General features: G+C 38.8%; 1 protein-coding gene across 1 annotated transcript; it reads left to right on the top strand.

Annotated features, from left to right (window-relative positions):
- Positions 1-28,625: 28,625 nt before the first annotated feature.
- Positions 28,626-67,579, top strand: LOC139656016 (glypican-6-like; the record flags this gene model as incomplete). Its single annotated transcript, XM_071533485.1, has 4 exons — positions 28,626-28,776; positions 49,134-49,292; positions 61,355-61,746; positions 67,414-67,579. Coding segments are annotated over exons 1-4 (868 nt in total), but the record flags the coding sequence as incomplete, so codon positions are not given.
- Positions 67,580-72,089: the final 4,510 nt, after the last annotated feature.

Here is a 72,089-nt window from a genome sequence, read left to right as displayed (position 1 = left end):
GGACTGTTGAAAGTCACTGTAGTGTCAAAGTGCTTACAGTGCAGGTAGTCTTGTATCTACTGCAGTGAAGGCACTTTCAGCACTATTCTGACGATGGTAACTGGCTTCTTTGTACGCTGATTGTACAGGTACCTGCCACTAGTGCTTATGCTAAGGTGCATCTAGTGCAGATAGTGAAGTAGACTAGCACCTACTGCCCTAAGTGCTCCTTCTGGCATAAGGGGCTGGGACTCTCATCTGCTCTGTAGCAATATATGTTTTATTTTAATTTTTTCTAGCAGTTCTCTGCCAGTTTTGCATAGTTGCGCTGCAAGAAAAATTTAGTTGTGCAAATCTATGCAAAACTGACAGTGGCCTGTGTCTCCATCTGAATTCTTTGTCAATATCTGTCCATCCTCAAGGGTTATCAACTGGGTTTCCCCCACAGCTCTGTTAATAATGTGCAGACAGGTTTCAGCAGTATTAAAGTGCTTATAGTGCAGGTAGTTTTATGAATTTCTACTGCAGTGTGAGCACTTGAAGTACTTCTAGATGCGTGCATCATCGTGGAAAGCAGCAGAGATGGTCTGTGCACATGGGTCTCTGGTTAGTTTTGCTGGTTTGCTTTCAGCTTTATCACTGTACTGCTGTGCAAATCCATGCAAAACTGATCATAGAACTGAAATGAATCTGATCAAAGCAGTCCCTTTCTGTGCAGGTTGGGAAAGGTAGCAATGCTCTATACTTGTATGGTATTGCACTTGTCCCGGCCTGTTGAGGACTTGGGGAATTGTCCTGCTGTAATGACTCCTGTGAAATGGCCCATTTTTGTTTCTAAGATACATTCGTTTTTTAAGTTTGTGTTAATATCAACATTGTCATCACTTCATTTTGTCTGATTTGCTATTCCCTGAAAAGATTGAATTGTCAGTTACAGGTTCCATAAGTTGTTTCATAGTTACAGCTAAGATAATCAATCCTTTGGACTATTGTTGACATCAAAGGACATTTTGTTGAATCTCACTTGTGATTTTAACTTGTAACATGTAAAGACTTTCACTGTTAAGTTTTGGATCATATGTATATTCCATTTTGAAAATAAAATGTTTTCACCACTTCACATGGGTAGTTGCTTTTCTGTCACATGTATTTGTGATACTTTGTTCTAATGAATGGAGTCAATATCTGGTGAAAAGGAATACTGCAAACAAAAAAGTTGTTCAAAACATGTGTCCACACTTTTGATTCAGGGTAAATTATTGGTGGTACAACATTGCTCCTGTCATCACTGAAGTTAGATTCAGTGACTGGTTTAAATGTACAGTGTCAGGTGTAATATTGAGGCTACTTTCAGACTTATCTGAGGAGCGGTTCAAAAACTACATCCCATTGTTTATTTTCCCTCTGTTCTGTTTAAAGATGGCCAAAAGTATCTGCACAGCCTCATTAAATTGTCATTACAGTATGTTTAGTTGTCTTTCCAGCCTCATTGCATTCTCACTGTATGATGACTCCGCTTTGTCTCTGTTTGGCTCCAAAAAAAAAAAAAAAAAAAATAGAAATCTACTTGGCACTCTTCACTCCAGATTGTCCCATACAGGTTCATTGATGTTTACATGTAGGGATTGGGGAAGCTATGGAAGGTGCGTGACTTCATCCTGGTGTTCATGAAACCACACTCATGAATTTGTTCAGCAGTGTGTATGGGAGCATTATGAGAGAAAAGTGTCTGTTCTATTAGTGCAACTGGTTGTGTAAAAAGGCCTCATATGCCTTGGCTGTTACATGATTTAGAGCAATCAGAGCTAATGATTTGAGATGGCTGCCCATACCATTACAGATCCACCACCATGTTCAGCAGCTGGCAGCAGACATTACCTTTCTCCAAATGTAAACCTGTCTACGGGTAGGGAAAATAGTGAAAGACAAGTCATCGGGCCATATTACTCTGTCAGGGGTCCAGGTTCTGTGCTCTTACACCAGGTTACATGTCTGTGGGTCAGCCTTGGATACAAGCAGTTTCCAACTGGCAGCGCTGCCATAAATGCCTACTTGGTGAAGCTCACAATATATAGTACATTTTTTTGTTGAGAATATGTCACTGAGATGTTGATGCAATAGCATGGTAACTTTTGAGGCTGTAGTTCTGTGGTGTTAGCAACTATCCTGTTAAGTGTCTTTCCCTGGCAAAGAGCGTTGACTTGTGACTACTGTTCCTCTTGATGCAGTTTGTTTGTGTTTGGCATATATTTTCACGCTGTTCCAGACTGTTCCCCTTGCCACGCTAAATAATTCTGTAGTTTTTGTGACTGATGCATCAGCAATCTGGGCACACACTATGTGGCCTCTTTTGAACTGTTGCCTCATTTTGCTTTGAAAAGTCACATATAAAAGTGGTGATTGTCTGGCCTCTAAAACCGACACATTCTGTTAATTGGCATTCAACTTAATATGACTCAACTATGCAGCTGCCTTTATGCTTTAGTTACTTCAAAGTCACTCCTTTTTCACGTGGTCACGTGGTTTCTGTTATTTGTCTCTCTGGTAGGTCTGAGTTATCAAACCAGCCTCAAATCATCATGCTCCAACAACAGAGGCCATAGATTGACATGAATAACTTCAGTAGTTCCCCCACATTAATTTCCATGTTGAACTCTATTATAGATTAGAGCCAGACAAAAGTTTTGAGACCAGAATCAAAACATGCAGAAAAATCTTTGTGATTTTCATCAAAATAGAAGAACATACATGAATTATTTACCAGGTGAGGTGGCAAGTTTTAAACTATAATACATTTTCAACATTTGCATGCTTTTATTTCATCTTGCCTTGACTATTGCAATGGCCTGTTAACCTGCCATAACCATCTATCCATCCATCCATTTTCTGTACCTGCTTATTTCAGCTCCAGTCTCCACTCTTTCTGCCAGTTGCTTGTCTGTTTCAGAGTTGATTTTAAGATTTTACTCATTGTTTTTAAGGCTTTGCATGGCCTGGCCCCTAGCTGTCTCTCTGAACTTGTGATTCATTATGAGGCTGTGTGCAGCCTGAGGTCCTCAGGCAGGAACCTCTGACTGTTTCTGTGTCCAGGCTCAAGATTAAAGGTGACCGGGCTTCTGCCGTCAAGACTCCCATAGCCTTTGGAACGACTTGCCTGAGCAACTCAGGCTGGCAGAGTCAGTATCATCTTTTAAATCACGTCTTTCTGTGATCTTTGCTTTGTCTGTTATTTTATTTATCCCTTTTGTTTTATCCGTAAGGCTTTTTACTGTTTTATACCTCACTGTTCTTTCTGTTTTATTGATCTTTGTCATTGTTCACTTTTGTTTTTCTTGGTTGTGAAGCACTTTGTAACTTTGTTTTGAAAAGTGCTATATAAATAAAGATTCCACTCTTTGGATGGCAGCAGGAAATATAGTCTTTAATGAAACTGTACCACCAGACCTGGCACCTGAAAGGGGTTTTAAACCTTTATAACAAGAACCTTGTACACATAGATAGACCCTGTGATACATACAACTATTCAAACTGTTTCTTTTCCAGATGTATTGTGTCAGTACAGCATCTACAGTATGTACAGCATGTACAGTAGGCTACATATATCTTTTCTTTGTAAATGCATTATTTCATGATAACTACAGTCTGAGTGGACATAAAAACAAATCAGATTATTTGCCACAAAGTTACTATTTTTGTGGATTTCAGAAAATGAATTCCTGCAAAGCCATGGTCAAACAAATATCCAAATGTTAATACACTTACATAAAAAGATTCCATGAACTGTTGCAATATTAATACCACACATATATTGTTGTTTTAGTACCTTCCTATAAAATGTTTTATTGTAGGCCTAGTTGTATTTTTGTTTGTTTGTTATATTTATACAGTATTTTTCCAAATGTCCGCCCCTATGGTAGCAATATCGGCAAATATGTTCCTCAATTTACCTAAAATCTGTGTCATTTTCTGGAGTGAAAAACAAACTGCAAACCGAACATCTGCACTTATTTGCATTTATATTTCAGCAGCTCATGTGGATAATTGGATACAGACAAGATGAATTATTGAATTGTGAAATGTATTGAACCATTTCATGAAATTGACCACAAATATGAATTGTGGAACACAGAAATTATTTTTAAAAGTTTTGTTTTTTTTAGTTATTACAGTTTTTTTTTCCGATTGCTTTTGAAACAGTTTCAATGTGCAAAACTGTTTACGCAAAATTGTACAGTCCTAATTTTGGGCTTAAAACCCCAGATACCATGCAAAATAAAACAACTTTGCTAAATGAAGTAGTACATCATGCAAAAGGTTTATCCTAGCATCAGAATAATGACTATGTTCCTTATTGAAATGTAGTCATTGCTGAAATTTTAAATAAAATGGTCATTATCAAATCATGCAGTCAAACAAAAAATAATTATCATCAACACAGAGTAACCGATGGTCATTTCCTAATATAAAGATTACCCAAATAGGAATGAGCAAAAAGGTTTTGAACCTCAAATGTTGTCAAGTGTTTGAAATAGAGAGAGAAAGAGAGAGACAGAGAGAGAGAGTCAGACATTTACATCAAAATACTGCATAGCAATACATATTGTGCATGGTAAAATGAATGCAGTGGTGTCCAGTCATTATGGAAGGAAGACACAAAAGAAGACTGCATGTGTCCAAAACACAAAAGTCTGCATCTCTAATTTTTGAGCCGATTGCTGAAGATGAACAAATTCAGTCATGCTGTAACACACTTTTCACTCAAAATGTGTGCATTGCAGTGTGCGACCCATTTCTATAACAGCACATCTCCATGAGGTGTACAACACAGAACTCAATACGTTACACCGTTTTACAGTCATAATAATCATGTGACCCCGACCATGACCTCGACCTTCAATACGACCTGCATCATTCTGCTCCATATTGTTAGAAGCAGCCATACAGCCTCTTATGTAGTGGTGAAGTGGTTAGCAGCTGTGTTATTAACCTGGGCAATGATGTTGTAAGTAACTAGATGTGGTTGGAAATAAATGTTGAATTGATTTAATGATTCACATGTCTAGTAATAAGCATTCAAACATTCTTCTAATATTCAAACTTTATTGTGAAAATTTAGCCAAAGCAATCGTAAAAAAAAAATGTAACCATGTTGGAGTTAGTGATACAGTATATCTAGCCCTTTAAAGCTTCTAATAAAATAAAGTAATATCACAAGAATTTGGGCATGAGCAAGTGCAAGTATACGCATTTACGCAGATTGTGTTAAAATGAGTCTACTGCTGAAGTTTGAGTGCCGTTTGCAGGATGCTGTTCCACTTTCTTCCAGCAGAGGGAAGTAAATGTATTCTTAAAACATTCCTCTCTGTTTCTGGATATGTGTCCAGTGAACAGTGAATAAAATAGTACTGCAAAGAGAACAGAGTGGCATTCTAAATTAAATGAAATGATCAAACTGGGACACCAGTAAGAGACGATGGCAATTTTTGAATCTGGTTCATGAAAGTTATTCTCTTAGTTTAGGGATGCTTTTATGGAGTCATGTTACTGAATAATATCACCAAGTAATGACCTTGCTTTTTACAAAATATCTGATATATTCTTGCTGTGGTGATTCAAATGTTTAAGAAAACCTGTGCTTTTCGTAAAATTCAACAACAAGGATTAGAGGGATGTTTTCTGTTACTTTTTACTCAAATTCCATGGTCAAATACATGGATGTGTTACAAATGTTATGTTAATAAGGTGAATGCTCCCTCTTTTCTGCACACACACACACACACACACACAACACCCACTCAACCCCGGCCAATGAGCAGAATTTTCATTATTTGGCATTGTATGGTAGGTTGGTCGAAAGAGCCATTTACTGAAGTGCTCACCTTTCATTATCCTGTCCTCTTTACTTGACAGTCAAGACAAATGGGAAGCATCCAGAAAGGACATGAACTCAAAGACGCATTTCTGCTTGTCAGCCTGTGCCAATTGCTCTAGCAACCTCTATTTACTTTGATGTCCAGAAAATCTTATGCCTCTATTAGAAGTAGAATGCTGCATGATTGTCGGTTGTCTGGTAGGCGGCATCTTGTGTGTACAAGTCGTTGTGCTAATGGGTCCAGACTCTAAGGTGAGTGTCAGAGATCAACTAGTACTGTGTTTCTCCCGGCCTGAAATACCAGCCTGAAATATGTGTATGTGCGACACTTTGAGGAAAGCTCATGATAGACAAACTTAACCCGTTCTGAACCCCGTTTTCAGAGCAGTGCCATGACTTTTCAACCAAAAAGAAGCCCACCATCTTGAATTAACTCTCTATCTTGAATTAAATGTTACATCTCATAGAATAAATGCTGAAAAGTTTCACTTCATTGCCTCTGTCAGCCATATTACACAAGAAATCTACAGCGATTACTCCATGCAAGGATAACAGGATTGTGATGAGCAGATGAAAACATCTCCTGGCATGCTCAGATGATTAAATATTTCAACAATATGTTGTTCGGGACATGTCATCATATAACATTTGCTATGAGATGGTGATAAAAGAAATGTGCTCATGAAGTGTTAGCTGTAGCCATGGGAAATGAATGCCAGTCTCTTTGCAGATGCCAGCCCTCTAAAGTCATTCAAAGGCATAGTCTAATTAAGACGACATTCTCCCAGCTCAGAAGTGCTCTCTGGTAGAGGTGTTGGGCTTTCTGCTCTGCACTTGATTGTGTTGTTCATCTCGCAGACCTATTCCTCCCTCATCTGTATTCACTGGAGTCCTCTCTTTCTCTTTCTCTCTGTCTCTCTCTCTCCCTCTCTCTCTCTCTCTCTCTGTAGTTTCATGCAGAGAAGGAAATTTTACCAGCACCCTAGCCTATATGACTAGTATTTTTCAGTCCACATGCTTGTGCAAAACTTCCCTGTCATTGTGAACAGTTCCTGTCCTCATTGCCCAGAATGTGAACATGGTTTAATGGAGATGATATGGGGGACAACAGCCAAATTGACTAGACCGTTTCATTCATTGTTTGGCGTCAGTGTGCTCTCCCTCCCTCTGAGTAACAACCAAAATCAAACATGAAAAAAAAGAAAGAAAGAAATTCAATACATTCTCATTCCACGAGGATCAGATTGATTGGGGACTATTTGTGCACATTTAAATGTATTCTGGTGCAATTATTGTTTTGAATTTGTCCAGGTTCAGAGAAAAAGAGGATGTATGAATTTGAGCATTCTGCACTGGGGCTTAGCTGTTGTTGGTTCATCAACATTTAATAACCCTCAATTCTCTACAGACAGTCTCAAACACTTAATCAACAGTCGTAGACACAGGCTCTCGTCCTGATAGTAATTACCCAACCCCAACTGTGCCTTCTTAAGACTAGCCTGTATCATCTGCCAGTCATGGCAGTCACAATTTAGCAGGTATTGATTTCTTTTTTTTTTATCCTGAGCAGCTTTAAACTTGGAGAGCAAACTACCTTCATGGTTATCAGGGTGCAATTGATTTTAGGGAGACGTGGTTAGCTCTTCTTACTGTTCATGGGGCTAATTGAATATTCAGAAGGGACCTTGTCTGTGTTGATGTTATGTCTCAGGGGATTGTGTAATTCTGCTAACAGACACAAAAAAGGCCTGTGTCAGCCATGCTGCTGAGGCTGCAGTTCACTGCTGGCATTCACACTGACGGAGGTGTGTTCCTTCAGCTGACCTCTGTGAGTTAACTATGGCTCCATCTCCAGGATCCTGCACGACCGGTGAGTGAACTCCAGTTTTAAGTATGCATATGGCACAGCCCAGCTGTCAATTTATGCTAATGCACTTTTGAATTAGCCATGAAAAACAATTAATTTTCTGAGCAGGTTGATGAGGAGTTTTCACAAGGAGCCTAATCACATTCCTTTGTGCCAGAACACTTGCTGACTATGTGGCTTATGAAGCGAGACATGGACAGAATTCAAAAGGATGTCCATCCAAGATTAGCAAACAATCTCTTGACTGCTTAATATTACAAAGGATTGATCTGTTACTATGTTGAGATACAACCTCGTGATCTGTTCATATTTACGTTTGTAATAATAGTAAGAGTGATGCTAATTTACTCCTCTTCCAAATGAAATGATCTCATGTAAACACCCAGGTTTCAGAACACCTAGCATTACTCCAACCCACTGCACTTTTATACTGAAGCACCCAAATTGCTTTCAATATTCTTACCAGGTTGTATGTCCTTGCTTGAAAATGTATCCATAGCATACAATTTCTATAAAAGAACTTAGAAAACAAAAACCAAAAACCTACAGTTTTAGACATTTTATTTTCCATTACATATGCTTTTACATGCACTGTAGTGTTGTCCACTCTTTGACAAAAAAATGGCATTACATTTTAATAATTCCTCTGTAGTAGAACAATACAGCGCACGCCTATGAATTGGTTAATTAACTTTGCTTGCAAGCTTGATTTTGGATATTACTGTTAAATGGACCTCCAACGAAACTGTCAGGTATGATATAGGCCAGTTGGGGGAGGATTGTGGAAAATTGAGACAGTCTCAAATAGGGCTTCAAAAGCTCTGTGTGTGGGAAGAAGCACTGCTGTGGTTATAGACTGTGCTACTAAATCACATAAAATGTCTGTAACCACTCTACTTCACGGCTCCAGTTTGTGTCCTATTTTTGTAGTAACCCCTCCTGTCACCTGTCTCTCATTTGCTGCCCTTGGGGAGTCCAAGTTCCCTTTGGCTTGAAAACCTTCCTCATCTTTTTTTTTTTTTTTCATCTGTTCAACTAATTTCCAGTAGGCCAGCCAGTAAGATGGCACTGGCAGAGGTTCCAGCTCTGCAGATGTTGATGCGGCAACTGCTGCACAGCTTTCAGGCCGCTGACAGTCTGAGAGACAATTTCAGGGTTGTCACTGAACTGATAGTGGTATCTAGCCTGCAAAACGACTTGTCTTTTCTGTATTTGTGATTGGTAATGTACTTCCTAAACAGTGTTTTGTCAACCATATCAAATGATGCCGTTCGGGATCTAATATAGCATCTGTCTCCTTTGAGGGTTCGCTGTCCGATTTGCAGTATGGAGGAACATACTCTAATGTCTTCTCTCCTAATGGATTTGGAAAGGCTAGGTGGTGATGAAATTGGCTACTCTCTTGGGGTTGGGTTGTAGAGAGGCCACACAGGGCAAATGATGGTCAAACATCTGTGTGTATTCCATCAGTATTATAGGTTGTGAACTATCCAAAGCGTACCATCTGGGGCTTTGCTCACACTCATGGACAGTGACACCAGGGAGGATATCTTGTGCTATTCCCACATTTGAATTTTCCTCATGTGCAATAAACCTTTTCAATAGCATGACTATTAACCTAACCACAGTGTACATGAAAAAGTAGAATACATTTGTGTTAGTGATGCCATTATGAATGAGACAGAAATACATATCTCAACATACTTTCCACATTGGCCGGATTTAACTAATAGCGAAGTTTGTAAGGTTCCCCAGTTTCATTGTTCATTCAGACCAACAGAGCAACACCCAGAGCCAGAGCACAGCACAGCTGGTGCATCAACAGCCAGAGGGCACAGCCATTACTGTGAAATTCAACTAACACTTCACTGCACAGTATAAGAGCCTTGTGAGAATCTCTAAACTATTTTTTTGGCATAGCTTTTATGTTGTTTAAAATTGCTATGTGTAGCATTTTAACATCAATAAATCATTGCCACATTAATTTTGCGACATTAGTGTAATTATCGTAAACAAACAAGAGCATCGGCATGAAGATTGGACGCCTCCACCGGCCTCTATACAGCATTTTATAGATAGATTTTGTGAGCCAACAAGTCAGATTTTGTGGGGAAAATCTCCTGGATTGCTTTCTGGCACAATGCAGGAAGAGGGCCGCTGTTGTTCCTGAGCAAACAGAGCTAAAGCTTTCAGAGTTTCTCACAGCGGCAGATGGTGGGACAAGTGAAAGGCCTCTGGAAAACTTCAACATGTTTATCCTCCTCAGCAAAGTGAAAGAGAAAACTGAAGAAGCGACGATCCTCTTTGTGACAAGAAGCAATATAGTGTTTATGGGAAACGTGGTCTTAATTTTGAGGAACATCACTAACATAGATAGAGGCTACCAGCCATCTCTTAGTCTTATTTGTTTACAGTAATTATACCAAGGTTCATTCATTCATTCATTCAATTTCCATATCCGCTTATTCCTATTCAGGGTCACAGAGGGCCTGGAGCCTTTCCCAGCATGCATTCAGAAGCATGCAGAGCTAGCACAGTTCCACAGGCATAGATGACAATAATATAAATGTGGCACTTTGAAACAAGAACATGAACTGAAATGGAATCACACACTAATCATCAATAAAATACTGGGGAAAAAACATTTCAATCATCATCAATCAACATTTTGGCCATGTGTTGTAACATTTTGGAAATTGGAGGTGATTTTGTAGTACATACATTCTGAACTTAAAATTAAAGGTTATAATTTTCAGGCAGTACTGTTGTTACCCGCATTTAATTTCCCAAAGATTTCATTGATTTGTGCGTTGTCTCTTTAAATGATACAGAATGGTCAAAAAGTTTGTGGAAAGTTTCCCTGGACACAAACAGATTTTTTTTTCTTTTGTTTGTTAATCTGATGGTTACAATAGCCAATGCCACAGAAAGCTTTAATGCCACCAACACATCATGAAATCTCTCCAGCAAGTCTTTGTGCTGCATGATTAGTTTTACTAACACCTACCACAGTCTAGCACCCTTTCCCTATATATATCAAAATTGACTGAGAGCCCATTTACACTTTTGCAGAAATAGCGTATAGGTTAACAAGTCATCATGTGATGTCACTGAGGTTGTGTTATTGCTCACATGTCTTACTCTGTACTCAGTTACACTACCAGTCATGGACAACAACAAAATATGAATAAAAAACATGAAATAAATAGGGATGGGACAATATATATTGAAATTCAATATATTTCAATATGAAAATGTGACAATACGCATAGTGGGACAGAAAAATTAATCATGATATTAGATATTAATTTTATTCTGCTGTTGTAATCACAAATGAGACAGCTTGACCATCACAATTTCACAAGTTCTCCATCCAAATTATATTTTTGTAATGACATTTTAAATTGTTTACATTCTAGCAAGCCAATGCCATTGCTAGAAAGATTTGTGTCTCAGAAATAAACATAACTCTGCACAGTCACACATGACTGCTGTCATTGAACTTTTATTTATTACACTGTATCATGTTTGTATCAAATCGTGAACCCCATATTGCGTATTGAGTCGTATCGTGCGATAAACATATCGTTCCATCCCTAGAAATCAATTGAATCAAATTGAATTGTTCAACAAATGGCAGAGCGTTATGCACCAAAACGTAAAAAACCTTTTTTTAGGGAAGTCTGTTTTTGTTTTTCTACAGAAACAGAATAGAAAAGATTGCAGCTAAGACATTTCAGACCTTTCCTGTGTTTCATAATGGTGACATGAAACATTGGCTTAGCCTTATCTCACTTAAGGCATTTCACCACTGGAGTTATGTTCAATCAAAGGGAGGCAAAGCTTTCTTTTCTCCACTTCTGGGCATAAATCATTTCTCCTCTAGCATATGGCTTCCTGTCTTCCCACATATAAGCCCTCTCGAAGAAAAACTCATTTTGCCATTAAATCCTTTAAGTTCCATAATGGCAGACTATTATCTATCTGTGACAATGTTACAATGACAGCAGATCCATTAAGGAGCACAGTGAAGGAGGTGTCTTTCATTGACACATGTACCCTGATCTAAGACCATCTCACCATACAGGGATGTAAACATCAAGTGGGGGAACAGGCAGGAAGCATTGTCTAATCTGCTGACAGTTTCATCTGCTCCATCTCTCTGCACATTGTATGAAAGGTCTGACACAGGGGACTCTGGGAAATGAAACCTTGTGGTGGGAGAGTTTATTGACACAATGACACAAATTGATTTTCTGTGAGGAAACCCACTGAGAGGAGAAAGACACGGCTCTTAGCAGCTTCTCATAATTAATAAATTGTCTCAAGGGGGCAAAGAAGTGGTATTGTAACACTGTGTCTGATGAACTGACTGTGGGTGAGAAGCAGAACTGTTGTCCACAGTCCAGTGATGGGCCATTCTTATCATTGACGTCTTGCCTAAAGTGAGCAATACTAATTATGAAGCAAGAGATGTTGGGGCAGCGCTCAGACCTTAGTCTTCGGTGTAGTGATTTGATTCAGTCAAATTAATGATGCAGTAAAATCTCAGTATACTGCAGCCCTATATGTCTTACCTCTAAATCTAAAGTGGAGCATCCAAATTAGTAACAATCATTTTGCCCCATAAAACGTCTTGGAATCAACCAACCAACAAACTGTGACTGTGATCTGTCATCCATAAATGGCTGAAAGTTATGCAAATGCATATTGCTGAAGACATAGAATATGAGGAAACATTTGTAATGCTCATCCTTCCTCACTCATAGTCAAATGATACATTTACAGTTGCACTCCAGCAAATGAATCATATAATTTGCCATCAGAGAGTGTTCCCCTCTGAGCTACTATCACATAGATTACAATGTCTCCTAATTACTCAGCCTGAATTAGCATATCAAACTTCAGCCCCCTCTTCTGAAAGTTTACAAAGTGAAGCTGCAAGCAATTATCTGTCACCATCTTCAGTCAGGAGAATTGATGGTTTGACCCCATATGTCTGAAGAACACACTGACACTGGTACTCCTGCAGGCAAAGTCAAACACGACAGCTGGGACTAACCCTACCAGACACACATCACTGAGTGCTGTTACAAATGTATCATTTGACAGAAATAAACTAATATTTCCTTTCAGCGCTCTATTCAAGTACATTCTATAATTGCTGCAAGGCAATTTTCAGTTGCGTCACTGTCGGATGAAAATTTTGTATCTCCAAATCGTCAACTTTTCAGGAACTAAGAAAAATAGCCTTTTTTAAGCTTGATGATAATGCATTTTTGAGTTCATCAAATGAGGTTTGTAAGGGTTCCATAAGCCCAAGATGTCGTATAATTTTCTCAACCCATAAAGCACCAAGTAATCCTTCAATTGAAGTGGAAACATAAAGAACGCCAAATTGGAGTTACAAGGTTTTCACCCAACAGCGAGGTTATGCTAGACTTTGTGCAATACATCAGACAACTGTGACTGCGGCATGCGCTTTGTCACAGATGAGATACGTGCAAAGCAATGTGAGAAATGGTGTTTCTGCTCATGTCATCCTAAAAGTGCTCAAAGGGTGTGAGGCCAGACCCACTGTTCTCAGACAGTTTTGACAAGGAACTTGGCAATGCTGTCAGGTTGAATTCTGAAAGGACTTTAGTGACTGGTCCACCAGAGAGGCAGCCATCACAGCGCATTGGGCCAGACATTGTGAAGGCTGCTGTGAAGTAACGCCCTGCTACAAACTTCCGCTCATCGTCCTTTCTTTGCACCACATAACACAACATACTGCAGTCTTTACGCTATGGTCTACACCTGAGTTTATCATGCTAAAAAGCACTCGATACTATGCTGCATGCATAGTTGCAATAGAATAAAGGAATTCAAAGGAGGACACCAACTATAGAAATGCGTAGGATTATATGAAAACAGGAGACTTGAGGATCTTATTGATGAATTAGTAGGTGGATTATATTTCATGTAAGGTCACTTAAGTGCAGATATAATTGTCTGTTTCAGGGTTTCCAGCCTTTTCACTGCAAAACAAATGAATTAATTTTATGAGATAAAAAGTATATTCCTGAAGATAGGTGATGAATTCAAATGCAGAATGCTTGTTCTACATTTAAGCATCATTATAGTGTACATTCAGCTGGCTATCATATGACTTTTATACAAATTTAGAATATACCTCAAGGGTATACAATATCTCTTAACCTCCCTAGGAGGCCTATTTGTTGTTCTGGAAATGAAAGGCCTCCGACTTAACCTCTATCATCACAGAACCAGTAATACAGGCTTTGAATTAATGAGCTGTAGCCTCCATAGCAGCATTATCTTGGTAATGGAGCATGGACTGAGCAAGTACACATCACCCAACCAACAGTTTTAAGCCACCAAATGACAGTAATGGTTTTATTTCATGGCAATACCACTCTCCCAACCCTCCACCACAACTTCAGATATGGATCCAATCAATCAATTAAAGATAGGATAAGTAAGATATTCCCTGTCCCATAGCATGAAAGGACCATAATATATCTGTGGGTGTTTGATAGGGTTGGCCCATACTCTCCGTTTTGGACAAAGACACACACGCCTACTCACATTCCTACAAGACATTCCGTTCTCAAGCCAAAAAAGCAAATGACCAAATATGTTAATAATACTTATTGTAAGTCGCTTTGGACAAAAGCGTCTGCCAAATGACATAATGTAATGTAATGTAATACAGTAATTTGCATCATGATACGTCCTCTTCACTAGATGTTTCTGTGAAGTTTATGCTCTAATTAGCTGCCTTACTTGTGAAAATATGACTGCATTTATATCAATTACAGGCTACCGTAAGTTGTTCCAGAGAGAGAGCTGTCCATGTTGTTGCATAGATCACTTAATGGCACTTAAATTCTATCATTCATTCATCAATTTTTTGTTGTTGCTTTTTAAGTGCATAAACAAACAAAATAAACAAAGATTTCACCATTGTAAGGCACTATAGTAAAAAAAAAATCAGTATTCTAAATAAATGCACTGCACTAAACACTAATGCAGTATAATTAACTGCATTTCTATTAAAAAACAATGAGAGAAAAAGCCAAGAGGAGAAGCATCAATGTATTTGTTTGTGCTCAGTTAAGAGTTCTCTTCCATATCATTAGAGCTTTTTTATGATCAGACCCTGTTTCCAGTGAAGAGAAGGAAAAACTACTTTGTTTTTTTGTGAGTTGTTTATTTGCACTGTAATATCTGCCCCTGAAATCTATTACGCTAGGACACAAGGAGCTGTTAAGTGTTTGTTTAGTGAAAGATATATAATGTAAAAATAAATTACTCTTCCATAAATATATGTCTGTAATAAGATAGATGACATAGACAGCATTTTTGCCATATAAGACTTGCACTTAGGGGGTTTAGCCAAAGATGGTCTGTTCAGAAAGTAGCAGGGAACATGGAAACAGCAAGACTTTTGATCTCAATTCCATGCTTGAATAAACATGTAGAAATCTGATTGTTTATGTACTGCTTTGTCGTCCAGGCCTGAATAAGTTTGTGACTTTTGAATAAAACATTATCCTATTTTATTCATTTTCTATGAACACAACGAAATATGGTCTCAGTTTTCCATCCAATTAAAATTTTCGACCATAACACAACACTGAGGCTGATGGTGTCTCAAAGTTGTCAAAGTGAATCAAGGATTCCTTAAGGTTTTCCCCCCACATCCGACTTTCTTTCATTCAAAGGGTTTTTCATTTATGTTGCAAGCAGTCTGATGTTTGAAATTGAATGTGTTCTTGATGAGGGAAGCTGGGAATTGGCTGGCTGTCAGATCAGCACTATTATCTGCCTTTAGGTTTGAGGCAAATTAGACTCGGGGTCCCTGAGGTGCCTGGACCCTTGCATACTGACGGCATGGCATTCTCAGAGCGTGTCACTGCCTTGATGGAAATTCACTTTAATCAGAAGAAGATTCACAGCCCGCTCTGACTTGTTCACACCCTTTTGATTTGTTTTCAGGGGGAGAAGCAAATGGCACAGTTTTTCACCTGTAGCACCCAATAAAGTAATAATTTCCTGAAAATAATAATGCCTAACTTAACTTGCACTTAACTTGATCAAAAATGTAATAAAACTAATAATGTAATAACTTGACCAATTATGTAATAACATGTCCTGACTGATATTGTAATAACATTTTACCGATAATGTAATACCTTTCAATATAATAAAACCCAATAATGTAATAACTTGACCAATAATGTAATAAAATGTCCTGACTGATATTGTAATAACATTTTTATGTTTATTTTTATATTTCATGTTTGGAAAACTCTAGGCTTTATGTAGAATTTGAAATTTACAACAGATGGCAAGTGGTATGTTGTTATCAGGCAAAGACGCATTAAACTAAAATCCCTACCAATGGGAAATGAACCCACCCATACCCATGCTGATTGGTCGTTGTGCAAGGATCGTCCATTAGACCAGAGTGGATCTTAGATTAGACACCATCAGAAGATTTGTAAAAAATTGAAATTTTTACTCAATTGCACCCCCACGGATTATGATGGGGGGATCCAATCACGGATTTTCTAGTTTTAAAGGGGGGGGCCTGACCAAAAAAGTTTGAGAACCACTGCTTTAACTTGTATTAAGTATAATTTCTTGGTACTTTTTACACCCCTGGTGATTTATTTCCTGATAAGGCAAAGTTAGCATCACTTTGCGTTGAGAATGGTACTGTCAAATTTCTGTGAGCGCACAGCCTAATTGGTTTTGGTCTAATTTGATACAAAGTACGGCTTATTACGTCTTATTAGTGTATCGTAAAATAAAGTGCAACCAACAATTGTATATAATTTGTTTAATGTAAAGCTAATACTTAACTTCATTAAATTCTAATTAGCATGTAACACATAGTCAATAAAAAAAAATCTAGCCTGAAGCCTACTACTTTATTCTCATATCCTATCAAACTCTTTCTGATATCCTATAGAAATCTTAAGCTATTTAAAGAAGTAGCCTAGCCTTGGCTAATGTGATAAGAAGTTAGCATCAACAAGCATTAACATCAACTTCTAACTAGCATGTAACACATGGTCAATAAAAAAAAATCTAGCCTGAAGCCTACCACTTTATCCTCATATCATATCAAACTCTTTCTGATATCCTGCAGAAATCTGCAGGAATTGATGCTGTGACATTTCATACTGTACCTTGCCAAGTGATCATATCTTATAGGGAGAAAACTTCAATGCAGTGTGTAGCTAGTGCTGGAGGTATTTTGTGTAGCTAGTGCTGGAAGTATTTTCAGTTTAGCTCCACTAGAGCTCCACCTAGTGGCCAAAATGATTGGCTGTTTGTTATATTATTTTGACTTAATGAGTAACACGCAGAACGACAATGTCAATTGTCATAATGTACTATGTCATTTTGAAGCAGAAAGTGTATAACATATCAGTTTGACAGTATAGGTCAACTGACCACTATGTCATTTGACATAGAGGATGATGTCAATTTGACATTGAAAGTGACATAATAACCCTTTATGACCAGGTGGAACAAACATTTATGACTGGTTATGTATGTTTATGTCAGGTGTCATGTAGTGCGTATGTAGGTGTTATGAATGCTTATGTATACCCCCTTCAAATGAAGTGTTACTGAAAGTTGTTTTGTTGGATTGTGGTTGTTTTCATGAAGCAGTGTTTTGTTGGAAATCCGTCGTATAGAGAGTGAAGAGGAAGGTTTAGGGAACAGTTACCTGGGGTCCCCAGTGCTGCTGAGAAGCTTATCTGACCTGGAATGGTCTCCCAAGGAGGTAGTCCATCACCCACTCAATATGACCAGGATGTAGTTGCATGTCCCTGAGTTTCTGCCCATGTGCATATGGCTGTATGGTGCTCAAAGTCTGCACTTCAACCTAATAGTCATTCTTTCATTTCAAATCCAATGTATATAACATTCTTAAATTTTTAAAACACAAAATGTAGAATGGTAAAATGTTATTACAATATCAGTCAGGACATTTTATTACATTATTGGTCAAGTTATTACATTATTGGGTTTTATTACATTTTTGATCAAGTTAAGTGCAAATTTTATTACATTTTCAGGCGTTATTTTCAGGAAATTATTGCATTATTGGGTGCTACATCACCTGATGCCAAGGAATGTTCAAGTTTATCGATGAAATCCAGTGGAACTTTAGACCAGCTTTGAATGTGATGCTACTGAGCAAAGGCAAAATACAGGGAAACTTGTGTGTCATGTGTGTTTCCATCATGCCCATGGGGACACACTCATACATCCTCATCTCAACTCTTTCATTAAACATAGAGGGCGTCACCACTTCTATCTGTTATAGGTATTGTTTTCATATTTAACATTTACATTTAGGATTTACATGTAACATTTACATATTTAATATCTAATATTTACATTTACATTTAACATTTAAGGTTTTTATTTACATTTTCATATAACATACATTAAAAATGTGCAAAAAATAAATGTGAAAATTACAGTGCATTCTTTGATGTTCGGGGGCTAAATGTGAAAGTTTTTTGCTAAATGTGGAAAAATTAGACAGCTTTTTTAAAACACAAACTTTTACAAACGGCACCCCATAGGGTAGAGTACCTGGGGCACAGCAGCACATACAAAATTCTCTTGCTGGTGCATCTGTGAGATATACACTCAAGTTTTCAGTGGATGCCTTTGTTGAGGCACAGAAAGGCAGACAGTGATATTTTTCTGGCATTTTGTACAAAGGAAAGGGAGAAGCTGTCGTCTGAGACAATACTGTGAAGATATCTCCAGTGAGACGGCTCTGAAAATGTAAATATATCCCAGGAACTGAATTTTAATCTGATTCTGAATTGCATGCTGTAATTTCACCGGAAAATAACATTATAACATTATTAATATAAGGAATTGTGGAGGAGTAACCCTAGCCCTTTATTACAAATTTAACACAACATCAAGCATCTGTAGCCCATGTTTCAACAGTGCTGAAAATACCTCTGGTTCACTTTTCAAAAGGCACCAATTGAGTTGCAACTGTGACATGTTATGTGATTTTTGGTCAAATCACGTTGAATCAATCTTAAATCAACAAAAACACTGTTTTATGGTAAATGGTGATGATTCTTCAATTTGAAACATGTCATGGTTCTCCCTTTGACTTTTCTTATATGACTCTCATTCATTTAGCATTCACTTTGGCTGATTTCTGCTGCCGTGTAGCTGCTACCAGAGAACAAAACTATGCATTCCAGTTTCACCAGGCTTTAAGACGACTCTCAGGCCAAAGAACGATCTGAACATCACATGAAAATAACAGTAAATAGTTTGGCCGAGCAGCATCATGTTGTCATAGTTCAGCCCCAAGTTAAAGACTGACTGATGCCCACAACAGAGGAAAGCCTGAACCTAATAATAAACATAATAGGCACACCTTGATTTGGTGCTGTTGGTGACAAGAAAGAAACACACACACACACATTAACATGCTCACATACTCACACACATTAACATGCACACATGCCAACACTTTCTCGCTCTATCCGTTTTGTACTTTTTCAAAAACATGCCTGTGCTCAGAGCAACACAAAGGAAACACAAGCTATCAGTGTGTTACTAACTTGGACGTTTTGGTAACAGTGCTGTTTGGATCTCAGCAGTCTTTCTCTTTCTCTGTACCATCCATCTTGCCTTATCAGTGTTCATAAGCCATCAGGTGTGTGGTGTCTTACAGATTCCCTCTGGTAATTTGACTTGCAATATATTTTCAGAACATCTTCCAGGCTCCCAGAATAGTCCAAGTCATTATGGTGTCTGGCAGATACAGAGCTAGCGAAGGATTAAACCAGAGAGGAGCCAAGGAGTGTCAGGATTTGGTTTGTTTGTCCCAGCTGTGTTGTTTACAACCCCCAGTGCCAGTCTGCTCAGCCCAGCACAACAGAGAGCAGACAGCAGAGAGGCGTTGGACACCAGGAGCTTTGTCAAGCCTATCTGCCCTCACACTCATCTGCAGGCTCTGTGTGTCCGCCATTGGAGAGTGATTGACCACTAGCCTTAGATTGGAATTGATTGCATAAGGGCTATAACAATGAAAAGCTGTTGGTATTCCGGCAGCAGCAGGGGAGGGGTGTCACACTATGGGATACTGCTGTCAGTAGAACAACTGGGTGCTGTATTAATGTATTGTCTACTAGTCAGATTCTTAGGATGAGAGTAGGTCTTTGATTTGAGTGATACTGTGGTTCTAATTGGGTTGTATTGATCCATCCTGCTCCTGTTCATGACTGAACAGTCATGATGAATGTCGGTCTGCTGGTCTGAATGAAAAACTGGAGGAACCAGATGAAAGTTGCCTCTAGCTCAAGTGGGGTGTCTGGGTGATGTGTGGAGCCAGGTTCAACACATTTAAGAAAGTATGGGAACTTAAGCGAGCGGGGGAAGCCATCATAATCAATCAACTCTGAAACTTTGGGTAGCAGATTTTAAACCAATCCAGAGTCCAATATCATTTTGTTGATTCCCCGCTAATACCCTAATGAAAAAATATCACCACAATGTTTACTTCTGAATTTTTCCATTACCAGTGGATGATACAACTAAAGAAGCCATTCAGAAGACGGTTATGTCCCATGTGAAAAAAAATGTCTAGTGCAGGATACTTAAATAAGAAATATATGTTTGAAGTATACTCATGTTTACCTGTATTTATTTCTGTTCCATTTGTCATTGGTTAGCTCTGTGTACTTTTATATTATAGTATATAAAAAATCATTTCTGTTACACTTCAGCTACTACTTTAGTGCATTTGATGAAGATACACTAAAATGTAACATTGTTGCTTTTGTACCCAAACAAACTTTATTTCATTGAGGTGCCACTTGAACATTGAAATCTTCCTTGATTGACATAGGCAAGCAAGCAAGCAAATAGGCTAAAATCACTACAGTTTTATATATTGTCCTCATAAGGTTTTTAAATGAATAGATGGGCTGTTCTGTGGGAACTCTGGGAGAGTCAAGGTTTAAGTAGTACTTGCTAATACTAAATACTTAAATACGAATACTAATAATATGTATGTCTCAATAAACAGCAAAATAACCAAAAATATAAGTATTGAGTGGAGTTTGGGTTGATTTTTCCTTTAACAGACGCACAGGGAGGGGGCGAAGCTTATCTCTTTGTGAGAGCAAATTACACCATTTTGATTATGCTCTTCAAAATCTAAAACACTTACTGTAGAAACCAATACAAATAGATGAATGAGTGTGAAGGAGAAAAGAAGGATAAAGCTAATCTTGCCCTAAAGCCTATTGATTTTACAAAATGTGATGTTTATTATACTGACATTTGTGTATGATTATGGCATTACACCACCATCATTTTTAGAACTGTTGTGTGGCATTTATTTCACTTGCTCTGAGCAATCGACATTAAGCAATTAGTCAGCTCAGCGCATGTCTTTGTAAATCCAGCTGACATTTAGAACAAGCGCCACAGTAGCATACAAATGCACGGCATGTTTAGGATCATTTATGAAAGTTTCATATCATCTATTCTATTGACGCTGACACGGGCTTCAGCTAAGAGTATCTGCCACTGATTCATTATGCTGCGTTAGATGCCCTGGGAGGAGGGAAGGGGCAAAGCTTGAAGGATTGCATAGCATATTAAATCTGTCTTGCTGAACATCAGTAGAATGAAAAAATCCCATGAAGATCTAAACACAGATATAAAATAACAAGTCGCTGGTTGAAAGCAGATGGCTTTTAACTTACATGCGACGACGGGAAACGGAGGGGAGCATAAATTACAGGCTAGGAATTGAAAGGTAAGAAAGCAGGTTAATGCAATGTCGCTCACTGTATGAATGGGTGTTTTTGAGGCTGTTTTATTGTTATTGTGTTTCCTACAATGTCTTACAGCAACACCTGCCCATGAACCTCTGCAGTGTCTGGATGATTCATAAGGTGCTTTGAAACGCTGCACCAGTGCCAACATAACACTTTCATAGATGCATCCGCAAACTACTGATTCACTGTCTTGCCTGTAATAATAATTACAGGGGTTCTGTTTGTTTACACGTCATTAAATTTAAATAAAATTACAGTCTGATAATACAGTCGCTTCAGTCTGTCAATGAAGCCTTGAATTGAACAGATTTGTTTTGTCCCCGTAAGGAATGAATAAAGACCAAAACAGAACACAGAAAAAAACAACACATTCCTCAGAAATCTCTTTTGTGATATCTGCTAAATGTGTAGCAATATTATGAAAAGATCATAATTAAGACTTTGTACTTGAAACAATCTGTGGTCTTTAAATGCCATGGCCATAACAGACTCCAGACTGGACTGGGGTAGCCAAGGCCAACAGAGTAGAGATAAATCATTGAAATGGTCAGGTCTAATGACAGCACACTTATCTTTATGTGCTAATCTACCCAGCTTTATTGCTTTACCCTGGCTGTTTGCTAGTGTTCGCAGGCTCTGTCAGGTGGAATTCCTTGCTCAGGGTGGTCCACATTCAGATTAGTCTGCAATCCAATGTTAAGAGAATGCTAATTAGGTCTCTAAGTCGACAGGCCCCAGGGAGGAGGGAGTTTGGGCTTTCCTTTGTGCAAGATCAGGCGGGATAATGATTTAAAGCCTTGAAAGTTGTAAAAGATCTCAATTCCAAACGTTTTCTCTTCCCTTTTGAGACGTTGGAGAGCTACACCTCGGCTGTCAGGATATGACTACCTGAACAGAGCTCTGCTACAGTCAAATAGAATAAGGCACAGACAGAGTTCGTCAAGGAGAAAATTAGTTTTGTTTTTTGCCGTATTTGCATACTGTAACTGTTGATCGTTTCTCATTATATAATGATTCATTTCTCATAGTCAGCCTGAGAAATACCCCAAAGACATGTTTGTTTCTAAAGTGATGAACAATCACTGGAGTGATGAAGACTGAGCAATGAAAATATATTCAGAGTCTTCCCTTGCCTCGGGCTTGTGGAGAATGTGTGGGACCTTTCTGACCATATTTCCAGCTGCTTTATTGGAGAACCACTCCAGGAGAGGAGAGCTGGAGTTGTCAGGGGCAGAAAATATCAAATCACAAAAACCACAAATTTGACACTTAGATATTTAGCTGTAGAGTATTACTGTTAAGTAGAAGTTTAACATTTTAAAGGTGTCATAGCACATCAAAGTAACTTGCTCTACATTAATTAATCTACCGATTTACAGTCCTCAGGTGTCATTCTTCATAACAGATTGTATTATGTCTTTCTGCTCTACAGTCAGCTGCATAATTTACGTTCACAAAAATATTTAATGCATCTACAGTATGTATTAGTATAAAGGAAAAAGTGCAAGGTCGTGGGCAGCAATTTCATTCCAGCCATGAAGGCAGCGAAAGAAGATGTTGAAAGATGAATGGATTTGTATTACTATAGCTGTGCAGAATTCATTGAACTTACTTAAAATTGATATCTTTCCTCGGCTGTTATATCCTCTTCAGACGTCTCTCTTATTTAGCGCTGAAAGAGACCAAGAATGAATAAAAGGTGACCTCAGAAACCTTACAACCAAGATGGAACGTGTTTTACCCTTTCATTTCAATATATTAACCAGCAGAATCAAGCTAAAAACAAGACTACCTATTTCTGACAACGTATTAAAATGGAAAACCAAAAAGCATTCGCACACACACACTTGTGTAACAGACACATGAGACATATGTAACAATTTGCACATATACTGTTCAACAAGCTGCTTTGCACATATAGGCTACATTTGCACATATATGTTGCACATACATAGTTTATTCTTGCATTGGTATTTATTCTTTGCACTATCTATCTATCTATCTATCTATCTGTCTAACATGGTTGCATGAGTGTGCTTACCCTTCGATTCTTAGAAGAAGCTTTTGCTTTGATAACAGCAGCAAGTCAATTCTCTACCAACTTATGGGAGCACATCTGGATTCTTCTTTAACTTGAGATTTTTTTTTTGCAGGGGGCAGCAAATTCTTCTCCAAAATGTCTTAATATCTGGAAGCGATTTGTTTTCCCCCTGTGCCCGCTGAAGAGAAGCAGCCCTGTAGCATGATGCTGCTACCACCATGCTTAGCAGTAGGCACTTTGTTCTTTGAGTGATGGGCTGTGCTGGCCCTGTGCCAAACACATCTTTTGGAATTAAGACCAAAAAGTTCTACCTTGGTTTTATCAGGCCAGAGGACATTTTCCCACATAGTTGTAGCAGATTGACTGTGTCGTCTTGCATAATTAAGATGGAGCTGAATGTTCTTGTGGCTTCTGTCTTGCCAGCACACCCCACAGAATTGTGGAGAATACACAAATTGGTTGTTATATGCATAGTGGCCAGACTCTATCATACAGTAGTGCAGATGTTTTAAGGTTGTTGTTGGCCTCTTGGTAGCTTCCATGATGAGCTTCATCCCTGCATCCGTCTTAGAGGGATGGCCTGACCTAGGCAAGAGCCTGGTGCTGCCATATTTCCACACATTTCAACAATCTCAAACATCATAATGTTAGCACATAGGCCTAATATTAGCACATTATTACCCATGCTTGGGTCTGCATATTAACATACCATATGTAACAAAGAAACCTGAAGTGAAATCCTGGTTTTAATTGATTTAATTAGAATCACTTCACTTGATTTCACATGAAGGCAAATTAGCTCTGTGCATGTTTTGGAATGTGATTAGTTCATTTGTAACATAATTACAACCCCCTGTTAAAAGAGGTGTGCACACTTACGCGACCAAGGTGTTTTAGCTCTCCATTTTTACAAGTCTATGGTACTGAAAGAAAAACTGCTATTCCCTTCCAAGAATCCTATCTAAACTTAGCAATAACTGAACTGACTAATATCTATCATTACCAAACTGAAAATCCTTTACTGAGCCTTGAAAATAAGATGGAGGAGTTATAATCCCATTTCTAAGTAATGTGTCTCATGTAGTAGCGAGCCCAAGTATTGATCACTCTATTGAGCCACCCTTAATGTAAGCAATGCCAGGAAAGAGTTAATCGCCTGACCGGAAATAATTGTGTCTGTCCAATAGAGGGCGCTAGTGCCATATCAAATAGCACTGCAGTACGCCTGGTTGGCCTGGTTTGGTTTACAACAACGAAGTTAGAGCAGGACAGAACAGCTAGTTAGCTAACAGAGAGAAAATTGTTTCATGGATTTATATAACCGCATTATGTGGAACTAGGTTTATTATGGGTTGAAGATCTATACTTACCAACTGAAGATTCCAGTTTGTTTTGTTTTGCAATCTTCGGTGAGTTTACATTAGCATTAGCTAAGCCATGCAGCTAGCTAACGTTAGCTTTGCATTAGTCTAGCCATGTTGGCTTCTTTTGATGTAATTACGAGATCACGGAGTCCTTTTCATTTTGAATTTCATTTGGTGTTGTTGATGAATGTACATTTTGCAGCTAAGAGGAACAAAATCAGTGTGATATCTGTGCCAGTTGTGTCACTATTTGACCATTGTGAAAGAGAAATGTGTATAGTCAAGCTAATGCTAGGCATGTTGGTGTATTAGTCCTGTATGCTTAATATGTGCCGCTATTTGCTCATGTTTGGGTCATGTTATTTAGTCCAGTTAGTGCTATGTATTGCAGTAATTCCCAGTTACTGTGGATCAGTTCTTACTGCGTTGCTGTGAGAATTTGACAGTTTGAGAAAGATTTGATGATATTTAGGCAGATTGTTTTTTTCTGTCAGATTTGAGCCGGTGGACAAACCCTCCACCGATGAACCAGATGAGAAGACAGATCAACACTGCATCATTGTGAGTTTGGATTTGATATTTTTTTACATTTCCATGGTCAGTTGTGTAAATGTGGGCATCCTATATTGTAAAATAAATGCTGGATGTTGTTCTTTTCTGAATGAATTGGTACTGGTAGTTTTTTTGCCCTGCTCCTCCTTGTTGAATCCAAATAGAGTTAGATGTCATCCTGAAATGTTGAAGTCTCCGGATAGGAAGAGTTGTCGAACAACGGATTCAAGAGGATCAGCTTTTTACTCTGTCGCCGTTAATCGAGGGGGTCAGGGGAATTTGCTAATCCTATCTACATGTATTTTGTGCATTTGGAAGAGGCTTGCAACTGTGTTCCCCGAGGTATTGTGTGGGAAGTGATGCCAGAGTACAGGGTCCCTGCTGCGAGCCATTCGGTCCCTATAAGCTTGGATCGAAAGCTGTGTTCACATTCTTGGCATTAAGTCAAGTTTGTTGGATATCAAAGCGCAGCTGAGGTCTGGATTCTGTGACATTAGGGTGGCATCTCTGTTTGCGGATGATGCCGTCCTTCTGGCTTCATCGCACTCTGCACTGGAGTAATTTGCAGCTGAGTGTGATGCAGTGAAGATGAGGATCAACACCTCCAAGTCTGTGGCCATGGTTGTCTCAGAGAAAAAGGTAGCTTGTCCCACCCAAGTGAGGGGTGAGCAACTGGAGGTGTATTAGGTGAATCAGCTGCAATAATGTGGCCGTTGTATCAGACTGTGGTGGTGAAGAGAGAGCTGAACCACAAAGCAAAGCGCTCGATTGACCAGTCAATCTTTGTTCTGACCTTCACCTATGACCACAAGCTCTGGGTAATGACCAAAAAAATGGCTGAAATGAGGTTTCTCCGCTGGGTGGCCTCACTCTTTGTGACAGGGTGAGGAGCTCAGCGATATGGGAGAACCGGTGCTGAGCCGCTACTCCTCCACATTGAGAGTACCAGGTTTGAGGACCTAATAAGGATGGCCCCCGGGCACCTCCCTTTGGAGGTGTACCAGGCACAACCAACTAGGAGGAGACATGGGGCAGACCCAGGACACACTGGAGGGATGATACCTGGGGATCCCCCACCAGGAGTTGGAGGAAGTTGCTGGGGAAATGGAAAAGTGGCTGGAAAATGGATAGCTGGACGGATGGATAAATTGTATTTCATTAGCAGTATTGAGGTTGAAATAAAATAACTAACTTTTTAAAATGTATTTATCTGCAAAATATAATAGAATCAAATACACAAGCACTCACACATGCATACAGACAGCAATGCATGCACACCTACACGTGCACATGCACATGCACACACACACACTCCACACACACTCCAATGACTGGTACAGAGACACTTGGGAATGTCGGCAGGTATGTGATTCACATGCTTAATAAAGTTTGGTTCATTTAGATGTTTCTTTTTCAAAGAGTAGTTCCCTCTTTAAGTGTTTCTTATGTTGTCAGCCTGATAGCCAACCCGGTTTGTGAATTTGTGATGATTTTTCCAGCCTCTACCCAGCTAACCATGCCCACGTTTTATAATAAACAATAATTAAAAATCTCTTTCTCAAAGTGAAGGTGATATGATATCTTATAAAACTGGAATATTGTTTTTTTCCCCTCAACACTCCTCCCTATAGAGACCTGCCTCCCCCTAAACCTATGCCTATGGGTATCTGAACCAGACAAGTCACCATCGCTATTAAATTTCTGGCAAAATGCTGTATGCCAATAGGAATACTTTGCACAGTGATGGCAGCCATGTTAATCCACTGTTGATCTACCCTGGGATCAAGCTGCTCCAAAATCAATAAAGCCCTGCAAGCATGGCACATGGTCTCCATAGCATCCTTTACATCCTCTAGTTAATTCAGTTTGATTTTATGCTACTGCTTGTATTTCATTTCAGTGTCAGATAAATGTGAAAATAATTAAAGATTTACATTTTGTCAGATGTTCCTTAGAATAGGACTATAAAAATGCATGCAAATAAATTGCACATTATACTTTAGAGATAGAAAATGGAAGTAAAAGTAATGATCAAGACAAAATTATAAAAGAAGTGAACAGAGCTTACATCCATGTTGACACTGCATCGCAAATGCTATCCTAGAGAAGTTAAAACATAATTTATATCAATGTTTAAAATAACACAGAATCACTAATGTTCCCCAACAATCACTATCCTTTCTATAGGGATTTATAGTGAGACTGTGATATTCAGTTGTGAGTTTAAAATTAACTTAATGTACTTTATACTATTTTTTGTATCCAGTATATATCATTATAATATTCCAAAGATTGTCCTATAGGGACTTTTGCTGTAATATTTGCTTTTCTTACTACAAGTCCTTTTCATCAAGTTATATTAGAGAAGACGTATTGATAGGCGAGGATGTAATCACCTTTTAATTTGCAGAATAGAGTTTACCCACGTTTATAGGGTAATTTTTTTTATGATAGAAATTAATGGTGTCCATCATACTAAGTAGTATTACATTGATGTTCTATGAACAAAGGGTCTTAGAGAAAAAAAATAAAAATAATGCGTCTTATGATGACCATTGACTGGAGGTCATGGTTCAACCACCTTTTTTATTTACCGCTACATTACTGGTGATGGGTGACGAGCCTACACAGCAGCACCCAGCAAGGATGAGTCTGGATTCCACTCCGTATTTTGTGTCCCGCTTCGCCTTACCAGCGCATCTGATCTGAGCTCAGAGCGCTCCCCTCAACACAGCATTTCTACTTTCACACAGCCACCAAGCTCGTCCTATTAGGCGATGTCGTCTGGTGAGTGAAGTTGAGTGAACACGTCGGGAAACGGATTGCCTGGATTCATGTGGCACCTCCATACATACTCACAGTCCTCTTTTGTGCGGCGTCGGGGGACTTTTAATCTTTCTCCGTTGCGACATAAACCCGTTTTGCTTTAGGAAATGTGTTGATAGACATTGATAGTTGTGAGAAGTGGCAACCACTAAACGCCCAATCATTAAGTAGGCTACCTGCGGATCTGCTGCAGGGGAGTTTTTCCAGCAAGCGGGATACTGCAGAGGACCTTTAAAAATAAGGATTTTCAAAGAAGTGAACAATGCTCAGACTAGAGACCATCATTTGCACTTTTTCTGTGCTCTCTGTTGCAGCAAAGGCAGATTTTAAAGCACGGAATTGCACCGAGGTTAGAGACGCTTGTATTGTGAAAGGCTTCAGCTTTGCACATGTTCCTCTTCAGGAGATACCAGGTAAGGCTGTACTGAGTGCGCCCTGTCAATTAGTCTGCACACGACCTGCCAAATCTAGCGCCAGAAATAGCCCAGGGACCCAAAACGGGCTGTTATGAAATTAATAAGTCTAGACTAAATGTTTGGTTCTGATGGGGAAAGTTAAGAATAGTGATATCCAACAAGCAACTTAAATAACGATGCACTGTCATCAGTATTAGGTGTCGTGAGGGCGATTTGAAATGCTGCCTTAGCGCTGCAGGCATCTTGGTGATTCCACATGAAACGCATCAGGCTAAACGGTTCACCATGCAGCACTTCAACCACCTGTCACCCACAAAGTTGCTGTGAGTCTAATAATTTGACAAAAGTTTTATAGCTCACACTCGGGATACATTCAATTGGCAAAACAATTGACATGGCTGAATATAGCCTACTGACCGACAGCTGGAGCACCGCATAGATCCACATGCCGAACTATGCTACAGCTTGCATTGCGTCTTTAAAATCAATGAAAAGCAAAGCGGCAGGCCTGCAAAATAATAAGGAAGCCTTTAAAATAAAACGCCTGACCAACTGCAACGTTAGACCTATCTGTTTATGTGAGGTCATCTATAGGCTATTAATGATTAAATAATTATACTGGATAACCGCATTCAATCAGTATCAATTTTGAACGTGATGAGGAGAGTGCTCCAGCTTTTGCTATAGATTTGTCTGCATGTGTCCAGTAGAGGTCTCCTAGTGTGCTAACCTGCCAGGGATAATGAATGGTGAACTCAGCAGATTAACTCCTGTCCAGTGAAAATTAAGTGATAATGTGAGGGGGGAAAGTGCTGGCTTGCAATGGTTAATCAGTAGTCCATCTGTAACCATAATTCACTTATTCCACATTATATAAGCCACTACCTACAATTATCTTAAGTAGGCTACCTATGTGGTATAGAATTAAAAGAGGACCATATGTATCAGGAACCTGTGACAGCAAATGGCACAATAGACAGAGATCATGCATGCAAATTATACCGGTTTAATAATTTGTAGGTTAGATGCTGGCTGTCACTACTTCTAGACTGATGCAACACTGGTTTTATACTAGCTCCAAATATTTGAGTAGTTACTCAGCAATCAATTGTAGTAATCTAGATATTAATAATAAAATACCTCCGGTAAAGTCAAAGTGCCTAAACAAATCATGTTTTATACACTAGTAATTAAGTTTTCAAATGTTAAAAAATTTAGAGGATAGAGATGTTATAGGATTTTATAGGATAGTAATGTTATAGGATTATACAGGATACTAATGTTACACAAGTTATAGAATTCTTGGTCAAGCTTGAGTTCACGTTCAATTTTGTGATTTCACAACAATATTTTTTCTGTTCATACACTTTGTATAGCTTTTATTAATGTGATTATATATGCATCTCAAGAGAAGTATTTAGCAGTTTAGTTTTTATTTCATATTACCTCAGGTGAGTGGTTTGTCTGTTCAGGTCGTCATTGTCATGCTTCTGGGCCCATGATTCACCCAATAAAACAGGAAATCTGGCACAAGAAAAAGGCTGCATATTTGATAACAGGCACACCTGCTCATTGATGGGTTGAATAGCTAACTGATTAAATTCTCTAGATCTGTGTCCCTGACATCGCATCTAATCTCCCAAATGAGTGAAAAATTCAATCTCTCTCATCTCTGAATGATGTCACCCCGTATAAAGGTCTTTTGATCTCCTCTATGGATGAGTCATAACCTTATATGTCTGTCGGAGAGATAATGCATTATCAACACCTCAGCAAATTTGCACAATGATGGGCATGTCCTTCATGCTTGTGGCTTAACATTACTGCCTCTCACTCATGCAAACAACGTTAGAACCAAGCCAATCCTTTGCTTAAGTAAAAGTAGGAATACCTTGATAAAAAAAAGTAATCTGGTAAAAGTATAATGTCCTCCATTCAAAAATCTATTTAAGTGAAAGTGTTTAAGTATTTGCTATAAAAAAAAGTACATTACACAGTTCACTATAGAGATGTTCCATCATTAATGTGTTAATCTCTGTAGATTAACACAATATACAGTATATATATATACACACACACATATATATATATATATATATATATATATATATATATATATAGCTTTTAAAAGAGTTGCTGGTCAGGTTAGGCATTTACTGACCTGAGTGAGCTGTTTTGAAATTGAAAAGCTTAATGAAATGATGAAATTAAACATTTTGGATGCTAAACCAGTTCATCAAAGTAACTTTGAACTGCATGTGTTAATTAGTTTTTATTATGGAAAAAATTTACTATTGCTTTGAAATATAGTTGAATAAGAATATAAAGTTCCATAAAAATCCATAAAAAAAGGAAAGCACAGGTACTCCAAGTGTACTCAAGCACACTAGTCATTAGAAATGCTAATAGTTACATGCATGATTAGCCATTGGGGATTTGGGAATTTTACTGACAGATTACCATACAACACATTTACGACACACATTATGTTGTGTAGATGTGCATCATATGTAGGTTGGTTCATAATATCAGCTGTGTAGGAGGTGCCACTGGAGCTGATGGGGCTTAACTGCCCAAGTCCATATGCCAGAAATGTAGCATCTTCAGTGATGACATTAGCTTTCAGTTAATACTCCGGCACTTCTAGATTATTTGGCCCATCTGGGAGTCAGTACAGAGCAGTTGTTGGTTCACTTCATGGACTTGATGAAGTTTCCCATGTAGCCTGTGGTTTCAGTCAGCCTTCCAGCTGCCATCACATTCTCTTCGCTCACTGTGTGGGGAGCTGCTTTCCTGTTACTGGTCCACCTCTAAACATGACGCTTTCACTGCCCTTATGTAAAAATATGTTAAGTGACTACTCTGTGCTGTGTTATCACTTGAAGTCTGTCATATTCTGATAAGGAGAGCCATCAAAATCAAATTGTAGTGATAGAGGGATGTGTGTGCTATCGCTGCCTTTGATGTAAGTTGCCTCAGAGAAATTGCCATATTAGACATCAAATTAGACTGAACACACTGGAAGTCTCTTATCAATGGTGACATATACCACAGGTTGTTTATGACTTAAACTGTATTTTTTTTTTTTTTAAAGTTGATCCCACTAGACTACTTTTTATTCCATATTTAGCTATGCAAATAAATTGTTTTTGTTCATGAAGAGCAATTTAAATTTTTCAGATTTTATAGGGTGTTTTTTTTTTTACCTTGATAGAATTAATTGATGCCTTTCAAATTATGGTTACATGTTTTATGCCAGTGTGGTATATTTCATTGCAACACATGTAATAGAGTGCTAATTGCAGTGAATCACTTTAGGGGAATAGTGCTACTATTGTGCAACTATTTTTTATGGTTGTGAAAATTAAAGGCTGAGATGGCCTGAGATGGCTGGTGTGTTTGGTCAGACAAAAGGAGCTAGGCAGATGGAATGACAGCACTGGAGTCAGTGTTATTGACAGAAATGTTGTTATGATCCAAAGCCAGAGGGCTCAGTTGGTACAGTATTTCCACAAGACCTGGGCCTGGCTTCTGCCTTCTGACCACGGCTGAGCTTGAGGCTGTCAGCAGCTACATTGTACAGGCCTTCTAAACCATGGGAGCATGAACTTGTGGATTGCTGTAAGTCTTTGGGAGTGTTTGCACATCTAAAAATGGCCAGAGCTTCTCCTTCTCCACAACAGTCTTACTTGTATGTATTTAAATCAGCTGTCAGCGAGTTTATAACATTTCAGCCTCCTAAATCCAAATCTTTCACTGCCCCGCTAAAAGACCAGACCTGCACACAGTCTCGTCCCTGCTGTCTCAGTTTCCCCTCAGTGAATTACCCATTGTCTGAGATAAGATGGGCAGATTTGGACAGTGAGTCATAGACTGCTAGACTCTATGGATCTTCCTAGGATGTCACAGTTCTACCCTATCATTTGACGTCCAACTCTGGCTGCTAATTCCCAGACATGAGATGGAGATGGGACAGAAATAACGGTGCTGATATTTTATGTGATCCTTGGCTGCCTGCACAACCAGGCAAATGATCTCTGCTCAAGCGTGTAATGTGCACAGGTCCTCTGCTGTCATGTAATGGGATGGAAAGGATTAAAAAGGGCTAAATGGGAGTGCCTGCAGAGAGAATGGCCAGGTTACTATGTTAGCCCCCACAGCATACGCCAGTATTGCTATGATGCACTGTCAGATTATTATGACCTTCCTGTCAGTCACACATGTGGAGACGGATCTAGGAGTGAAATCCTGAGATGGATCACACTTCTTGACGGAGTGATGCAGTCTGTACGCTTTTGCATTTCAATGTCCAAAACAGTAAAAATGTTTGTGATGAAATTGTAGTTAATTGGACTGTTGAGAGTGACAGTTATTGTTAGGAGTTCTATATGGTAGCACTGGTAGTGAGGCTGTATTCTGCTATGTAATGTAATGTGAATGTGTCCTACTGCGACGCAGAGGGGGCACTATCAGGAGTGCAGAATCCAAACAATCATCATTTTTCCGTGGCAGAGGGAATTTCTCAAATGCTCCCTCTATCTGTGTGTCATCAATCATGCTCATGAATGCCAAAATGGCCTCGTGATGGGCTTTCTCTACGGGTGTTCCCTCTCAGAGCCGTAGGAAACATTGTGTCCCGCAAACAAGTGTTTCAGGGTTGCATCAAGGGAAACAGAACAACACAACAGTATTCACTCAAAGCATATCAAAAAGCTCAAGCTGGGGAACCCTTGAATTTCTTTATTTATTTATTAATTTTCTTCTTGGTCCAGAGATTGAATTGTTAGGGAGATACACCTTGCTTTGCCATCATAACACATTATGTGAAGTATTGTATGAAGTACAGACATAGGTAAATTACGTTTTTCTTCTGTGGGATATATCCGTTTCTTTGTCAGATTTTACAACTGATTCATCTATATAGTTATGTTTGTTGCTGTTTGATTATATTCCCAAACCAGGTGGTTTAAGTTGTGTAGTGTTTAACTGCAATTCTCTCTTCATCACCTCTATAAAGCTATGTAATTAGCTTTGACAAGTCTTTTGACCATGTGTTGTTTTACAATCTCTGTCAGTCTGGATCCTATATATAATGATACTATGTTTCAGCTCCCAAAAGGGAGATATCCTCAGATGTGAATTTTGATGCTAAATCAATTGCATACAAAATGTGTTTTTGTTTGGTTAGGCAGGAGGGAAACTCATGTCTTTAGGGTTATTTATTTATTTTTTTTTAACACTAAAATACTTTCTTGATAATATTTCTAAACCCTAATCCTGTCTATGACCCAAGCTTTCTGTTTATTCACTCTGCTTTTGGCCTTCAGCGGGGTTTATGTCCAACTTCCTCCTGCTCATAACTCAGGTTACTGAAATTTTAATACCGTCTAGACATTTTCAAGCCAGAAGGGATTTTGGGGGACACTGGGCAGTGATTAACAATAATGTTTGTTTTGTTAATTTACTGCAATGGCATAGTGTGTGCATTAGCTAATCAATCAGTACTCAAATATTGTCATCAGTTGAAGTTTTTCTCAAGCAACAACAATCAATCAACAAACAATCTTTCTTTTGTCCTGAGAGCTGTCGACGGTTGGGATATGGATTTTGTATACGACATTGCAGTTTTTGGTTGCAAAGTGTGAATTCTGCTTACATTCAGAATGAAAACACACCATCCCATGAAGATCAGACACTGGGTTATATAAGGACCGGCTCAGCCAAATACTGTAAGCTTGACACGCTTTGTTCATACTGTAGATAAGCAGCTATTGTCACATAGGTTACCACAGGATTGATTCTGTGAACACAACCATGAAGAATTAATGTTTGTCAAACTCATCTGAGATAAATCTACTGTGAAAAACAAGGAAATGGATGGAAGCGATTCTCTTGAGACGGCATAGCAATAGCTGTTTAATGGTTCAAGAATCATTTGAAATGTGAAAGAATGAGTGTTCCTGTTGTCAACAAGAGATTGAATAGATATTATTTTGATCTATTAGTACTTGTCAGCAACTGTCCAATTAAATCCTAACCTGGAGACACAGAGAATGAGCTTTTCCATTCCTCAATTTAGAAACCGGCATAAACACACTACTGTAAGTCACTGATCCTTTATTTTTATTTTTTGTATTTTTTTACTTTTGACCACTAGTAGAAATATAATTTTATGGACTTGATTTGTGTAGTGAGTTTTTTTTTTTTTTTTTGTGAGTAGTTACAAAAATAGAAGCCTTCAACTTCTCTTGGTAGGTTATATAAGTTTTTGTGGTGCATATCAGTGATGACTAAGTAATCTCTTTTGACTGAAATCTATTGATACAATGGACCACAAACTAAACTAGCTCAATATGGATCTCTCAATTCCTCAAATTGAAGCTATACAATAGAGGAAGGCAGTTGAGAGGTGTTGCCTTGGATACATTGTCAGGCTAATTGCCTTATATTTTAACTTCTTGCACCCAGAGCCAAAATCACAAAATTCCACCCAAACAATTTATTTCTGTATTTCTGAGGTTATCAAATGAGTACCTGGGTTAGGGTAGAATTAAAATTGTTGTTCAGAAATGTGTCAGTACATCTCCCATATTGACTCTGTATTAAACTCTCATTGTTTAATACAGAATATTTTTGAAATTGTTTATATAAAGTAGTTGCCAAAATTGAGTCTTTTTCCGAAACAGTCCATGGATCATCAATGACTTAGAGAACAATCTGCAAGATCAGTGGCGTGTTTCTTCGTCGGTGTGAGAATGTAACATGTTTTTCAGCAGTGACGTAGCTGGTATATTTCCCTACGCCTCATCTGCCTGTCAAAACTGAGCCATCATGAAACAAAGCCCCCTCAAATGCCTCATTGCTGTCATTGGATCTATCTTTAGCCACACGTCTGCCATTCCTGTCTTGTTGACAACGTCTGACTAGACATGATGTGCAACTGGAGAGGATGTTTGCCTTTACACTGCTCCTGGCAAAGGTTTAGTGGGGTGCGTTTTAGCAAGAGGCCATGGGGTGGTGTGTATTGTGCAGCTGAGTTGTGTCCTCTCTCCCTCTCAGCCCAGCAGTCTGCGGAGTAGAGGACACCTGCACTGTAACAAGGTATCAGGCCTAATAATGGCTGGTGTCGCTAAACTAAGCTGTAAATGCTGAGTGAAAGGTAATGATCAGTGCAGGTCTCAGGGCCCTCCTAGTCTCCACACAGCCACCAGCTGCTACCTGTAGTGTAGTCCTCTGCCATGCTCCAGTTAGCAAGTTGACGCAGAGGAGAGTTGCTTGCTAGCTCACTCTTCGTCGTTCTCAGGGGCTTCTAGGCCTGCTGCCCATGTGTATCAAATATCCACAGCGGTCTTCTCGTTCCTCCACCAGGCTTTTTATTACATGCTCCTCAATAAATATCAAAGCCAGACATAGTGCTATGTATGCTGATTATGCGGTGCTTGTCATTCCGAAATGTGCTGCACATGGTGTTACGGAAATCCATACATTAATCTCAGCTGTAATGATATTGGTGCACCTTGCAGGATGTGGCACATGAATATTCCATACGCATTACCCTTTAGGTCAAACATTTTTTGGGTGTGTATTCATCTTTCTGGCAAAGATTCTTATCAGGGATAATTATATAATTTATCACATTTAGAGCATTGGCTCAATACAGTAAATAGTGTTCTACCTTGCAGTCACCTCTACTTAATTCGGATGGTCTCTACCACAGTACTAGAATACCTCAGTAATACATTAGTAATATCAAAGGACAATGGCGTGATCTGACATGATGTTCAGGTAATATCAGTTGCAGCTTCAGAGACAGGGAAATGTCACAGTATAGCCCTGTTTTAGCCTGAAACCAAATTATATTGTCCAGAAAACCTATTCCTCCACTAGCTTTTTTGCAAAATGTCCATAAGTTATAAAACATTTCAAGGGGAATGAGAGACAAGAAAGGTGAGTGAGTAGGGACAGGTGGGTTTTTTTTTTCCTCTCTCCTCAAACAGAGATTTTTTTTTTTTTAAAAGTACACTTAGAAATATTTCAATATGAGTTACCATACTTTAGAGTCAACATTTGGCTGTGTTATCATGCACACTCCGTTATACATGGTGTGTTGCAGTGGAATACCTTGACATATTCAGAAATATGACATATTTGCTGGGAGTATGAAACTGTTCCAACATCTTTATTCCTGTCCTTTTTCCCTTCACACTGACTCTCCTGAGGATGTAGAATACCATCATTCCATCATACCATTGTACTGTGCTGCTTTTATTGTAGACTGTTTTATCTCAGTGAGAATTCATTCTCTCTTGAACCTGTCCTCATTCACACAAGGACACATACTCCTCTGTATCAGCATCCCCGAGTTATTTAAAACACAGGCATGTCTTTCATTATGACTTCTGACATGACCCAAAATGTGATAGGAATAGTGTCATTCAGTTTTGATTGATGCAAGTTCTGTCTTTAGCAAGAAACTTGGCTATTCTGTACACAAAAACCTCAAGAGACGTTATTAAAAGTACGAAGGGGATACTGTGTGGAATACACATATGTCTAGTTCCATGCTGACTTTCATACATCCATTTGAATTCATTCCCATGTAGTTCTGGAAGATGTGATCTAATTTCAGCACTTAAAAAATACAGTTTTCTTGAAGAAGTTTGGCTGTTAACCATTAGTCAGAGGGCATGTTTTAGTGTGGCATGGAGTGAAGGGGAAAATTAAAAAAGTGAACGCTTAGCCTACTACTTCCTTCAAGCTATGTGGTTGCCTTGCATGTCCGAAAGCAAGAGTCCTTCACTGAGTAGGATCAATGTGGGATAGAGCTGTGATATAACGTCTTGCTAAGGTTTGAATTTTTATAAGGAGGTGAAAAGAGTGAGCCAATTCAGTCAGTGTGTAGGGTTAGATATACTCCTATGTATAACATATAAACCTTAACAAGTCCCCTTAATATTTAGCCTTAAAGTGATGTTGAACATTGGTAGTACCTTGTGTTGTGTAGCTTCATGGCCATGATATAACCCACATAAATAACTGAAAAATCCAACTGAGGGTTGAGTGCGTTTTTTGGTAAATTGTCATGATATAACCCTAAAATCGGTGATTCTCTTATTTGTTGCTCCGGTGCTCCGTGAGAGGGGATTAGAGGATAGCAGGTTTTTTTCTCTCCATTCACTGCCATTGTATGGCGGAACAGGTCTGAAAATCACACTTCTAGCACATAAACGCAAAACAAAGCAGATTCTGACATTATATAAAAAACTATTCATGCTGAATTGTGTTTAAGTGAGTCGCTTGCTTTATTTTTATTAAACCTTTCAGTTTGAACAAGTGTAACACCGAAATCCGGTCGTAGTAAATTTATGCCGATGGAATGAAGAAAATAATATGTTTACCAATAATTGTAAAAAGGCGAATAATAAACATAAAGAAAGAGATTCACTTAAACACACTTCAGCAGCATGACTAGGTTTTTTATATATTGTCAGAATTTGCTTTGTTCGTGTTCGTTTGTGTGCTAGAAGTGTTATTTTCAGACCTGTTCCTCCATACAATGGCAGTGAATAGAGAGAGAAAAAAAACACAATTCTCCAATCGCCTCTACCGGAGCAACAGATCGCAGAGAATCAAAGATTTTGGGGTTATATCATGGCCAGGAAGCTACACAACCAAAGGTACTACCAAAGTTCAACATCACTTTAAAATCTTGTTTTATTTCAAACAAGTGGGGGAAAAAAATCTGCCTGTGGGGTGAGATAATTTCACTTGTATTCAATGCAGGTTTACCTGTTTCAAGAATGTTCTTCAAACAATTGATGGTATCTTGAAATAAGCTGGATAAATCCACTACTGTCAAGATAATGTTGCTTGATTGAAGGAAATTCTTGAAATAGGTTGATTGGAAATAAATTCATTGGAAAAATGTGAAATTATCTCACATTATAAGCAGATTTGTTTCACTTATTTTAAGAAAATTAAGATTTGCAAGACTCAATACTAGACTAAATTACTTGTTTAAGATGGACATTTTTGCAGTCAAAGTGCTGTTTGGTCATGTGGCTCACTGAATGAGAAACAGCCACACATTGATAGCAGGCATGTACTGGCTGAGCTCATTAGGATCGAGTGCGGCTTCAAGTGTGAGGCCATAAAAAGTTTGTCAGAGGGGACCATGGGACAGAGCAGATGGCAGAGCACATATGCTGTGGGTCTCTTTGGCCAGGTACACTGATGAATACTTCTGAGAGTTGGCCTACCTTTTCTGGTGTGTGATGGAACTCAGACACGTTTTATCCTCAAAGATGACACATAAGTGGAGTTCAGGTATAATAGCTTCTGATAGAAGTGCTGGGCCATTATGTCTTTATATAGATTGATGTAACCCTTGTCAGTGTCAGTTCTGGGTGTGAAATGTCAGGCTTTTATGCTGCTGACAAACAGTTTTGGGCTTGTTATTTACAAAATAACTGGTTACCCATTACTCATTTCCAAAGTCATATTATTATTTTTTACTCCCTGGAACATAAATTAGTTAACCACTCATTACTTTTACATTATACTCCTAAAATCAGTGATTGCATCCTCTCTTCAAAAGCTGTCTTCTCTTCGGAAATCATGATAAATGAATTACTTCTCCTGCGCTCTTCTGTATTTGATCAGGGCAACCAAATAGCATTGATGTCCAATGTCTTTGCCATCCTTTTTCGCTCAGTAGAGTCAAAGTATTGGGAATACTTCCAAGGTTTGTGCTAGGGCTGGGCAATATGGTTGAAATCAATATCACGATAATCATAAGGATTTTCCTCGATATCAATATATATCACGATATGGTTCATGTATGCAAAATCACGTTAAATAATCAAATTATTATCAAATGTTCATCTCATTGAAACGAATGGTAATGTTAGGTGTGGTGTCAAACAAAACAGAAATATTCAAATAATATTCCTACCATACCTCATTTTATCAGAGTTTTTAAGTAAAATTTGCTTGTCATCATCAATTTAGACAGCAGAAATGTGTGTCACGATATCAAAATATCTTCATGTCATCACGATATGATTCCACTGAAGACGATAAACGATAATATTGAATTATTGCCCAACCCTAATTCGTGCCTTTTTTTATAGTGCAGGGGATAATTTTACTTCTTGTAAAACTCAACTTCAGTCCGATATTTAGAGGGAGTGATAAAAGTAACAACACATTTTTTCTATTAGTAACTTTAATATTATTACTGAAATAATAACTTGTTACACCACTTGTTACTGTAACGCATTACTCCACAACACTGCTGACAAAAGGGAGAATTTTGCAGAGGTAGAGAGCAGGGAGAACTTTGCAGATACAATATTATAAACACCACATCAAACAGCTATCTCTCAACAGAGGGGGTTAAATAGGGGTTTCAAAGGACACCCATGGAGGTGTCCACAATGTCTCAAAGACAGTCACTTCTGGCACCTACAAATGAATCAACAGATGAACAGAAAACCCACATAGTAAACTGTAAATAAAACTAAAAGAGGGAAACTGACCAGGAGAGGTGGCTTGCATAAGGAAGCAGCAAACATAGTAGGAAAACTATGTAACCCTAGTTAGGGAAAGGGTTACCAATGCTTACGAAAACCCACACACATTATATCTGCGGACGGTGAAAAAATTCAGTGCAGAAAGTCCTTTATTAAATGGCAAGGCTGCAACATAAAATACAAGCACATCTTGTCAAGAAGTGTGTGGAATATAAATGTCTGTCTATTAGGCTCATGGAAGAGCTTCATCCGCAGTGATAATAAGGTAGCTGATCTGACTGACACTCTACTTGATTACAGACGCTGGAGTGACAAGAGGTAATTGCGACTTATGAAGGCAGCTCATATAGGTGTTGATAAAACAATGAATGCATGCATAAACCACTCTCATTATCCCTCCACTCTACGTTGGCACATTTTCGCCGGCGCTGTTCAATGAAAAATATTCACACCCCCACACGTCTTTATTACTTTTTTGAGGAAATGAACCAGTTTATCGCATTTACAGCTGTAGTTCATGGAAATATTCATTGTTCTCTCACCAATGTGTTAATCACGGTAATGGCATTCAATATTATTACTAAATTAAGTAAAATGACAATGGGAGTAGGTAATGCTGCTTTGCATGCATGTGAAAAATGTGCTCTGCCTTAGTTTGATTGAAACAAAAGTTATGTATCCTGCTGTTGGCCGTGACAGCTCTGATAAAAGAGAGGACAGGGATTGGGTTGGTACAGCGAGGTTACGCTGGGACAAGTTTCTTTATTCCACCCTCACAGCCCTCTTAATACTGAATGACTCGCCAGAGGCCAGCTTTGATACAAGGCTATTAGCGGGAAATAATTCCCCCTCAGCCGCTAAAGTATCACAGACAGCTTCAGGTGGAAATCATACTTGCTACCATGCCAGCCAAAACCAAACAAAAACCTCATATGCATAAGACTTGGTTTAGAGCAGATCCAAGGCGTAGAGAACAAGGAGGGGTATCCCAAAGCAGTGCTAAGAATGTCTCGCAATCTCGAACACTTTTGTTTTCACGGGTGTTCCCAAAAAAACCTTTGCAACTTTCATACTTCTCAGCCATGTAGTTTTATTTCTCTTTCCAATTTAAGACCAAACTTGTTGTGGTGATAGAAAAGCTGATAAAAGGCAAAATTTGACCTGTAACTTTGCTTTGCACATTTGCTTCACATTTCCAGAATCAGCTAATTTAATATCTTTGCCACATTTACAATGTTCCTTTGTTTGTATTACCATCATTTCCTTTGTATTACCATTGTCATTTTTGAACAGCAAATATTATGCATAGTCATGTGCTGCATACACATAATGATATATTGTACCTTTTGAACAAATCTTGTACAATATTTTGGCAGTGACAGTGTTTACATTTTTATTTATTTATTTATTTTTTAATTTAACCATTATTTCACCAGGCATGGCACTTAAGAACGAATACTTATTCACAAGGATGGCCTGGACTTTATGACTAAATGTAATTTTTCTTCACTGTTGGCAGTGGCAAATGTGACTCATAAGTCTAGTGTTTAGACTGTATTACTATAGAAAACATTCTTATGATGCATTGTGTTGCATTTTATCAGTAAAATATTGAATTTGATATGAACTTTTTATAAGCATAGACTACTACAATCTTTCTTTAGATACATCTATTTCTCTTCCCTTTAAAATGGACTGTCTGATCCACTCTCTTCCTGTCTGTTACGAATGTGTGGCCTTTCTGCTCCGATAGATGGATCATCTGTGAGGCCACACTGCTTTTTTAACCTTGGCTAGGAAGGGCATGGCACCTTGGCTGAGTGGTGAGGTCCCTTGAAAGCCTCTTCCCATATGTTGATGTACGACAGGCTCATTTTAAGTGATGTTTTGCTCTGTTGAGACTGCTGGAACACACAGTAGGGTTGTTGTGTCAGTATGGAGGATATTTTTTTTCTCTCTGTGACACATCTGATGGAGGGGCTGCACTCAAAATATGGACTTCCCAGTAACCTTTGTCCTACTAAGTTTTTACTGGTCAAATTACTCAAACCCTCCCTCTTTTTTTTTTACAGTGCAGGGCATTAATGAAATTCACAAATTTAAAATTTCAATTTAAAAACTTTTTTATAACCCTTTTTTAATAAAAGGTGAGTAGAAAAACATACTGCTGTCTTTCTGCAGGTGAGTGCAGGTCTGATCAGTGGAGATAGTGAGTGTAGAGAGAGCGGGTCTGTGATGCTATAATTTAATTTTGGGCTTCCTGGAGGTGTCATGGGCCTAATTCAACAAAACATCTGTGATGGGAGGTGCCCACTTGATAACCCCAATGACATATCTTCACTGGAGTCCTCTTTCCTCTAAGATCAAAGCTATTTTTTGCGTAGGCAGACCCATACCCTAGATTATTGCACAAGATAATTACATGAAATCGTGGGTTTTCACAGTAGCTAGAATTCATGCTCTTATTTCCAAGACACTACACACACACTCTAAGCACAGTCTTGTTTATCAGAATCCTCCAAAAATGGAAATTACTTGGGGAAATGAAATATTTGAAACACAATTCTGTCTATTTAAAGATCCAGTACAATGATTTTAATTCAGTCAGGAAAAGTTTGCTATACATTAAGGCAATGTTTTGATGGTTCATCTAATTTGGTAGAATTGCTTTAGTGCCCCTTCTTCTATGCTCAGCCAATTCTCAGTAGGTTTAGGGGCCATGACCCTGTCCACATGCTTAGCAACACACATTTCTTGTTGGCCATTATGTCCCAAGTGGAAGTATCTAACGGTACAGTCTGTGCTAAAGTAAATTCTTTTTTTTGAAAAACACCCACAGTGAAAATTGTATTGGTTTGATTAGCTTTAACTGGAGTGCCAGCCAAAACAGAGTGACATAAACTAGGAGATCGCTACGAAATGATGAAATGTTTTAAATGCCACATATCAAGTTCCGTGCCAAATAAAGAGTATAAGCCAAGGGTTATCAACACGGAGCTCTCTCTCTCCTTCCTTCTGTCTGAGTCTCAACCTTAGATTGCACACCTGCACACACAGACCAGGCGCCTTGCTTTTTGCCTATTTTGTTCACTTAACTTAATTAGTCTGATGAAAAATAATGTGCATGTTCATGATAAGCAGAGAAGTGAGAAATTGCAAATAACTGCATTATTATCATTTTACACCAGCTTATTTTGCTCTAACCAGCCACTAAGGCAATCCTTCACTGTCTCTCTGTCACCAGTGTGCTACACATACATTGCTGCACTCGCTGAAGTCAAACAAGCCAAATTATAAAAACTGCAGACAAATCTCATTACGTTTTATGGGGCTAATGATAACCAACATTAACGTTAACAAATGCTGGGGCAAGCATAACCCTGATCCATGCCATTCTGTCTTGTATGGAGAGAATGTCATCCCAAACTCCATTAAACAGTCTGGCAGTTTAATGTTGGTTAGCATATCAACAAAGGTACATACCTGGAAGAACATAACTTAAGATCTTTGAGGAATCATTAGGGTCTTCTGGTACAGTTGGTATATGAATAATCTACCAAGCAGCACTTAATTTCAATAAAACATCAACTTTTAGAATTGGTTGAGACTGCTCACTGCTGCCCACCAGTATTTTAGTGGAATAAGATTGTGGGAATAACGGTCAAACCAATTCTGAAAGTTGAAATTTTATTGAAATATGTGCTGCTTGGTGTATTGTATCTGTACTGAATTGAAGAGTGGCTCCTAACAATTTGTAAAAGGTGTTATGTTCTACCAGATGTGTACATTTGCCACTAAGCAAGGCAACATTATGGTCATCAGTGATATTACTGCTGCCCCAGACAATAGACAGCATTCCCTCTACCTTTTTATAAACCTTTCCAAGGTTTTACTATTCTTAAACAAAGATTGCTTAGTGTAGGACTCTCACCCAAATAGTGTGGTGGTTTGTGGTTTGTAAATTACATTTCTGATAGATGCAGTGTACTGATGTTTTAAGTCAAACATTATCTGTCATGAATCACCAAGTGCTGAGGGGCTCTGTGCTTGGTCCGCTTCTATTTACCATTTATGTTAATCTTGGTCAAATGTGTCAAATACCTTCAGCTATATGCTGATGGCACGGTCATTTGATGTTTTGCTGCAAACCTCGCTAAAGCCTTTAAAATCTACTTATGTTGTTTACAAAGTTGAAAAATAGGCCAAAAAAATAATAATTCTTACCATGGAAGGAAAAGTGATTGAGTCATTCAAATCTTTAAGTATTTAGGAATTTAAATTTATGACTGCTTAGGCCACATATTCAGCACCTTGCTAAGAAACTAAAGCCAAGAAACTCTGACTATTATAGGAACAAGTCATTTTTTTCCATTTGCATCTACAAAGAAGCTTTTCACCTTTATGCCTGTACCTGATTATGGATAATTAGAATAAACCCATCCTTTATTTTTGCGCTCTCTGGCTGACACTCCTTAAAAAACATATTCATCAGTTGTAAGGATAATAAAACTAAGGATAAATGTTTTGATAAAGTACTCTTATTGGCTTTACTCGCAAAGCTTTTATTGCACTTTCAGTAACGGTGGGGGGGAGGGGAGGGGGTGCTTTAAATCACGATGTTGCGATGTAGAGCGATCAGTGGTCGATGACTGTCGGCCATCAGCGATGACCAACCCTAATTCCTTCCTTCTATACTATATTTTTTATCTTTATTATTATTTGCCACTTGACCGCCATAAAAACCATAATGTAAACTACTCACCAAGATTGGATGTAGCTGGGACAAGTTTGTATCGTTTGAATGAGCCTGAAAACTTACATTTAACAAGTTTACAACAATAAAGCAGTCCTGGGGCTGTTGTCATTTTGCATTTCTATCCTTGGTTTACACTAAAATTAGTATTTAAAAATTAAAGTAGATCCAGTCTCCCAAATAGAAACTCTCTCTCCTAAATGGTATCCCTCCGCTATGTTCTCTTCTATCAATAAAAATGCTATTTGGCAAAATAATGTTCTAAAACATTGGAGCCACAGTCCACTGAAAATCACAGTAGCAGGATCTGTTGTTGAATATGTTTTTTTTTTTAACACAAACGTGTTAAATGTAAGTTTTCAGGCTATTCTCATGGCCTCATTCAAATTAATGGAAAGTAAAAATCTGAACACTACAAACTTGTCCCAGCTGCATGCGATCTTTGTGATTAGTTTATATTCTTTTTTTTCATGGCGGTCAAGTGCCGAATAACCACCATGTTAAAACTAAGTGGAATATTGCTTTAATAGAAAATAGATTGTTCAATTTGAGGAGTTGTCCTGACTGAAATAGAGAGAGGGATTAGTTGGTTATTTTCAGTGAATAAGACCCCCTTTACACTTACATACATCCTGGGTAATCATATTGTATTCAGATAGAGCCAAAACCCATAAAACTCATGATATAAATGCACTGAAGACATTGAAGATCTGTTTACCCAAACCATTTCCAGAGGTGGTCAGAGACACGTTTGGCAATTAATAAAAAAAAAAAGCCAAATAGAGCAGCTATGTAAATGGAAATAAACGTTCACATGCAGATCCAACTAGGAAGCACATGCAGCTTCAAACAGGAGGGAGGCAGTTTGGATAGTGGATCAAAAATGGATTGCCAGGATACTCGTGGATGGCGAACAAGCAAGACAAGGGGCCCTATTTAAACGATCCATAGTGCATGGTCTAAAGTGCGCAAGTGCATTTAGGGCGTATCCAAATCCACTTTTGCTAGTTAAACGGCGCATAATCTTGGCGCAAAGTAAGGCGCACGGCGCAAAGGGGTTGTACTTAGTCTCTTAATTAAACCAATCAGAGTGTCATCTCCCATTCCCTTTTAAAGCCAGGTGCGCTTGTACCTTGGCACATTACTATTTAAATGGCGGATTCAGCAAGTTGGAGAAACAAACGTCCAAAAAGCATCTATATGTCATTATAGGCTGTTAATTAGTCTCAAGTAGCCTAAGTGCATTACAGTCTTTTAGACCCAGTTTGTCACAGTTAAATCCGACAAATTCAAGGTGTTAGGCATTTTGACTGGATGTCTCAAGGTAATAAATAATGATTTGTTATGACGCACGGGGCGCATTGGAGACGCCGGTGCCAGGCACAGCGTACTCTACAGCCTCCTCTTCACCGCGGTCTCACACTGTCTGATCCCCCGAGTCAGAAAACAAGAATACAGAACTTGTCTATGCATTTTTTATTCACATCGAATTAATGTGAAATGTTGAGTGTATGGTTACGTTCACTCTTTCCAAAAACAAAAGGCACTTCCTGACGATACCTGGGTCAGGAAGATACTGCGCCAACTGTTGGTCGGCTAACTGTCTGTCGGTTCTGAAATAACAGCGCTATGTTTCTATAGGGTACATAAAATATGTATGTAGGCTATTGACCAATCAAGGGCGATGTGTGTGTGCGTCGGGTAGGCCTATGTTGTGCGTCGGGTGAAGGTAAGGTTTTTGTTGGTAATTGGCGCAATCGCTTTCCGCTGCCTCAAGATAGCAATGCGCCAACAATGCGCCTGACCACACCTCATTTTAAGACCAACACGCCCATGGGTGCACAGATGGGCTCAAGTACATTTGCTATTTAAACAACGTGGGCGCTGGGCGTGAAAATGACAACTGCGTCGGTCGGAAACTAGCAATGAGACTTCCGCTGCGCCGCTTGCGCCGGGTATAAGATAGGGCCCAAGGTTAACTGTTAATTATGAATTATGTAAATATTATGAGAAGAAGTGACACGCATGGCAATCTGTGTTTTGTGAGGGGAAAGAGAAATCTGATGTCTGTGTATACTGGAGATGCATGTTAATGTCAAGTGTAAATGTCACCCAGCGAAGTCATATCAGGACACAATCCAGATACGGGACCCATGTTAATGCCAGGTGTAAAGGAAACCTCTGCGTCTTGCTGAAATGTGTCACCAGTAATTACAGCACAGACGCACACTACAAGAAATCCTCCCCTTTTCTTGCGAGGCTACTGGAAATCGTACAGATGACATTTTGATCTATCTTGAGACCAGTGGAAGTCATATGGGTTCAGCCCTTGGTCGGAGAAGATTGAATTCCAATGGCTGTCTTCAGTGACAGTCTCACTCTCTCAGTTTTGAGCATTAGCCTATTTATTATGTTAAGAATCAATGGCTGGTTTTGATCATTTGATCATGTGATAGCATTTCCGTTTCATTACTTGTTATGCTCACCCACTCACAGCGATATTGTGTTTTAGACTGTGAAATGAAGAGATGAATGGTGTTTGGCTGAGTCAGCATTATCTGCGGCTCTTATAAATGGCTGCTTGGGAAAATGGAATGATGTAGATCATTAACTTTTGATTCACTTCAGTATTTCCCCAGTGTCATCAATTATGTAATGTGTGAGAATGAGAATGATATTTTAAAGAGATGCGTTCCTATCGGTTCTCCCCACTGATTTGACTTTGATGACCCATAGTCAGTGATACTTCTTTCATGTCAAGACTGAAAATGAAAAGACTTAGAAGGGCAATAGCAATGTGTTTTGTTTTAAGGGCTCGTTAAGAAATGATGCAAATGAAATACCAATCTGTTTCCCCTTTGCCTAATCAAGTTTTTTCACAAAAGTACAAATAGAAACCATACGTGCCAAATGTCCTTTTGGTATCATGGCCAATTCTATAGTTTGTGACTCACTTCCTGGGAGGACAAAGCACTGGCAAACAGCAGTGAAAGTGCATGTCTGTTCATGTGGCGATAAATGGTGCCTGACATGGATTTCATCTTGGACTGCTGGCACTTTAAATGTCAGTTGCTTTGTGAGCTACAGATTCATAAGGAGTTGGCAGGTAGTTGTGAGAACCCAGGGATTGTGTGGAATATGAATAACTTTAATGCATTAGCGTTTGCCTTGGTTTATGTCTCTCTCTCTCTCTCTCTCTCTCTCTCTCTCTCTCTCTCTCTCTGTCTGTTTCTTTCTCTGTTTCTGTCAATCCAGATAAAAAAAGTTTTTCCACCAAACGGATGCATAAGTTCACTAACTAAGTGTAGCTGCTTTGTTTGTCATCAATCATATGCATTTGGATAGTCATGACAATACTGCATTTGACTAAAACAGCTATGCTTATAGCACACCTGACATCACAGTCACAAGGCAAGATTATCTCTCCATTTGCTTTCATTTGCTGTCCCAGCTCTTTTCTGGGGCCAGTTTGCTTCTGGTCATTTGGTTGAATTCAAATAAAAACCTCAAATGGCAGAGTTCTATGCAAAACTTTAAATAAAACAGTACAGATATATCAATGTATAGGCTCAACTCTTAAAAGGTTACAGTTAGGCTGTGTAATAATTGGGAGTTACTCAATTGCAAGAACTATAATTAAATTCAGTATTAGTTTGACATGCATAGTGGTTTCAAAGGAGACCAAAATGAAACCTGTTACTTTGAAAGCTGTTATTTAAATGATCCAGTCATTTTAAGCACTTTAGCCTCTTGTTACAGAGAGAGCCTTGGTGTGCCCGCATTTCCTGTAAATGTGCAGTAGCATTAACCATATTATTAATGAAAATGTTGTTAATGCATTTACAAAAAATAGAACTAGAATAAGCAGGACCAAGGTATGGAAATAATCAGCTTTTTATGAATGATTGCAATGGTCATGTATGTCTTGGAAATGTTATATTCAGTAAATTTGTATACACATATGAATATACAGTATATGCCATATTTTATTTATTAAGGGTACCCATGATCAGTTGTCATTTTATGAGTTTGGATATAAAAAACAAAACAACTTTTCTGTTTTGCAGGTGAACATCTTCGTGTATGTCCTCAGGGAAACACATGTTGCACCCAAGAAATGGAGGACAAATTTGGGCAACAGAGTAAACAGGACTTTGAGAATCTGGTTGATGAAACGAGTCATGAATTGCGAAGCACCTTTGTTTCCAGACATAAAAAGTTTGATGGTAAGTCATTTTTGCTAATATGCAAGTTCATTTTGCTGTGTGTATCTTTCCTGTTTTCACTGCCAATGCACTGGAGAACAAAATGCTGCAAATAAGAATTTGAAAGGATTGAGACTGTATGTGTTAATTTGAGGTGGGTCGCTGTTTGTAGTTCTGTAGCTGTCCTCCCTCAAGAGGAAACAGGACTTGAAAATCCCATTAATATGCCTCGGAGTAGAGAACCCTCTTGGTTGGATTAGACAAACATGGCTCCTTGCACAGCAGATTGACAGCTTGAGCAGGAGCAGAGAGCTGTCTGCATTATTAAGGGTGTTTGCTGGTCTTGTGCTGTGTATGATCCTGTCTTAGCCCCATAGTGACTCTCTTGACCACCACACATCCACTGGGCTTCTGCTTATGGGAGGGGATCTACTCATTACTGAACCAAGCCTCACTCCACCTCCCCACCTCTCCCTTTTGGTATCATACTCTATGGAGTCAGCTCCTTCTAGTTACAGTTTAATGAGCAATAATAATCCCTGCAGCTCCCAACAGTAGACTCTGCTGTGTAGGAAGCAGCAGCGCATCACCATGGACAATGGTTGAGGGAGACAATTGTGGAGGTGAACATTATGTCAAACCTTATAACCAACTGTCACCATTGTCAGATGTTTAGAGGAATGCAGTGTAAAATATTTTTATAAATGATCACAGAGAAACCCTGAATAGAGTATTTCAATTGTCTTTCTCTCCCAGATGAACTTTTCTGAAAATATACACTGGAGTAGAAAAATATGTCCTAATATGTCTATTTGTCCCTTTTTGTATCAAATAATATTTTATTATAATATAGTCTTACTGCAGATTGAACAAGAGTGATGTGACAAATAATACCAAGAAGTTACCACTCATTCATTATTTAACCCTTGGCTTACATATAAAAAACCAAACCCCCATTTTTAAAACCACAGTCAGATCAGATTTTGCTCCCTATAGTTCTGGCAGAGTGTGAAGTATGCAGCTGATTCATGTTTAGTTCAATCATATCTAGTCTAGAGCATGAAGACAAACAAAACAGCCCATAACCATCACGCTATGGCAATCATGCTTGGAATAATAGGTAATTCATCAGTGCCAGTTTAACTGGTTAATTTTGTGACTGATCTCAGTGGGAAGATTAGACTTGTAATTTAGTGCTGATGACCATTATCAGCATAAAGAATGGTGGTGAGATGAAGACTATGGGTTGCTTTGCTTGCTCATGACCTGGACATCAGGTCAATCATTGAACCAACCATTTATTACACAGTTACATATTCTAGTGGAATAATAGTAGACTAAATCTGGTCTGAATAAGGCTTTAACAAAGGGATTCACTCACTTTTTCATATAATGAAATAATAGATTTACTATTGTTTTATTGCTTTGATAATTAAAGTACCAATTTGTGTTATTTGTCATGTCACATCATCCACCATCCCACAAAAACTGTTAAAAGATAACGACAAATTAACTCCGGATTCACATACACTCTATTTTTGGGATGGATTTGCTTCAATTGTTTCTCTGTTAACTCAGGGAATTCAGGGAGATTTTTAATTTTGAGTGAGCCAAGTAGTGGCCTTGATTCAGCAGTGCTCTCTGCAGTTAGAGCAACTGGGTGCACTCAGATTAGCAATGCTCTTCAAGAACAATGAGCCTCGCTCTCCCCTAGACTATCTCTCTGTTTCTGTATTTTCTGTTGGTTTCTCTCTTGCTCTCTTTCTCTCGAGCATGCACTAGCTCAGTCACTGCACCTCCTCATCTTTCATCTAATAGTCATTTACAAAAGAATTCAACAGCACTAAGCAAAGCATAAAAAATTGCAATAATATTCAAACTGTGGTTTTGTACGACTGAATTTGACTGATTCCTGAAGTGAAAAAATGTAATCATGTCTTTGAGGGAAATGACTTGCATCTAGTGAGTAAATACCTCACTAGATGTGAGACTATGCTGGGATTGAGGCTGAAAAACCTTTCTTTCAGAAGGCCACACAGTTATCCAATGCAGAGCAAAGCATATGTTAAATCCTGCAGACATTTGCAGCTAAGCAGAGTCATTTTTCATGCAGTGTGATGCACTTGGCAAACATACCAAAGGAATAACCAGAAAATCATAGCAACATTAGGGTAACAGCATTAGAGCAATTCCAGTGACACTGTGTACACTACTGAAACTGTGATATCAGTCATGAGGTTGAGAATAAATAGTTTTGTTAAATGTTTCCTTAAGATGATCATAACCACAATAGAAATTTAGAAATAGAAAGCTTGATTCCTGAAAGCGTAGTGTGTTGCCACCTATAAGTCATCAAGTATTGCTTTTCAAGTACTTTTTTGATAATACAAAATAATAATACTTTTCCAAATTTGTGGTGCAATAAGCCCACTGAGTCCCTAGATCATAAGGTAAGATCACACTTCATATGGTTATCTTCCTGTGAGCAAGCCATTTAATAGCATATGCACAATTCATACAGTAATGCACATAAACAGCATCAATAAGAGTTTATTTTGATTTTGAAGATAGAATTAACATTCAGTACCATTAGCAAATCAGGTGTCTACTCACTGCACTTTTTTCTGGTCTCTCTGTAGCCTAAAACGCATTAGCTTGCATGTCATCTATGGGATTTAAATTGCAAAACAACAATCAATCTTCCCATGAAAAATGGAGGAGCTTGGCGACCAAACAAGTTTGTGAGGAAAATCTTTAACCTATCAAAAGTCTGGTCAGTGTTGGCTCCATGCTGCATTTAGTCTGAGACAGAGAAAGAGACAGGGAGAGAGCGAGAGAGCGATGGCAAGGATTGTTGGATCTTTGTTGGCAAATACTGTATAGAAGTAATCTCAAGAACTGGCAAGTTTAATATTTGACTATCTCAGGTTTCCAAAAATTGGTATTCAGTATTAATAGTACTGCCAACACAGACTTGAGACTACTTAACTGATGGTAGACTACAGTTGCTTGTGATTAGGGCCACTAAGGCCTATAGAAGACAGACTGAACACAAAATATTAGACTAATTACAGGAGATTGTCCATATTAACACAAACGATCTAAATGTGTCGAAACAGATATCAAACACTCCAGCATTTTTTTTTTTCATCTCGAGTGGCTGTGAGCCAACAGGTATGACTATTAATGCTAACCTCAACTACTTTGGTTCCATTCATTGCCTTGTCTAAAATTTTAATTGAAGGTTATTTTAGCCTGTACCTTCCATGGTTCCAAAACGCATACAAAATCTTTTTCTGAGAATTACGTTTCGTAGGTCCAAATTTTGCTACTGTTATACAATGCACCCTAAGATGGCTCGGCGTAAGCCTAATGTGTCAACTGTGTCTGATTCTTGGGGATCACCTTATACCAGACAACCTATAATATACATAGTCAGGGCAATGGCTTAAGTTAACGGCGCTGGTTCACTTGGGCGTGACCAACAGATTATTTTGTGATCAGAGGCGCTGGCACAGTAGTGGCATACCTTCTGCACAGTTCTAAAAGGTATTGGATGAGGAGGAATACATTATCAGTAGGTGTGGTAGAGGCTGACATCAATCATGGCCAATCAAATCAGCTCCTCTCATTCCCTTTAAAAGCATTGCGCTCCCCACCATGGTGCACTGACAGGAATGGCAGTAACGGAGGGGAGAGTCCAGACCGGCTTCTCCCAAGAGGAAACTGATGTCCTTGTCCAGGAGGAGCAGAGTCGCAAGGCATGAATATACGACACCCCAAATATGCCGCCATGGGCAGATAATGTCCTTTTTTAAGTTGAATTCACATTCCTTGAGACATTGGAACTTGGAAGACAATGATTCACACAAGAACCACATGTGCAGTTACAACTAACTTTATAGTACAGTAAAATGTTTCCATTATTTTGTTGCTTGCCTGTTGTTTTACTTAGCCTAAGTGATTAAAAAGATTGTAATCAGTTAGGCATATTTGGCTACGTTTACACTCGCACAACAATGCCACTGTTGCCAATATTGTGACAATTTACATGATTGCAACTGACAACTCCCCATAATTGCATGACTGAAGAACTTATTTCGATTACTCAGAGAGAATTGTCAAGTTTTTTGTCAGAAAAATATCTTACAATTACAGCCACGATTCTGCTCTACTATATCATGTTGTTTGTCACATAGGCCTTTCTCTATTGCAATTACAAAATGTAATGCTTCAGGTGCTTCTTTTTGGAAACCCGTTGGATAGAAGGAGACAACGCATGCAGTTGTTGCACCCCCAGCAACCTTTGTTTTTAGATGAGAATACAGACTGAGGATTGGTCGGAACGGATGGTCCTGAGGGAGTTTAGTGATGTAGAGTGGAGAGTGAACTTTATAATGTCCTGAATATCTTTCATGGAGCTGTGTGAACTGCTGCGTTCAGTGTGTCCCTAGGATGTCATTCCGTGCTCCTGTAATCCTGATGATTTGCACTGAATAAACTTGGAAGCTGTGCAGAATACCGAGTTATAGCCAACCAGTTTGGTGCGCACAAAAGCGCAGAAGTTCACTAAGAGTCGGGTGTTGGTTGCGCAAGATCAAGTTAATCAAGTTACCCACATTGGATGAGTCATGTATAATTGCGCAGCACTTTGAAAATGTGCATCACAACCCACAAATTATAGGCTCCAGATGGAACGCACATGGTCCTGCCACCATCAGACAGCTATAGGGATTTCATCAACCTAAAGGGGTCTTCATACATCCAAGCAATTGATGAGAGATATTTGAACAATTGCCCCTTAATCTGGCTCAATAAAAACTCTGCCAAAATCACATTTTTGATGTGCATGTAAAGATGTTTGGTATAAGTGAAACAGGCAAGCATAACATACATAAAAGGAGTTTATGTGATATTGAAGAGGTATATGCGTGCGCCTTTGCCAACTAAAGCCATAAAAATAGCACAGAACGCCAGTGCCTGCGCTTAGACATGGTACAGGTAGGCGGAGGCGAAAGTGGAATTTCTGATACTGAAATTGCACTGTGACATCCGATTTGTATTGACACTCCTCTCTAAAGTGCTCCCCCACCCGTTTCGGTGGAAGCATTGTCATGGCAAGCCACAAAATCTCAAAACAGGCGCAGGTGGGAAGAAATTACCCCTTTGCCGGCACAAGGTCACTGCACTTGATCTGCACCGGCGCAAAAATAATAAAATCAATGTTCTAACTTTTTTCCCTTTGAGAATGCAGCGCTTGTTTTGTGATCTTTTAACATAAGCATACTTCAATAACATGAAATATTTATCTGCAGTGTCATCATGAATATTACCTTTTCTTAGATTTCAGTAAAGTTTCACAGAAAAATAATTTGACATTGCTGTAGGAGACCAAAGTTTATATTTTCATATTGGGCAATTTTCTTCATATCACATGTTAACAACTAAATAATGTTTGAGTGATTAATGGTGTAATTTAAAACATAGTAGTCAATGTAATGTCTTGCTATGCCCACTCTTTTCAAACTGTTCAACATATTGTATGAAACTAGAAGGGCACTCGGAGAGCGCAGACCTCCGCCAAGGTTCGGGCTATTATTGCTTGTTCGTGAGTTGGATCCGGATCCGCTCCAAAACGTAATGGGTTCTTCCTTGGCCCATGCTACACACTTCCACGAAGTTTCATGAAAATCGGGCCAGTAGTTTTTCCGTAATCCTGCTAACAGACAAACAAACAAACAAACAAACGGCACCGAAAACATAACCTCCTTGGTGGAGGTAACAAATGCTATTGAGTTACAGCATGCAACTCTCAAATGATTGCGCATTGCCCAGAAACTCAATGTCATGATGCCTGGGTGATGTCTGTCTTTTTTTCCAGGAATATACACTTCTGCAGCACACATGTGATTCCTGGAAGCATGCATAAATAAATAAGTGTTATTTTGATCAGCCGCTGTCAGGCTAGTGAATGTCATAAGGAGGACTCCAGTGAGGGAGGAAATGGGGTTTGACCAGCAGCACTTAGATGCATGACTCCAGGCACCCCTTCTCCTCTTGGGGTTTGCTGCCACTCTCCATAATTTCATCAGCGTCAAAACAGATGCCATATGCAGGTTTCAGCTCTACAGCCCTCTGCTGTCAGGAGACTTTGTGTCTGCAGAGGGTCTCTACTGACCACCAGCAATAGGAAATATGAGACCTTCGTTGCTAGATTTGGATTTCACATTTATCTTAGTTTTTTATTAATTACATCAGAATGTTATGAGTTTCCAGGAGCTGAATCTTACCAAACCTCTCCAGTAGATATTAGAAAAAAAATCATATTTTGGATTTTTTTTATTTATTGCCTCTGTTCCTTAAGGTGAATTTTAAACAATCAGTATTTTTGTGTGCTTAAGTAACATCACCAAGGTAATTGTGTTGGCTTCAACTGCTTCTACTGAGCTGGAGAACATGGTAAAAATCAAAAGAATATATAGTGCTGTTAGTTCATTTAGATGCTCTTTACCACGTATTTAGCACCTGGTTATGGAGTCCAACCTACACAGAGTCAGTGTTTGTGTATTTTCTTGTCTTTATGCGGAGTTTGCTATGAGCTTTACTGTAGCTGACAGTAGCAGGCCAGCCCACGCATACCTGACACCACAGCCCATGTGTCACAGTGAGAGGGCACAGTCTCCACTATGCCAAGACCATCCGAGCAGGAATACAGAAATATCCCACAACACCCCAGTCATGGCTCCGCAGTCAAGCAGCTGTACCAGAGAGAAAAAAACATCATCTGAACAATCAATGCCAATAATGCAACCACTGTTAGTGTAATTTGTTATCATTTTCCTCTGTTTGATAATTTATGCATGCAAACCGCGTGCACTTGTACATTTCCAGTCTTCTGGTCATAATACGTATCCCAAGACCCCAGAAAACAATACCTCTGCTCAGAGAAATTCGAGAAATAGCTGGCACAGAGAATTCTCTCCCACCTACCTCATTAAAGACTAAGTCAGGGGTCTTAATTACTAATCAATTGTTGGCCCTCCACTGACCACTAACACCATGGGGCTGTGGAGCCAAACAGAATATTAATGTAGTCCACCCTCCACAATTGATCTTATTTGGAGTTACTGACTCTCACACACTCCTATTGCTGGTGGAAAAAGTCCCCCGGCAATCTATTAAAAAAAGCCCATGAAACTGGTATCAAAATATAAATTAACTAAATGGAGTCTATTATATTTTGGAAACAATCCTTTAGAAGCAGGCTCATGAGGGGAAGCTTGCTAGTTCGTATCCTCCCTCAACAACCATTGTCATGGTGCCCTTGAGCAAGGCACTTAACCCCCAATTACTGCAGTGGAGCTGCCAACAGTATGACTGTGCTTGTGCTGGCCAGCTACCAGGTGAATGTGTGTGACAATATGAATGTGAAGCAGGGCGGTGCTGAAAAGGGCATGCTTGCCCAGCAAAAAATATTCCCAGACAAAAAGTCCTGCTGGACAGTCCAGTTGAGGACTGTTAGAGAATACTGGTAGAGTATGTAGGATTCAGGTAGAAATGCTGCAATGTTTTTGTACGAATCTAAAAAGGACTGTAGCAATCCTGTCCAGTATGATACCCAATGATGGGTTAGAAATCTTTTGCAAATAGATTCTGAATGTTAGAATGTCAGAAGGCGGTATGTTGCATCACAGTTCTCATGAATTAATAAGCAAGCTCACTATCAAAAGTATTCCTTTTCTCCTCATGGTTAGCTAGTTAAATATGGTAATTTCCAGGTATGAGGAAACTGAATCGTTTGCCTTTCCTCCTCATTTTAGCATCTTTGATTGACGTCTTTTGCCTCTGCTTTTAACTGCCAGTGTGTGACTCACAATAGCCAACCCAGAGGAATTATCACAAGGCAATGGAGAAATAAAAGGTCAATCTGTCATGTTCTCTACAGTAGCACAGCACTCAGAACAGTCCTCTCCAGACAGCCACTCCCTGTCAAACCAATCAATGACCCACCTTGTGATTGACATGTGGAATTGGAAGCTCTCCTCCTGGCAGCGAAAGTGCTGGTTTCATGCAGAGGCATGAAAGATGGAGGAGGATGCATAGACACCAAGCCGTGTGGCTTATATCATGCAGTTCCAATAAACACGGGGTGAGAGATGGCCTCCCCCTTTGATTGGCTGTAGTCCTGTAGGAGAAGGCCCTGAGTGCCTCTGCTGGAGATAACAGGCTGTTTACTCTGCTGCATGAGGGCCAACAAACCATGTCATTTCTGCTGTTTGCCTAGGGTAACTTTACTGATAGTTTACAGTTAGGTTTGCTGTGTTGCATGAAGGAAGGTATTTTACATGGAAGGCTTTTGCCAAATTATTAGAGAAAGCTTCTTCCACTGAAAGTGTCCATAAGCTTTATATTCTGAGTGCACATAAAGATGGTGCTTTGAAAGTTTCACACAGGCCTGTCAAAATAGCACATTGCATTTTGACACTTTTGATACATTTTCAATAGTAAAAATGATCCGTTTTGAAATTGTTACCATTCTCAAATGTCATTGCATAGGCAATGCCAAATGCTAAACATGTTAGAGCAATATTGAGGCTGCAAGAGTGTCTGTGTCAACACATTAAAGCTGCTTTCAAGTATCCCTTGAAACCACAGCAAAATGTTTTGCTGGTGATATCCTTTAAACATCTGTCATGTTGATATTTACCATAGTTTGTATGCGCTCCAATTACTGGAGATGGTGGTTTTAGAGAACCCCATATATATGTCACGTCTGGTCACAGTTCAGGGGACTTTGCTGTAATTAACTGCTGTCTGCAGGCCACTTCCCACTATGTTCCTTTAATAAAGGCACACAGTAGATGTCATCCCATCGACAGCTATCTCTGATGGTTTTGTGCTGAAGGCCAAACCAAGTTGACTCCATGGTCCCTATTGCCTCCAAAACCTGTGGCATACTCATAAATGAAAAGCACACAATTTGCTTTTTTCCGTCATCACAGCTTCAAGATTTAAAATAGGAATGCTCTGCTTCAAGATTGCTGAAGTACAGAGATGACTGACATCTCTGACATCTAGGAGAGCAACCATCAGTAGGTTTCTGTGAGAGCGAGCAGCCGTGTTTCCCAGAAGCAGAGGCTTTTCCTTTATCAAAGAAAGAATGGCTCCGTTTAGCCTCTGCACAGCTCTGTGCACACAGTGAGGAATGGGAGCCGTACTGAGCTTTATCAGCGAAATGTAATGAACTCTCTGCAAGTTAGGAGTATTAGAATCACCCCTGTCCAACATTTCAGGATCATTATCCTCTGTTCGCAGCTCTTGCAGCTATCCATTTGGACAGACCTCTTAATTACTAAGATGTATTAAGGAATTATGTGAGCTTTCCTAATAATTTGCAGTTTCTAACATTTCCCCCTAATACGCCATTGTAAAATATGATCCCAGTCATGGATTTTCACTAATTATATTAAGTTGTCGTTTTTAACTAAATGTTTTATTCACTGAATTATACTGAGTTCACCCATAATGTGTGTTAATTATTCATCGTAATCACTCTGAAACAGAGCTTAGAATTATATCAAATATTCTGACCACATTAACAATAAATTCTGCCTTAATTATGTTGATTATATTCCATTAATATCTCAGCTGATACAAAGGGTAAAGGACTTGACTGCATGCAGTTATTTTTTTTCCTTAAATGCCCATTCTTAATGAAATTAGTTTTAAAGCTGTCATTAATCAGTGCACATATCGCTCAGCACCACAGACTATTTTCATTAATGAAGTAAAATTGTTGAAGGACAAGTCATGCTTGAAACTTTGCATAATTAAAATTACTGCTCACTGTAGTCTTTCATTTATTTTGAATGGTCTCAAGAGTACTGAAGAATAACCATACTTTTGCAGTTCCATACCAAACAACCTCAAAGTTATTTGTCATGGAACTGCAAGTGTACTAAATGAAAAAATGACATATCCCTCCTCATTAATATTCTACGAAAAGTATCCCATTGGTGATGGATGAAAAAGCTGGTTAATGAACTGTAATTGTATTCCATAAGACGCAAACATGTCAGTCGAGTCCAACAACAGCACCGTCATTATGAAAAGCTAAAAAAAGGAGATGCCAAAATGAAGCTGGGATTTGGACTGAAATTCCAGTTGTGTCCCAGCTTGTGCGTGTGTCTGTGTGCGTCTGTGTGTGTGGGGGTGGGTGAGAGCATTTAAGGTTATTCAGTGTTGTTAATATGAAATTATTAGTACCTCTCATACAATATTAATTTGTAGATGCTGTTCTCAAATGTGTGCATGTTGTTCATCACCATTAAGCCTTTTTCCTCTTGGTAGTTCTTGCTGTTCCTGACAAGAAACTCATAAGTCGGCTATGAACAAGGCATATGTGAAAGTAAAGCTAATTTAATCAGATTCCCAGAGGAATAAGCATTATAATTAACACTATCACTGGTATGTGTGAAGACATGGAATAACAAGCAAAGTGCTACTGCATGAAAGATGATTGATTGTGAATAGAATAGAGGAAGATAAATCTGTCATCACAAAAAATATCTTTGTCTTCGTATGTATTATAAAGTCATTGCATCATAAAATCTCCATGTGTTTATAATAAGGTATTCTATCTATCTATCTATCTATCTATCTATCTATCTATCTATCTATCTATCTATCTATCTAATATATATATATCTTATGTTTTGTACTACCTTGCAGATTAGGAATATTTCTTCATATTTGTATTCTGTTGGAATGCAATAAGAGCGGTCCTTGATACAACTGTTCAGACATGATTTGGTAGAGAGTCTACCCTTTATTTCTCATGCTGTAATTTGTAATTTCACCTGCATTGCTGTGCTCTAAAGACCACTTCAAATCCATTACAGTTTTATCAAGGCCCCTCTGATGAGTGACTGAAATGTGCACAGCTCTGAGAAGCGGGGCGGATCTCTTAGTGGATATGCTGCTGTGGTCTGAGTGTGTGATGTCACCTACCATGAACTGCTTCAGAGAAGCTAATTCAATAAAAGCAGGGTGTGAAGGATGGCACGACAGTTAATGTCAATAGCATAGGATGCGCTTAATCTCTTGGACTGTATATCTTGCCCTGTAAAAGTAGACAGAAACAGAGGAATACAAATGGGCTTAATGCAATCCTCAGTACCTTCTTTAGGATGGAAGACATGAAAGTCTCCCCTGATTAGTCTTGAACTATTGCACTCTGTGCTGTTAATGGTGCAGAGTTTTGAAGCCTATTTAAATTTAATCTGGATGCTTGAAAGCCAAGACTATCATCATGGATAGCAGCTGGTGAGAAATATTATCACCTCATCCCAATTTCTGGTGAGCCATAGAGGTTATGCAGTAAACAATAAGTGGTGCCTAGAAGGGAGAATGCAGGCAGACAGAATGAAAGCCCATAGCCATAATATGCTGTAGTAGCATATCTATGGTAAAATTAATGTATTGCTCTCCAGCCAGCAGCCTTATGTTACCTGCATATGGAACAATACTCCAATGAGAATCTGTATAATAACGCTGTATCTATCCTTTCTATCAAAGTACATGAATGTGTTTTGAGTTTGCAGGTGAGGTTTAGACAAATACAGACCTCCTGCACCACAAATACAGGACTTATTGCTTTCCAGAAATATATGAGAAGGGTTCCCATTGCAATTTCAAAAGTAGTTTACTGGAGATGAAAATCAACAAAGCTGTGAAGTCTCTTCAAAATGAAATCAACATCGAGGCTCTAATTGTTTTGCTATTTTGGTATTTTTGTTTGTGAACATATTTGCTTTTGGCATTGCGATCGAGCCAACTTCCTTTTTAAACAGCACTCCATCTAGCAATCAGGCACACGTAATGTAATCTTGCTGCATTCCTAGTTGGATCACAGCTGTTCCACAGACCACCTGGTTCAGATGGCTGAGGTTGGGATTAACAAGGTTTCTACTGTATCTAGCTATCATGATATAGCCATAGATACAGTTTATATTCTGTACTAACACAGACTTATAAAACAATATCACAGAGAATAAGTTTTACTTTTTCTTTCCTTAACCCAGAATTCTTCCTGGAGTTGCTGGAGAACACGGAGAGGTCCCTGAACGAGATGTTTGTGAGGACTTACGGCAAGCCTTACATGCAGAACTCGGAGGTCTTTCAGAACCTGTTTGCTGAGCTGAAGCGCTATTACACAGGAGGAAATGTTAACCTGGAAGAAATGCTCAACGACTTTTGGTCGCGGCTGCTGGAGCGTATGTTCACACTGCTCAACTCCCAGTACATCATCACTGAGGACTATCTGGAGTGTATCAGTAAGTACACCGACCAGCTCAAGCCCTTTGGAGATGTGCCCAGGAAGCTCAAGGCTCAGGTTACCCGGGCATTCATCGCCGCACGCACGTTTGTCCAAGGGCTCTCTGTTGGCCGGGAGGTGGCTCACAGAGTATCTAAGGTAAAATTGCTCATCCCTTTATCAAAAATCTGATTGACCGGATAGCTAATTGGCCTAGGATGTTTAAATATCATTGAAATTAATGTAACTGAACTGAGGATGCACTACAAATCCGTTGCTTCTTCCTGTCAAATGTTACAAACCATGAAAACAACCAATATAATTTCATTTAATTTTGTCTGTCGCTGCTGTTGGAAAATATTCAATATATGAGGCCTGTGTCAAATTAAATGTTACTCCGTATCCAGCATAATTTTCAACAAGCCCAAGGTCTCGATTAGTATTTCTGTGGTTGGTTGACGTTTTTCCCAGTTGTTCTCCGTAAACAAGTTCCTGCCTGATACTTCTCTGACTAATGTGCTTTCTCTTCTCTCGGTGCCTGTCTTCAGGCAGTTGGAGCTCAAGGCTGGTCTTACAGGTGCTGTGTAGTAAACTCTAGTGAAGGATATAAGGATTGCTCAGGAGAAATACCCAGACAATAAAAGAGGAAAGAAAAGAAATATCTGCCATCAATATTTGTATCTCTATCTCTATCTCTAATATTTGTTAACCCAGTATAGAGAAGCCATTTATCAGCTGTGGCCTTAGAATTCTGTTTGATGTGATGTAATCTTAATGCAGCTTCTGCAGTATATCATACTGCCCTGGGAGTGTGTGTAGTTTTGATCATGTACAAAGTAAGATTAAAGGAAAAGCAAGAGGCTAAGGCTTGGAGTTAGTCACACTCAACAACAGCAGGGCTGTTTGTAGATGTCTTCTTCTGGGTTGAGAGAAAACACTGATAAACCCTATGCATTAAATCCCAAGCCACCCTGGCTTCCCTTCACTGCTGTATTGATATCAGTTAAATGGGATTATCATCACTATTATAAATATTTATAGACCTGCTGTACAGTGTATAAACAGAAGCCTATAAAAAGACAGGGTAGATCCTCAATCATCAGAGAGTAAGAAAATGAAAAAGTCTCCTAACCCTAACACATAAGTGTGGAGAATTGCTATTCTCTATAATGAATGCCATCTCCATTTTCTGTTCATCCAACTCTGGTTGTACACCATAGTGAACTCTTTGAACTTTAAACTGCTCTCTCGGGTGTGTATCAGTTCCCCCATTTCCAGTAGTGGTGGTGAGGCTCATTTATGAGCAGCCGCCGAGGATATGTTGTTAGTATGCGTTTAGTGAGTCGCACTGTGGGCCAGCCAGCATGTCCCGGCTTCACCTCTGACATTTCAGAGGGACCCGAGACACAGGTCATGTGTCTGGGGCTGCAGCCCTTTGATCCCCAGGGTTTAAACTCATCATGAGGGATTGGGTATAAGCATAATGGAATAAGACACCCTGCGAGAGGTGTCTATGGCAGAGCTCCTGTGAGATGTGACATCCATGCTTATTGCTGCCAGGGTGTTTATTGAATTACAGTAGTCGCTGTAGTACATCATGTCTTTTCACAGCTTAGGAGACACAACACAACACCAGGGGCTTTGAGGAAGCAAAGACACATGTTTGGAGACTGCATCTCCTCACAAACAAAGCCCATGCATATCCCAGATCATTAAGCAAACACTGCTTCTGCTTCTGTTATTCTGGAGTGATGGAACGCTTATGAAGATTTATCTGATTATTGATTCTTAGAATCAGGCCCTGTTTCAATGAGTTCTCATGCTGTACCCAGAATAATTTTACTATCCAAATCCAGTAATAATCCAGCAATGCTTTTGAGAGGGTGATTACAAATTGACATAGAAACCCTTACTGATAGTTCAGCTTCAAACAATTGTCTATATCTTCCTGAGTGAAATATTGCTGCAGAACAAATGAACCACCCACCTTCTATTCCCATACAAGAAAATGAATAAAACGTGCCATAGGAAATTACATTGATGCGGTTAATTGGTGCAGCAACTTTTCCTGTTGGTTTTGTCAGTTCTTATTTTATTGAAAAAAGAGTTGGAATGAACCTTAATTAGAGTGCAGAGAAAAATGAAGTGATATTTAAGACAGAAGTGGAAATAATGTAAATGTGACATGTAATTTCAGATGTGAGATTATTTTTCTCTTGACCATGACTTTACAGAAAAAATAAAATCATGTGGCTTTTGTGATTGCTTTTTCTCGTGATGGCATATAAAATCTATTGAGAACAGATTCCTGCTCATTCTGTAATGCAGCTACACTGCACTACACCTGTGTCAGGAGCGATTGATTTTGGCCGTAGCTTTGTGTAAATAATCACTGTCAAGTTGTGTGACGTGTCAAGTCAGTGGTCTAGGAGTTGATGTGCAAGGGTTGTCTGTTTGTCGGGAAAGGTCTATTTGATCCTATCTTGTAGCCGGACTCGGTGGAGGCAGATGAAGTCTCCACTCCTCTCTTGACAATACTTACCAATGGGCTGAGAAAGAGGTAGGGGTCCAGGCACATCAAACAATAACACAGCCAGAAACCACTCTCAATAGGAACTTCCAGCGGAGCTTAAGCTTCTTCTTACCTTACTTATACAATTTCTGGGTACTTTTCACAGTTTAGTCTTGAACATGACAACTTTCTTTCTCCCTCCTTCTTTCTTCTCTGTCTCAGTTGAATTTTGCAAGGAGTTCACAAGCTAGCTCTTAGACTCATCTAACAAGAGATATTGTATTTGTTCTTAATTCACAGTGGGATTATGCTTTCCTATTTTGCAGCTGATTATGACGACTAAATCTAAAGAGATATTCTAAAAGTTTCACTGACTAGTAGAAGAAATCTCTAATTACTTCTACATACTTTCAGGTAGAGACTCCGTTCCAACTTTGGAAAGTTTTATATCACTACGTATGTCAACAACATGAAATGATTCTGTGACTGGACTTCTATTTGCAGAGTTGTAGAACTTTCTGTACTACACCCCTAGGGCCTGATCACACAGGAGTTGCATTTTTAGCAGCAGAAGGCAGCCTTTTCTAGTCTGCTTTTGTGTTGCTGGGTGCTTCACGTTTTCCCGGAAAAGCCTTCAGTACCTTAAGTTGAAAAAAGTTCAACTCAGTGCGGAAAGGCACCCAATGTCACTTTTTTCTGTACTGTATAATAGTCATAGACTTCCATTGGAACATTGAGAATTCACTGTTTGCCCACCCTGCCATGATAGGGGAGCAATTATTTCTTGAGATTTTCAAGTCTCTACTCAAATCATTCAATGCTCATTTGTGTGGTCTGAAATTGTCAAAATTTAAAACCCATGTCAGTGTACCTTTAATTTTCAAGCAACAAGAGAAAAGTCTGATGCCTGTGTTGATGTGCTCACACATGCAAGCATGCACACTTGAACATATTCACATAAGCACAGAAAGTTATAGGAATTGCTTCTCTGCGATGTCTGGAAAGGTGGTTAATAAAAAACACAAACTGTCTGTTTGTGTTGGTGCTTGGAGGACAGAAAAAGCCATTAGCTGTTACCCAGGAGCTTTGACCTCAAACATCTTGACAGGGCTCCAGAGTGCAGCCATTTGGTTGTGTTTTGCGAGTCTTTTTTTCCAGAGTTTCTACTAAACTTTTTCTTCGCTTGCTCCAGTGCGACCGAAAAACCCACTCACATCTCTGAAATTTTGACTCATAATTTTCCTAGAGGAAAAAATATACCAAACCAATGTTTTGTGATTTCTAAAGCTATTAAAGAATGAGAATGTAGGTGATTTCTGATAAAGGCTAGTCCATTTTAAAATGGTCGAGCTGGTACAGCTCTGTTCAGAGCTGCTGTTTCTCTGCCCTCAGCCTAAACCCACTGGTCTTTCTCGGTAGGAAATCAAGTTCTTTGGAAACTGTTTGATGAATACAGTTTGGCCAGGTCACACACTCAAGTTTATATTTGCTAAGCAGAGTTAAAATTGCAGTATGACTGCTGTAATAGCCGACACATCCTGAAGCAGAAAATCACTGAATTAAATGTTGCACAAACACAGACAAATGTGTACAGCCTGAATGTAATAAAAAGTAAGAAACTGTCCTGGGTAAAAAATAATCAATGATAATCTGTCTCAAGTTTATAGTAATCTGTCTCAAATTTATAATAATCTGTCTCACTTTAATAATGATCTATCTTGACTTCACATTACCTGGAACCAATGTGACATTCAAGTTCTGTTGCATTTACAAAGTGAGCACACATAAATGATTCAACAAAGTTGTTCAGTAAATGCAATAAATGGGAATTTTCTCTGATACCTGAGTTGCTGAGATGTAAATTTTAGGGGGCAGAAATCATGGAAGCCATGTTATTGACTGGGCATTCTATGTAAATAATTAGTAAGTGTAACTTTTGGCTTAGAAATTAATTAAAACCTAACCCACCAAAAAACTACTTTAGTTGCAGGGTCCAGAGTTTCTTATTATTTACTCGGTAGAAGGAGCTTACAAGGAGCAAGTGAGACTGGTATCTATTATATCTATCTATTATATCTACAGGTATCATAATATTATATTATATTACATCATATCTACTGGCATCTATTATAATATATAATAATATATAATAGTGTAGAATATAATACTTACCATGGTATCTACAGTATGTTCAGAAGCCTATATTTTGTTGTAGCATTTCTGAATCAATTTATTATTCAGTGCTTTTGCACCTGCTGATTTATATAGTTCAAACCAGCGTTCTATGTAATTAACAGAACCCTATTTCACACATTCCACAGGTCACACAGGTGTTGTCAGACAGGACAGTATGTTCATTACTGATGTAAAACAGCCGATTATTAAAATTTACAGCTGGCCCATTTCCTACCTTGCTTCCCTTTTAATAACATTATATTGAAGATGTTTGGCCTACCATTAGCTTGTGTCAGTTGGTTTGGTTCTGTGAAAGAGACGGTTTCAGGTCATAAAGCACACCAACTCTACTTTGACTGATCTGGGAGTTCACTTGATTTGATGATTTTAGATCATTTCAACTCCTCTGCAGTGACTAATATCAAACCAAATTCTAGTATAAAGAGGATGTGAACAGAGCTGCCTAATGTAGCCTACTTCATTCAAGCTACTTCATTACCTATCTACTTAATTACCTCTACATTCATCCAGTTGATACAGCTCAATGACACATACAGCAGCATTAATTTCAACGGGCAACATATTTCAAAGAGCATATTAATTACCGCGTGTGAAGTAGTCTCTGGGCCAAAATATTGGTGCCACCAAATTATCCACCAGTGGAAAAAGTTTGTCTGGAGGCCTGGAACTATCTTGACATTTGAATTATTGACAATTATTGTTGCTGCCTGTATGCTTTTCCCATTATGCCTGATTACACCAGCGGTATATTTTACTTTTTTAAATTGCCAAAACAGTGTAGTCAGCAAGTAGCACCCCTTTTGCACTCTAATGACTGTCTTTTGAGACTCAAATTGAACATAACCACAGGAGAGTAATGTTGTGCTCAAGAAAGAGAACACTATAGTATGCTAATTTTAGTCCTTTCATTTTATTATTATTATTTTTTTTATTCCTGACAGTTATTCTTGATGTTGCTTGAGAATTCTTTGATATTAAAACTGTCAAATCTATCACAAAATGTTCCACTGATATCTTTCGATTATATGTTGTAAAGTGCCCTCCCTTTTTTACTATTGCATGATAATGGATATGGTCCAGGTGCTAATGACTGCTATCACACTCTGTCCTCCCTGCAGGTGAGCAGCACTCCGGCATGTATCCGAGCGCTGACCAAGATGCTGTACTGCCCCTTCTGTCAGGGCATGCCGGCAGTGAAACCCTGTAAGAACTACTGCCTGAATGTCATGAAGGGCTGCCTGGCCAATCAAGCTGACCTGGATCCAGAGTGGAACCAGTACATTGGTAAGACCAGGATTTGTAAAGCATAACTCCAGCCATTTTCCACCTGGATCCCATTTTCCCCATCATATTCAAATCATACTGAGCAATTCTGGCCAAGAGCCGGAGAGCCGATCGGTATGATGGGAAAAGATGAGAAAATAGTGTCCAGGTTGAAAATGGCCGGGGTTATGCTTTAAGGCTGATGCGCTACATGAATGGGGGTATTACATTGTAGAGTTTGTGTTGCTTTTTTAAGAAAAGCCGTAGTTGGTGGCGGTGCTGTGCTGGTTGGTGTTGTAGTTGGTCTCATGTTTTGACAGCATCAGTTCCATTGACACACATTGGGCTCTCAGATAAGAAGGTACTTTATTTGTCATTCTTCTGTCGACAATTTCCTGGATGATAAGACTTTATTCATGGGATTCTGCTCTCCTGCTGTGCTAAATGGAGACTTGGAATAGGGCAGTAGTGCACCGCGGGGAGTGTCAAGCTTTGGGAAGAGCAGTTCAACAGCAGCTTGTTCAGCTCAGAGTGAAAGATTACAAACATGAATATAACATTTATATATTTATTTATTATTTAATAGAACGCCTTATACAGATTATTCTGCTTTCATTTAGATAGGCTGGTTCTGCAGGAATGAACTGAAGTGGCGACGTTGGGAACATGTGACTAGGCTGCTGTGGGAAACAAGCAGATGAAGAAGGGGCTTTTGGTAGTTGTTCCATGTCAGCTCTTATATCATGTGCTGCACAGAGAGATTTTGGGAGCTATGAGGTCTTAACACACTAAATTCATTAAACATGCAGCAAGTTAAAATTTGAAACACCAGGAACTAGATGTATAGTTGGTGTGTATACATAAAGAAAATATTATACACTACTTTCCACTCAGACTTTGGGATTTAGAAATATCAATTTGATGCAATAGTGTGCTTACCTCCAAGCGAAATTTACACTGTGCACATGCAGACTTTGAAGTCAATAGTGAGGGATGAGATTCATTTTAAAAGAAGATATCTGCATTTGAAACACTTGACACCCGCTGGCATGAAGCTAAAGGGAATTATAGATTATTAATTTATGAGTCATCTTAAGACTTTTACTTACAAAATATCTACCTTTGAGGATAGCATCATCTAGCCTATATATCAGTTTGCAATGAAACCTTTTATTTGCGAGGGATAATACACAATGAGGTGTCAGTTAAATGATTATAATGAACAATGCTGACACAAAGAGCAGGAGGTTTCCTCCGCTGAGTCCATTAAAATCAGAGTTTGTTATCCTGCTTATACCATGGCCACTTGCCAAAGACTGAAATATAATGACTGTGCATTCATCTTTTCTTAGACTGAAATGTTATTTGGACATTTTTCTAGTAAGCTAATCCCTTTGCAACTACTGTAGCAACTTCCTGCCCTGCTGTTTTATGTTGATGAGCTGATGTTAGTGAGCCAATGTGAGCATTTTGAACAGATAATACTGATATCTAGATATTGCTATTTCTGTTGAGAGCTTCACATATATATTTTTGAAGCCAGATACATGGGTTCAATGCCAAAGCAAGTGTGAGCAATGATTTTCTCAGTGTCAACATGGGGACTAAACAATGTCTTATTTTCAAGGACTCCTGTATTCAGCAGGCTTGATCATTTGCTTAGCCATTTTCAAGGCATCTTGTAAACTCTTTATTTAAATCAGTACATGCCAGTGCATGGCTGAAATTAAATGCCCAAACCTTGTATGTAGATAAATTGAAAACAGTGATCCAACAGGTTTGCTGCAAGCGTTAATCAGGAGAAAGGACACCCTCCACCCAGTCAGATGCATTCAGTCAGTCAATAGAGATAGAAAGGATGGGATTATGATCATAAGGCAATGTGCAAAGCAATGTAGAGACACAAAGCGCACAGAAACACGACCAATTAAAATTAGGTCTACCTGGGTTATTTTTTCTGACATGTTTAGTTAAGGGTGAGGATGTCATTGTAACATGTTTCATTAAGGTTTGTGAAATGGCTACTTTTCTTATTCATCAAGTCCTTGATAGAACCGAAGGCTGTCATATTTGATCTTTCCTGATGCCCAGGGCCATGTTGGAAATGTGTGTTGTGTTCTGTGCGTTGACCTACATCATGGAATGTTTGATGTCTGTTTAAAATTAAAAAAAATCAGTCATCAAGGGATAAAAATGAATATGAGAGTGGCTAAATACATGCCTGGCCTACTGCTTTAAAAATCCTGCTTCACATGTAAGATAAATGGATGAGACGGCATTTACCTTTGAGGGATTTTCCTCTGAGAAATAACTTAAACTTCATACATGTTTTCACTTTTACACATACCTTGGTTTGTGCATACAAAGTCTTGATATTACTCAATTTTCTATACATCTGGCTCCAGGCATTTTAATGCCTAAAATGTCTTAAATGTCATGTCTTAAAGGTAAATACCAGTGTTGATGACTGGTTCACTATCTCTCTCAGTTACAACTTCGGTGTAGAATTGTTGTGTGAAACTTTGTAAGGGCCAATTATCTTTTAATTAAGTTGTGATATTAGCCTGACACTGATAGCAGTAAACTTTTATTTCACTTTATATTGCATAGCAACAAGACAGGTAGAGCATCTCCCAAGCTTGTGATGTGTTATGACAACAGCACATGACATTTCAAAGCAGGTGAATTAAAGGAACCATGAACTGTTGGACCTCTATTTTTAAAACCTCATTTAGACCAGCTTCCCATTTCCCGGGTACAGAATATTCAAACATTCATGATTTTAAAAAGATTGACCAAAACTCCAGTCATAAACAAGCAAAATATCCCATAGCCATTGCTCTACAGTCACCATATTTCAAATGATAATGGGCTATTCAACAATAGCCCATTATCTTGCTAGGGTAATCTTCTAATTAAACTCAATTGCAAGATTTGCCCGGCCAATTAGCAATAGTGAATGTCAACAAGGAGGATGGTGTGTGGCTTCTTTGCTCGCTCATGACCTGAACGTTGAGTTATTCATTGAACCAGACATGTATTAGGCTACATACTCTACCAGAGCTAGGGGAAGCAAAATCTAGTCTACATGATGCTTTAACAGTCCCCCTGACCCGCTGAGACATTAAACATCTTCCCACCCAACACAGTGTGTAATATTCTGCAATGTGAAAATCTCAAGACACCAGAATTGTGAACAACTTGAAAAGCTTTGCTGTACTTCTGTACAGTCTTCCTACTGAATGTCTGCTGTGGCTTATGGTGTAATCATTAATTGTTAAAGTCCTTGAATTTGACAACTTTGCATTTCTGGCATTAATCCTTGGGCAACTCTTCACTCTGTCTTCATCAGAATTCTCGTCAATTGGATTATTGTTCCTTGTTGTAGATTAAATGCCATTTCTGTATCTTTTGGCTCTTTGACATTTCATGCTCATTATAGGCTGAAAGATTTTCAATTAGTTCAAGGTCTAACCACAAAAAGATATTGACTTGGCTCTTGGGTGTTAAATTGTCAGAAAGGCCCTTTCACATTCAGCGCAGACAGGCAGATTAGTCTAATGTCCAATGCCATATAGGGAATTAGTATGCTGGTAAAATGCATACTTTGAATTTGTAGCTCTCACACAAAAGAGTAAATGATTATTACTCAGACTTAACAATGTGCCTGTATTCCATTTAGTGTTACAGCGGTCACCTAAAAATTCAAAAAGCTATATCAGTTGCTCTGAACAGGATTGAGAGGCTTGTGGCTCGAGGGCTCAGAGAGAAATTGGACACAAACGCCTGGGAGTCTGACACAGAGCCGGCACAGACTTTAAGCTAAGATATTCATCTTGATTCCTGTGGCATCCATTCAGACCAACATCATATGCCTGCTCCACTGACCAGAGAAGACAAGATATTGGGGAGGTGAAAACTAATTCAACCAAAGAGCAAAAAATCCTTTACAGCTGGAGGCTGTGCCTCTGATAGCAACGATTTTTCCTTCAGCACCTCCTCACTGCACCACTCCACTTGCAGGAAATAACACTCTCTGATTTCATGAATTCGAACTTGTGACAGAACATGGACAAAAAAGGCACCAGTGCACATTAGCCAAGGCCTGACCTTCATTTATCCACGATGTGTGTGAGCCAGAGTGGGGCTGTTGCGGTACTGCCAAAGGCAAACTAAAACAGATGTCTGCATCAGGAACAGCTGCACTTCTTCATAGTCCTTAGAAATATGAAATGATTCCAAACATCATCTCAGAATATATATGTGCCAATTGTCTGCCTTTGTTACTGCACATTCAAAGAGGGAAAAGAGAAGCAGTGTAAGGTTCACATTATTTTAGGTTTTGTCTTAAATAGATACTTAAATAGATATTAAGCTTGGCAGATGTACAGTGAATTATGGAAAAATATGCCATCTTAAATCAGTTAATTCCTCTAAATTTGTGTATTTGATATATGCATAATGTCAGTATTATTACTAAGGAGACTTTTTAAGTACTGTACCCACTACCAGCAATCTCAAATTAAATGTC

This window comes from Centroberyx affinis, unplaced genomic scaffold (genome assembly GCF_046629955.1).
Source record: "Centroberyx affinis isolate AG114_WGS23_722 - 3 ecotype Tasmania unplaced genomic scaffold, CSIRO-AGI_Caff_v1 ptg002370l_1, whole genome shotgun sequence".
Lineage (NCBI taxonomy): Eukaryota > Metazoa > Chordata > Actinopteri > Beryciformes > Berycidae > Centroberyx > Centroberyx affinis.
This window is presented reverse-complemented; position numbering and strand designations above follow the sequence as displayed.